The sequence below is a fragment of the Alosa sapidissima genome, chromosome 1 (genome assembly GCF_018492685.1).
Source record: "Alosa sapidissima isolate fAloSap1 chromosome 1, fAloSap1.pri, whole genome shotgun sequence".
Taxonomy (NCBI): Eukaryota; Metazoa; Chordata; class Actinopteri; order Clupeiformes; family Clupeidae; genus Alosa; species Alosa sapidissima.
The window spans coordinates 35,018,110-35,090,198 of NC_055957.1; the positions used below are offsets into that span (position 1 = coordinate 35,018,110).

The window sequence follows — 72,089 nt, forward strand, 5'->3', positions numbered from 1 at the left end:
CCATTCTGGCGAGAGCAGAAACCACCTAACTCTACAGCCCGTGAACGTCTACCTGGACCAACCAAGGTATTGTTCCGCCACTGGGATCGCATGGTGGAAACTGCTGGTCTGCTTTACCGCCGGATTCACCGGCCTGACGGGGGTGAGGAACTTTATCAACTGCTGCTGCCAGCATGCCTAAAGGGTGACGTGCTGAAGCAGCTGCACAATGATCACGGCCATCAGGGCATCGAACGCACTACCGAGTTAGTGCGGCAGAGGTGCTATTGGCCGGGAATGGGGGAAGACATCAGACAGTGGTGTCTAGACTGTGTGCGATGTACCCTCGCCAAATCCGCTCACCCCAAGCCCCATGCGCCCATGGGACACTTGCTAGCGTCCCGCCCAAACCAAATCCTAGCAGTGGACTTCACCTTTCTGGAGCCCTCCAGAGATGGTAAGGAACAGGTTTTAATTATAACTGATGTGTTTTCTAAGTTCACACAGGCGGTGCCCACCCGGGACCAGAAGGCGGCGACAGTGGCCAATGTGCTGGTCCGGGAGTGGTTTTTCCGATACGGGGTCCCCGCTCGGCTGCACTCTGACCAAGGCCGCTGTTTTGAGAGTGCTGTTATTTATCAGCTATGCAGCCTGTACGGGATCCAAAAGACTCGGACGACACCTTACCACCCGCAGGGCAACGGTCAGTGCGAGCGGTTTAACCGCACTATGCATGATCTGTTGCGCACGCTCTCGGCTGAGCAGAAGAGCCATTGGCCTGAGTATCTCCCTCAGTTGGTGTTCAGCTACAACACCACAATCCATCAGTCAACGGGTGAGTCTCCGCATTTCATAATGTTTGGTCAGGAGCCTCAACTACCTATTGATTTCCTTTTGGGCAGGGTACCAGAACCAGAAGGTGGCAGAGTGAGTGAGTGGGTGCAGGAACACCAGAGACGTCTAACCGTGGTCTTCCATGGTGCTAAGGAAAGGTTGCAGGCGGCTGCCGCACGGAGGAAGGAACGGCATGACCAAGGAGCCAAGAATGTTCCATTGGAGGTAGGACAGTTCGTCTATCTTCGAGACCACGGAGTGAGAGGGCGCACCAAGATCCAGGACGCCTGGAGCCCAATCCTACATCAAGTGGTTCGAGCCCCACCCCCTGGTGGTGTGGTATACTCCGTAGCCCCCGTGCATGACCTCAATGGGAGTCGGCAAGTACACCGGGTGATGCTAAAGCTTGCCCGCCAAAACCACCGCCCAGAGCCTCCCGATGTACCCTTGGAGCCTATGATAGCAGCTGATCATGAGACTGAAGATCACACCGGTCAGTGGGTCGTGGTGAGGGCACCCGGAGTCCAGACACAGCCTGCCCATCTTGACCCAGTGGCCCCTCCCCCTGAACTGTCGGATCCATCTAGCCCCCTGGTGCAAGTCGACCCGTCTGCTCCGGCTCCATTAACTCCTACAGCAGCTAGCCCTGATCACGGCGCCCTAGCTCCACGGCGGACCTCCCGGACCACTGCTGGAAGACATGGAAATCTCCATCGGCTCCCGGTATCAGTGGTGAGTAGGACAGACGGGGCTACGAACCCCCAGGTACCTGGCTCTAGCAGTAATATGACAGCAGTTTTCAGACCCTGGTGTTAATAGGACCCTGTTTTTATTTGTTGTCCTAGATCCAGTGCTTTATTTTATTTTTATTTATCTGCGGGACGCCGATAAAGAATGGGGGGGTAGAATGTAACCGGCAGACTAACTGCTGTACCAAGTTTGTCCTCCTGTTCTCACCGTAGCTCCTCTCCTATCGGTCACGCCCTCCAGTTAGCTTGCAGGTGGCTATGTACTCATTAGCGTCAATGGCACTTTCTATAAGACCGGCACCGGAGGTGGGCTAGTAAGTGATCCCTAGGCTCCGTACGTCCTCCCTACACTGTGTTCGCTGTGCTGTCACCTATGAAAGGTATGTGCCAATGCTCCTTTTTCACTGCAAACATGTTATTTTAGCCAGCTGTTTTTAAAGTGCAACTGTTTGACAACAGGTATTTGGCTGTGTACCAGACGCTTCCGGGTAGTGTTTTGTTGATCTACCGAAGGTATTTACAAGCACTACACCGTAGATGATTGAACTGTATGGTCCTTTTGTAAATGCCTTCACGCACATTCACAGCATTGTCTTTAACGTAGGTCTTGACTGAAAAGACGCCGTGTACGCGCAGGTTGCACTTTCTATTGGGAGATGCGTTAAGGTAACATTGGCTGTATATCTCAGTAAGGTTTGCCATGTAATATGTGTGTGTGCATGTGTACATATGTATGTTTATATGCATGTTTACAGTAACTGGATCTACTATAATGTGTCATGTTTCGCTGTAAGTCCTTGTGATTTAACTAGCCAATAACCTTTTATGTTGTATGTGAGCGATGCTTGTGTGTGATTTTATGTAGGTTTGCGTACTGGAGAGATACCAGGGAGTCCCATTTCCATTCATGTTGAGTGCTGTATTCCTAGAGGTAAAAGGAAACCGTGTTGTATTGTATCTGTATTGGTTTAGGCTGTATTTACCATAAACAATGGATTTTAACTGTGTTTGTTTACTCCTTTAGAAAGATTGCCACTGCTGCTTTGCCTCCTGTAGATTTAAGTAATTGTAGCTCTTGCCTCATTTTGTTTTCTTTATTTTGTTTTGTTTGTCCGATTGATTTGGCCTAAACATAGGCGTGGCTGGTTTCATTTATTTGCCCTCCGTCGTGGTGTGTCGGCAACAGGTGTGGTATTGGCTGCCCCAGTATTTTGCTGCGGTAATGTGTGATGGTAGTAATGCTAACATCTAGCTTTCTTGACCCAGCCAGTTATTGCCAATAGCAACCATATCTTCCCTTCTCCCCTCCAGAGAAACAGAGTGTTGCAGCTGTTCCGCGGGGCAGGTCGCCGGATCTGAGTCCTCCTCTTCGTGTACTTCACACAGTATTTGTAGTGGTAACGTGCACCTCACTATTTGCAGTGATCACTCTTTGTAGTACCTGTGCCTATGCGAGCGTGTGTGTGTGTGTCTGTGAATAGGCAACAGAATCCGCAGCACGGGTGGTGTGTCGGTCTCACTCCTCTTCCAGGACAGGTAACCGCTCCCGAACAGCTGATCAAATTAACCCTACTTGATTACATGTAATATTCCTGGTGGCAGCCACTACCTTCCTCTTGCTGGCCTATTGGGCCTAATATGTACTGCACTCCATCCTGAGAATCAAACCCAAGACTGACTTTTTAACTGAATTGCTTGTGAATAAATATTGTTTATTTTTTCATTGAAATACCACGTCTCTGTCATTACTGGCTTATCTGTGTGCGAGAGCCCTCTTGTCTAAATCAAGGTGTTGGAGGTCTAGCTAAAATACATCTTGGTGTGAAAGGCCCCAAGTGGCGTAGTCGAGCACTCTATAGTCAAGACTCTTGTCATCTGACTCCCGTGGTCACAATCGGACTAGGCTGGGTGAACCCAGCCTGATCTGCCCGCTATTTATTTTTTGATTTCTTAAAAGATTGAGCTTGGTCTGATGAAAGCCAGACTAGCCATGGACCTCAGTTAAACAATGCAAGGGAACATGAATCAGCCTATATTTGCACTAACAATAACGGACAAAAGCTCTTCAACTTTGGCCCGTTAAAATGTGTATGAACAGTCTAGCGACGCATTTCATCAAGGCCCATTTGGACATGTCAGTTATTTGCACCACTGGTTAGATGTAAAACAGCATTTCGTTTCAGACTAGGCTACTGTTACTTAATTTGTGCATTAACAATAACGTTTCAGACTACTGTTACTTAATTTGTGCATTGACCATAAAGTATTACATGAACTAAAGATGACTAAAACCTTATGTAGAAGAAGAAACATTCACAAAAAATCCATCCATCCAAAAATGACCTTTGTTTTTGATAGCTGTTGAAAACGGCATGGAACTGACAGAGAGGTTTTTGTTTAAAAATACATAAAAAATAAATAAATAAATAAATAAATAAATAACATTATGCTGATACCTTTTGCTTTTCCCAAATACAATGTAGCCTACTGTAAGTGACCTTTCATCAATCCAGTTGCAATGGATGAACTGTGATGAACTGCCCTACTTGTGATTGTTTAGAGATTTTAAAGGTTTTATAACAATGCTACATCTTCTTTGGCTATTCTACAATCTATTCACCTTTTCAGCACCAGTAGGCTACTTTCTATGCAGCCGCACACACACACTCAGGCATGCCAAACAAGCATACACAAAAGTTTCAAGAGTGGGGGATGGAGTAAAATATGGAGACAAATTGAAGTGTGATTTATTTTCGCGGAACGGATGTACAGGACTGAGCGGCGGTCATATTTTGTACCGCTATGCGGTACATCTAGTTTAGGTACTTAATGGTTGCTGCTCTGTGGTTTATTTTAGCAAATGAATCAAACTTTTATAATTTAATTTATTAACGTGGGAGAATGGCAGTGGTGCATTCATTGTTTTTCAAAAAGAAGCATGCAGGATGCTTTTCATTAATGCACACCTGCAGAGCTTCCTGCACACCCGCTAGTCTGTTCTATTGTGTTTTCTGAATGCTAAGAAGAAGCCTTTCATCGCCTTTGAAAGATTTGACTCGGCAGGGCTCAGTTCTACCAAGCAAGAATCCTCGAGGATCTTCGACTTTGAGAAACAGCCATAGTCAGTGCACCCTGTAGGCAGTGGTTAAAGTGGGATTTGGCAGGTGGGGGGACCCTGAAATCCAGTGTCCAGTGGAAAAATGACTCAACGTTGGACAACATATTGAGTATTGTGGTGTAGCAATACATTTTGGACAATAATTGCTAGCTTCTTGGTCACCTCTGTACACGCGAAACATTAACTCACCATTTATTTTAACAATATTCATTTCATTGGCATGACAGAATATATTATTCATTTATCTGAGGTGGTAGAACTGCGTTTCTCCCCGTTCCACCCCACTTTAACCCTGTAGTCTTCTTTTGGTTTACACAATGCCCGTCGCCTGAATAAGGTGAATTCCATCATTTGGGGCCAGTAACTGTGAAAACTTGATCAATATTTGATTTAAAAATGACATGGGTCCAGTGGATTGGAAATGTAAGCTAGGGCAAATATGGCCGCTTTGGGTCCTTTTTGTAGGCGATTTTAAAGAGGTTTAAAACTGTTGCAATCTCCGCCATACAGGTCATGGGATTGTGACGGTATATATAAACCACTGAAAATCACCCAATATGTTTGTGTGCCCATGTTTTGCTTCCAGAAACAGCAGCTAATGTGTTATATCAATCAAAACATCACAATCTTAGACATTCATGCTGTCCCCCTCACAGCTGTTGGCTCAGTGGAGCCATGTAAACCATCCTGCTGTTTATATGTAACGTTTGTTGCGCTACAGCACTCGTTATGAACACATTCATCACTTCATTTCACTTGATTAAAGCTTTCTTGTTCTGACTGTTTTTGAATATTTTAAATATTCCTTTCTTCTACGTTCTGTTTGAATATTACAACACTTAGCTATGTGAGGCACTGTCTTTGAAGCACAAAGTGGAGCTATCTGAATGTGGTGATGGCTGTTTAAAAATCAGCTGTCTCACACACACACACACACACACACACACATACACTCATGATAGACACACACAGACACGCACACGCACGATACACACACACACACACACACACACACACACAGACACACACACACAGAGCCCTGTTCCCCTCTAGCTCCCCAGGCCTGTGACGGATGCACACCATGAAATCTGGCACACCGTGCTCAGGAACGTCATAAAGAGAGTTGATTCAAAACAAGACCACCAGAGAGCTGGAGCCGAAGAACAGAACATACAAACAGTCAGGGAAAGCTAAACAAATCTGATTTTTTTTTTCTCTGTGTTATTATGACCGCCGCGCAGCGAAGCGGCGGTCATATAGGTTTAGTCAGATTTTATTTTTTTTTTTTTTTTTTTTTTTTTTTTTATTTTTTTATTTATTTTTTTTTTTTTCTTTTTCGCATGCCCAAATTTCCGTCAATGATTCCCGGGACACTGAAAGACCGGGGTACACGAAACTTGGTGGACATGTAACCCCACATGGATAGCATGGAACCATCGTTTTTCGTTTTGATCTGTAGCCCCCCCGCTGAATTGGACCCCCCGAAAGGAGGGTAGGGCAGACACAGTTTTCTGTGAATATCTCGAAAACCGTAGGGTTTAGGAGGACCATTTTTTTTTTGTTTGTTGATCTCAAGGGGCCATGTCAACCCATTCCATAACCACTCATTTCATGTATAGCGCCACCTAGTTAAACACAAAAAAGTAAAAATGAGGTGGTGTAATTGAAGGTATCTGTGACCTAACATAGTCAAAACTGCACGAAATTGGAAGTGTAGGATCATTATGACACCCTCTGTATGCACGCCAAGTTTTGTGGAATTCCGTTCATGGGGGGCCACACAATAAATTAATTTATGTTACTATACACCAACTGGCCTGTAGGTGGCCGGAGACAGTTTTCTGTGAATATCTCGAGAACCGTAGGGCCTAGGAGGTCCACCTTTTTTTTGTATGTTGGTCTTAAGGGGGCATGTCAACCCATCCCATTACCACTTATTTCATGTATAGCGCCACCTAGTTAAAAATTAAAAAGCAAAAAATTAGGTGTTTTCATCACAATATCTCTGGCTGACAAGGTCAAAACTGCACGAAATTAAAAGTGTAGGATCATTATGACACCCTCCAAATGCATGCCAAGTTTTGTGTACTTTCGGTCATGGGGGGCCTTACAATAAAATAATTTATGTGTACATTTAGTGACGTACACCAACAAGGATTCCCGGGACACTGAAAGACCGGGGTACACAAAACTTGGTGGGCATGTACCCCCACATGGATAGCATGGAACCGTCATTTTTCGTTTTGATCTGCAGCCCCCCCGCTGGACTGGACCCCCCGAAAGGAGGGTAGGGCAGACACAGTTCTCTGTGAATCTTTTATGGTATGTTGGTCTCAAGGGCCCACATCAACCTGGCTCATAATCACTCATTTGTGATTTGCACCCAACCCCCCCACCCCCCGGTAAAAAATGAAAATGCAATATTATTCTGCTTTAATCGCCCCTATCTTCAGTTAAGATGTTCAGAACTGCACCAAATGTTATGTGTATGATTGACCTGGCATTCTCTGGGGGTCTGGGGGTATGCCAAGTTTCGTAGAATTTCATCCATGGGGGGGTCTAAAAAAATTAGGTTATGTGTACATTTAGTGACTGTACACTCATTGGCCTGTAAATGGCGGTGCACACATATAAACATGCACACACACAGGCACCCACATACTATCGGTATTAGAACGGCCGATACATAATTACAAATTCAGTAGGATCAAAAGAAAGCCAAAATAAATATTCATCATCATCATCATGGCTGCATTTTCAGTATTGGTGATAAGTAGTCTTTTGTCCACTAGATGGCGCATCGTTGCAGTGAGACGTAATTTTGTTGGAAGTTAAAAGTCGGTTGGAAAAACAATGGACACTTCCTACAAGGACTGTAATTTACCGCAGCGAACATCTAATAAGGATAGGACGATGTTCACATGAAGTGTAATTCCCATTTCTTCTTGAAGCCGAAATAAATCTGAGGATGTTTATCGGACATGCTTGGTTTTTACTGCAGGTACGTTAATCTTGTAATATCAATAAGGACCTAGGTAATGTTACCGTTAGCGTTGGTTGAGTGATGGAGGCCCATTTGATTGATTGCATTTGTAGAAAAGTATAAATGCGGTTATACCAAGCAAATGTATAGCAGCACTGTTTGTATCTTTCGACTGTCATTTATTGCACGTGCTACAAAATCATTCTGTGCAATGGAAGATTTACCAACGTTACACCGGTCTGATACCGTTTTGCCTATACATGCGTGAGACTGAGACGCCTGTTTATTTTGTTTTAAGTGCGTGCAGGGTGTGAGAGGGGAATCGATGTGCTTTGATTCCAGCTTGGTAGTTGTAGTCTGTGAAATTAAAAAGCATGTGTGTGTGAAGTATCCAAACAATGACACCTTCATTTCATTATGGCTGCTTTAGCAAAACACCTTAAGCTACTGTGTAGTGGGTCCCATTTAGAAGTGGCTACTTCATTCGCGCTTTCCTTGACTCATGGAGCTGCGTGAATGTTATTACAACTTTTCGCCACGATATGACCGTTTAAGTCCGCTTGATACTGTAAGGCGTAAGCCATTGGTTTCCAAAGGAGATTTTATTTGTGTCGCCAGCATAGCCTATTGACAATTTATGTTGTAAATAGGCCTACCTTATAATCCTACCTGTAGCTTAGGGAAGCTAACAGCTTTCTATTAGGATCTAGTTTGTTAGTTACCGTTTTGTCATAACTCCCTGATGCATTTTTGCATTTAGAATAGCCAGAGCATGTATATCTCAATCGGAAAATTAAACAATATCGGGTGCCTATGGACTAGGCTGGGTGAACCCAGCCTGATCTGCCCGCTATTTATTTTTTGATTTCTTAAAAGATTGAGTTTGGTGTGATGAAAGCCAGACTAGCCATGGACCTCAGTTAAACAATGCAAGGGAACATGAATCAGCCTATATTTGCACGAACAATAACGGACAAAAGCTCTTCAACTTTGGCCCGTTAAAATGTGTATGAACAGTCTAGCGACGCATTTCATCAAGGCCCATTTGGACATGTCAGTGCACCACTGGTTAGATGTAAAACAGCATTTCGTTTCAGACTAGGCTACTGTTACTTAATTTGTGCATTAACAATAACGTTTCAGACTACTGTTACTTAGTTTGTGCATTGACAATAAAGTATTACATGAACTAAAGATGACACAAATCTTATGTAGAAGAAGAAACATTCACAAAAAATCCATCCATCCAAAAATGACCTTTGTTTTTGATAGCTGTTGAAAATGGCATGGAACTGACAGAGATGTTTTTGTTTATAAATACATAAAAAAAAAAAAAAAAAAAAAACATTATGCTGATACCTTTTGCTTTTCCCAAATACAATGTAGCCTACAGGTGTAAGTGACCTTTCATCAATCCAGTTGCAATGGATGAACTGTGATGAACTGCCCTACTTGTGATTGTTTAGAGATTTTAAAGGTTTTATAACAATGCTACATCTTCTTTGACTATTCTACAATCTATTCACCTTTTCAGCACCAGTAGGGTACTTTCTGTGCAGCCGCACACACACACTCAGGCATGCCAAACAAGCATACACAAAAGTTTCAAGAGTGGGGGATGGAGTAAAATATGGAGACAAATTGAAGTGTGATTTATTTTCGCGGAACGGATGTACAGGACTGAGCGGCGGTCATATTTTGTACCGCTATGCGGTACATCTAGTTAAGATAGCAATGAGCCAAATTCAGCGACAACAATTACATCACTCTGTGGGGCCAATTAAGACCAAAAAATAGACAAAAGCTTGGGGGAAAAGGAAAGGGTGTGATAGAGGAAAAGGAAGAGGAGGAAGACTGAGAATCGAGGAGAGATGAAAGAGACAGAGATGGAAGAGGCAGAAAAGAGGGAAATGACAAGAGAAGTCAGAGAAAGAAAAGGAGAGGAAGTCAAAGGTGGAGAGAACACGGAAGCCCAGGGACTGAATGATAATGATGTCACACCCAGAAAGCAGAGAATCACAAGTCATTGAGCTCAAACCGACCTGAGCAACCACCCCAACTAGCTCGTTTCATCACCCAAATAGCCAGTGGCAGTATCTCTGTCACACACACACACACACGCACACACACACATGCTCAGGAACACATACTGGTGTCCCCCAAGCACCATTGGCGTGACAGCTCTGGAGCAGATGGGGCAGTGTGCTCCTCTGAAGCCCAGCCATGGTGACAGATGCTGGGGGAGAGATAGTGGAGCACCAGGCCCCCATCAGCGGTGCTTACCAAGGAGGACTGACGGGGAATATGTCATTCTGAGGCAATGCGGCTCAGTCGGAGCAAGCCTGTCAGACCATCGTTAGCGAACCCTACCCCTATCCACACACACACTCACACACACACACACACACACACACACACACACACACACCGGCAGACCTCCCATTCAGAGGTCATGGAGAAGAGTGTGAGGCCTAGGGGAAACCTGCATGTTGGGGGTGGGGGCAGTCAGCGGGAAATTACACTGAGGGAAGGTGAGGTTTCAAACACACACACACAAACACACATGCGTGTGAGTGCCTGTGTGTGTGTGTGTGTGCATGTGTGTATGCCAGCGTGTATCTGTGTGTGCGTACGTGCTTGGATGTGTGTGTGAGTGTGGGTGTGAGTGTGTGTGTACCTGTGTGTGTGTGTGTGTTTATGTGCGTGCGTGTGTGTGTCTGTGCGTGTGTGTATGCGTACATGTGTGTGTGTTTATGTGTGTGTGTGTGAGACTGTCCTGCCTTGTAGCTCCTCTCTTCATCATCCTCTACCAGCAACCCTTTGCTCCACACCGCCATCTACAGGCCGATAGGTGTACAGTCACTAAATGTACACATAAATTGGCAACACTTTACTTGACGGGTGAGTCATAACACATTCATAGCAGCCAGGGGCGGAGTGGCAATCGGGACGATCGGGAGTTCTCCTGGTCGGCCGGCCGAGGAGTCTGCGCGATGCGGACCGGCCCATAAAGCTTTTATCGCGGCCGTGAGTCGTACGAGGCCATCGACATGGTAGATGCATTAACAATTTTCCGCGAAAATCTCCAAGATCTACACTTTACAGTTTTTGTAAGTCCAACCAATATTTATACCACTCGCTCACTGTCTATATATGTCATTCATGGTTACCCTGCACACTCATCTCTCCCATGCTGATTTTTGTGTAGGCTAGCCTTAATTTTTTTTATCTTAATTCATTTTTGTCTTATTCAGGCGTTACAGAACTTTCATGGTCACAAATAAAAAAATGACAATTTAATTTGTTTGTTTGTTCTTAAATTAACGTAGGCCTAGGCTAGAATGGAGCAAAGCCTCCTGGGAATAAGGAATGTGTTTCTGGTTTATCCAATGAACCGATTGCAGGTCAAGTCTATTTACAGAAATGTAGGGGGATATACAGTAAATGAGCGGCCCCTCGTCTAATGGCATGACCCTACAAGCGATCAAGTTCGAGGAAAACTAAAGGATTTTTGACAGTCGACGGATTTGCGTGGTTGCTTGCTGTTTTTACACATGGATGGAAGGCAGAGAGAAAGGTTAGCGGAGCTAAAGCATTGATGTTATTGCTAGGCAGAAACTAGCACAAGCTGGTCTTATGTTAATATGTAGCCGCCTAGGCCTAGCATAATGACTAATTAGTGGGCCACTCAGGCTGATAAATGGTTTGTGGAACTCGTTGAAACTGTCTATATGTAAGCCTACAGCATATAGGCCTACTTTAATCATTCTCTACAAACCTATTCAAAGTACCTGGTTTTTCGATTATTTAATTACCTGTGTTATTAAGTTGACATTATCTGTAGGCTAGGCCTTTTTTTTTTTATTTATACAGGCAACTATCGGAGTGCTATGATTTTACATTACATTACATTTGGCTGACGCTTTTTTAACCAAAGCGACTAACAACATGGTAAACAGTAAGTTTTAGAACAATTCTCACAATTTTAGGACAGTTTAAAAAAAACACATTAGAGTACAGTAAGAATAAGTGCGTCGGTGAGTGCTGTATTTTAACAGTTACTTGTCAGTTTAACGGCTGGTGAGTGCTAGGATCAGTGAGACTTGTTGTAAGTGTTGCTATGAGAGTAGATGTTCTCTAAAGAGCTGGGTCTTCAGGAGTTTTTTGAAAGTGGAAAAGGATGTCCCTGCCCTTGTAGGAACTGGCAGTGTGTTCCACCATGAGGAACAACAGATGAGAAAAGTTTGGATTGGCTTGAGCGTACCGGTGGTAGAGCTAGACGTCGTTCGTCAGAGGAGCGCAGCGGTCTGGAGGTAGTGTAAGTCTGTATGAGGGCATTCAAGTAGGTGGGAGCAGAACCGGAGACTACTTTGTAGGCAAGCGTTAGAGACTTGAATTTGATACGGGCCGCCATAGGTAGCCAGTGTAGCTGGATGAGCAGCGGGGTAACATGTGCCCTTTTGGGTTGGTTGTAGACCAGGCGTGCCGCCGCGTTCTGGATCATCTGAAGTGGTTTCACTGCGCAGGCTGGGAGACCTGTCAGGAGGGCATTGCAGTAGTCGAGTCGTGAGATGACTATTGCCTGAACCAGAAGTTGGGTAGCATCTTGAGTCAAGTAAGTCCTGATTTTCCGTATGTTGTAGAGTGCGAAACGGCATGACCGGGCGACTGAGGCAACATGATCTGAGAAGTTTAGTTGGTTGTCGAGAACAACTCCAAGATTTCTTGCAGTCCTGGTCGGTGAAACAGACAGGGAGTCAAATTTGATGTTGATGTCGTGGTGTATGGTAGGTTTAGCTGGGATGACCAGCAGTTCAGTCTTTGAGAGGTTCAGCTGGAGGTGGTGTGCCTTCATCCATGTAGCTATGTCTGAAAGGCAATCTGAGATCCGTGCTGAAACCAGGGGGTCGTCAGGTGGAAAGGACAGATAGAGCTGTGTGTCGTCTGCATAGCAGTGGTATGAGAAGCCGTGCGAACGGATAATCTGTCCCAAGGAGGTGGTGTAGATAGCAAAGAGGAGGGGGCCCAGCACTGAGCCCTGGGGGACCCCTGTGGTGAGATGGTGAGGTGCAGATAGCTGACCAAGCCATGATACGTTAAACGAGCGTCCTGTGAGGTAGGATTCAAACCAGGAGAGAGCAGCTCCGGAGATTCCCATGTCAGCGAGTATAGAGAGAAGGATACGGTGATTAACCGTGTCAAAGGCAGCCGATAAGTCAAGCAGAATGAGTACTGATGATCGAGCGGTCGCCCTGGCTTCTTTTAAGGCTTCTGTTACAGACAGCAGAGCCGTTTCGGTAGAGTGGCCGCTTTTGAACCCAGACTGATTTGGATCCAGAAGGTTGTTCTGTGAAAGGAAGTCAGAGACCTGTTTGGAGACTGCTCAATGCTGCTCAACGTTCAATGCCTTTGGATAGGAAAGGCAGTAGTGAGACAGGGCGGTAGTTCTCGACTTGAGCAGGGTTGAGAGAAGCTTTCTTAAGTAACGGTGTTACCCGGGCCATTTTGAACGCTGTTGGAAATGTGCCGGAGGTTAACGAGGCATTGATCACATGTGTGATAGCTGGAGCGATGGTCGGGCTGATGGACTGAAGTAGGCTCGTAGGTATAGGGTCCAGCGAGCATGTGGTAGGACGGCTGCATGTCAGGAGTCTGGACACTTCACTCTCGGAGAGAGGCGTGAATGCTGAAAAAGATGTTCCAGCAGTCCCTAGAGGTTGTAGGACTGCGGTATCTGAGTCAGATGCGTTGAGTGGGCATGTAGAGAATTGCCTGCTGATTGCCGCCACTTTGTTTGTAAAAAATGAGGCGAGGGTATCTGCAGTAAGGCTGGATGGAGGAGGAGGCAGCTGAGGGTTGAGTAGCGATTTGAAGGTTGAGAAAAGTTTTCGAGTGTCTGTAGCACTGTTGATTTTGTCATTGTAGAAAGCAGTCTTAGCAGCAGTGATGCTGGCTGAGAAGGAGGTCAGGAGTGTCTGGTAGTTTTTGAGGTCGTCAGCTAGTTTGGATTTGTGCCATTTCCTCTCCGCGGCTCTGAGTTTGGTGCGCTGCGATCGGAGGGTATCATTTAGCCATGGATGAGAATGTTTGGATCGAGCTGGCCTTGTGGTAAGAGGGCACAGCTCGTCTAGACACGAGGTCAGTGTGGAGCAGAGCGAGTCAGTGGCTTCATTAACCTCCAGAGAGGAGAAGGTGTTGAGTGGAGGTAGACCGGAGGCAACCACAGAGGAGAAGTGCGTTGGAGACAGGTTCCGGATGTTGCGGTGGAACGTGACCATCGGCTGAGGAGCTGGAGGCTCTTCTGTCAGGCTGACGTTGAACTGGATGAAGAAGTGGTCAGAAAGATGGAGAGGCGTCACCATGAGGGTGTCTGTGCTGCAGTTCCGAGTGAAAATCAAGTCAAGCTCTTTGCCAGCTTTGTGAGTCGGTGGGCTTTGAACCAGTTCGAGGTCAAAGGAGTGGACCAGGGCCAAAAAGTCCGCTGAGCCTGGGGCATCTAAGTGGATGTTCATATCACCGAGAACAAGAAGCGGACAGCCATGCTCAGGGATGGAGGATAGCAGAGTGTCAAGTTCGTCAATAAAGTCGCCTAGTTGGCCTGGAGGGCGGTAGATGACCAGCACGTAGAGTTTTGCTGGGGCGATCACTGTGATGGCATGGAATTCGAATGAGACATATTTGTTTGAAGGCAGTAGCGGGGTGAATTTCCATTTGTTGGAGATCAGCAGGCCCGTCCCGCCTCCTCGTCCAGATAGGCGAGGGGTGTGGGATAGTGTAAGGTTAGTGGAGAGTGCAGCCGGGGTGGCAGTGTTCTCTGGTTTGATCCAAGTCTCAGTGAGAGCAAGGAGTTCCAACGAAAGGTGGTTGGCATAGCCAGCTATGAAGTCCGTTTTGTTGACTGCGGATTGACAGTTCCACAAGCCCATGGAGAAGGAGGTTTCTGTCGGTGAGGACCGTTTAAGTTCCTGGAGGTTAAGGCGATTTCTGCCCCTTTTGGCATGATGCCGTTTTCTGCAATGGCCGGTGATAACAGATATGGTGGAACGGCACATTTTGCCTTTGTCGGTGCCTGTGCTCGGTGAACTTGCACAGGTAAACTTGCTTGTCTTGACCGCGTTCGTCTTAACCGAGGCTGGCTGAAACGAGGGCTGCCGCTTATGCTGACTCTTCAGCGGCCGCCACTAATTTTATGCTGCTACGAATTGCATGCAGCTGTCCTCCTATCTCACTAATGATGCATCAGCGTAGACCGCCCTCTGACGTTCGCACAGCTTAGATTGTTCAAAATCGAAACGATATGATACCCAGATATGTCCTTGCATGATGCTTGAAATTTCCATCCACCCACAAAATATCTAGTTCCTTTCTCCAAATGTAGTGTAGGGTACTATTAGTATTAAATTGACATACCCCAGTACCCCACTCCGCCCCTGATAGCAGCTGTCATAAACTGCACATAAAGCATTCATGACTGTTTCATGAGACATGACTCAACATTCATAACAAACCATTCATGAATGTGGAAGACAGAACGACGACAACTTGTCAAAATACAAGTCCAACAATCGCAAAGCAGCATTGCCGTTTTTGTTCCAAACCTCAAACCTCTTTCCTGATCACGTCACATCTGAGTCAATGGGCTAAATATTTCATGAATATCTTATGAAGTCTACATCAAATGTCACTTTGATCTTTGGACTTAGGAAAAGTGCCAGACAGCACATTTACAATGTGAAGCATTGTGAAGAAATGTGAAGCAATCTGCCGCTATAAGGTGATAAACAGTTTTGAAGAAATTGGCAGGCAGAATGTCTAATGTCTTAATTTTAGCTTTTAAAAATTTTGAAAAAAAATTGCATTTATTAGGCTACTTGAGAGAAGTTCAGGTGCTAATTGTGAGGGGGAACGGTTGAAAATAGTACACAAGTATTATTATGACCGCCGCGCAGCGAAGCGGCGGTCATATAGGTTTAGTCAGATTTTTTTTTTCTTTTTTTTTCTTTCTTTTTTTTCTTTTTCGCATGCCAAAATTTCCGTCAATGAGTCCCAGGACACTGAAAGACCGGGGTACACGAAACTTGGTGGGCATGTAACCCCACATGGATAGCATGGAACCATCGTTTTTCGTTTTAATCTGTAACCCCCCTGCTTGACTGGACCCCCCGAAAGGAGGGTAGGGCAGACACAGTTTTCTCTGAATATCTCGAAAACTGTGGGGTTTAGGAGGACCATTTTTTTTTGTATGTTGATCTCAAGCGGCCATGTCAACCCATTCCATAACCACTCATTTCATGTATAGCGCCACCTAGTTAAACACAAAAAAGTAAAAATGAGGTGTTGTAATTGAAGGTATCTGTGACCTAACATAGTCAAAATTGCACGAAATTGGAAGTGTATGATCATTATGACACCCTCTGTATGCACGCCAAGTTTTGTGGAATTCCGTTCATGGGGGGCCACACAATAAATTAATTTATGTTACTATACACCAACTGGCCTGTAGGTGGCCGGAGACAGTTTTCTGTGAATATCTCGAGAACCGTAGGGCCTAGGAGGTCCATCTTTTTTATGTATGTTGGTCTTAAGGGGGCATGTCAACCCATCCCATTACCACTTATTTCATGTATAGCGCCACCTAGTTAAAAATTAAAAAGCAAAAAATTTGGTGTTTTCATCACAATATCTCTGGCTGACAAGGTCAAAACTGCACGAAATTAAAAGTGTAGGATCATTATGACACCCTCCGAATGCATGCCAAGTTTTGTGTACTTTCGTTCATGGGGGGCCTTACAATAAAATAATTTATGTGTACATTTAGTGACGTACACCAACAAGGATTCCCGGGACACTGAAAGACCGGGGTACACGAAACTTGGTGGGCATGTACCCCCACATGGATAGCATGGAACCGTCATTTTTCGTTTTGATCTGTAGCCCCCCCGCTGGACTGGACCCCCCGAAAGGAGGGTAGGGCAGACACAGTTCTCTGTGAATATCTTGAGAACTGTAGGGCCTAGGATGACCATTTTTTTCCGTATGTTTGCCTCCAGGGGTCATGTTAACCCATTTCATGTGCACACATGTGCACAAACAGATACACACACACACACACATACATTCACAGTAATGTCACAGGCACAAACACAAGCACGCACGCACGCACACACACACACACGCACACACACACACACACACACACACACACACACACACACTCACACACACACACACACACACACACACACACACACACACATAACATAAACATAACACAAACAATCAAGAATTTCTCAGAATTATAAACAGGCAAGATGGAGGTGGGGTTGTATAAAATGAATTTTACATGTGAAATCTATGAACTAATCATGTTTTGGTACTTGTTGTCTAGCAGATACCAGTGAGAATTGAGTGTGGATAATGCAATTTAGTGAGACAGTTAGAATCATATAGGCCTTTCAGCGTGATTTCTTTTTGTGGAAAAAATGTGCTGGACTGGGCGGCGGTCATATTTTGTACCGCTCTGCGGTACATCTAGTTTGTACTTCTACTGATGATGTTAGAGAAGACAGACTGTCTTGCTTTGCGTATTTCAGAGTTATATGTGAGGAGCATGTGGATTTCATAGTAGATCTGAAGTTTGTATTTGCACCATTTTCTTCGGTCTTCCTGCACTCTCTTTTTAGAATGTTAACCTCTGGATTTTGCTTCCATGGTGCTTTCTGTTTGTCCTTAACTTTCTTGAATTTTAATAGAGCAATGTCATCCATAATTTTTTTTTTTTATTAAAATGACCCAATAAGTCTTCTAACGAATCTGACAGTTGACTTGACGTCTGTGAAAGTGCTTGCTCAAAGAGAGCACTTGTGTAATCATTTATTATTCTCCTTTTTACCACCATAGACCTATTCTGAGTGTGTGGGGACATAGACACATCAAAGAACACGCAGAAATGATTGGATAAAGCCAGGTCTTTAACAATTGTAGACACATTGAGACCCTTTGTGATAACAAGGTTGAGGGTATGACAAGAGTGTGTTGACCCCTGTACATGCTGTCTTAAGAAGACTTTGTGACATTGGGTACAGGCATGTGGTCGAAATGCCTGGCAATACATTCCAACATGAAAACTTTTACCTTGATAAAAGCATTAAATTGATAGTAAATTCGGTAACACTTTATTTGACGGGTGAGTTCATAACACATTCATAGCAGCTGTCATAAACTGCACATAAAGCATTCATGACTGTTTCATGAGAAAAGACTCCATTGTCCCAGAACAAATAGCTTGTCCTTAAAGCAGCACCAAAGCACTTTTCCTCTGTTGCACACATGCTATTTGTTTATCCAGCATCGGCTTTGCAAATAACAATGTCCACAGACAAGGTAGAGTATGTTGCATGATTTTATGAAAGTATGATGTATTGCGACATCAGATTTGATCAGATACGGACAAACTCAACATTCATACCAAACCTTGTCATGAATGTTTTTAAAAATCCGATACCGCATGGCGCAGTCCACCTTACCGTGATCACAGAATTCATAGTTTACCCACCTCTTATTTTACCACTACACCCCTGGTGATGAATGCATTCTAGTCACACTGAATTATCTAAATGGACAGACCAAGCACACAACAGGATTTTCCAGAGTTACATAGATGGAATGAATAACAGTTACCATAATCAAAATTGATATTTACATACTGTAGATTATTGGTCAAAAACTAAAGAAACCATTTCAGGTAATGACCACTTCAGGGAATAATGAAAAAAAAAAAAAACACTCACAGAGGCCACAGTCAGGAGACAATGACTGATAATGATGGGTGACTCAAAAAACATAATAAATTACATCATGCCCTGTTTAAAGTCGTGAAGCACATACATGTAATACACTTATGTCATTTGTGTAAATATGTTGTGAACTTGAGGACTGTACCCTGGTGTCTGCAATATGGATATCTATGTTTTAACCAAACTTGTGGGGCAACTTGAGGTGAAGAAGTTGCTTTTTTTATTCTGTCCTGATACATCTCTCTTCACCCTGGCAATACAGTACAGATGAGAAATACAGACAACTTCCTGTGGGGTGCACTACATTGCTTTGACAATTTGGCTCTGTAACACTGTATCAAATGTCAAATTTAGATTATCAAATATCAAATATGATTATCACATATCACATTTAGATTATCAAATATCAAATATGATTATCAAATATCAAATTTGGACCAGTTCTTCTACATTCCATTTTCTGAACTGGAACATCAACTACAGGCAAGCTTTTGCAATTTTATTGTATTCCTAGATTGAAGAAGGGTGTGTGTGTGTGTGTGTGTGTGTGTGTGTGTGTGTGTGTCTATGCTTGTGTGCACCAATGGCTTCGATTGGCTATGTGATTGACTATGCCATCAGTTAGTGAGACTGCTCAATCTATATATCAACCAAATATTGTCACAAATGAGTCCAAACATGTAGCAGCCCCATTGGGCATCCTTTGGGCAGTTAATCGGCATTGCAGACCCCTTCCCAGAGCTGATCAAACGGCAGCCAATAAGGCTGACACACAGCCTAGTTCTGAAATTTGATCAGATACGGACAAATTGGGTTAAAAAATTGACTCATGTTGAACAGTACATGGCTGGCCTTGTGAAACCCTACAAACAGCTACTAAAATATTAACATACTATGAAATACCTCAAAACGTACCTAATGCCTAATGCACACATTCCTATCATCCAACCTGATTCTAACCCTGACCCTCATACACAAACCTGACCAACACTAACACCTTACATTAAAGTCACTTGAATCTTTTGGATTGAGATCGGTGCACTTAAAGCAACACCAAAGAGATTTTTGTACCTTAAAAATAATGTTTCCAAAATAGTTTCAGTGGTTCATCAACTCGTAACAGGGTGAACGGCACTTCTGCATTCGCTTCGCAGCCCTCTATCGGCTATAACCGCACTATGTAAGTTTGCCAGATCGGGTAGCGGATCTGTAGTTCGATGGAATGAGACATAAGAAACCACAAATGTGACGTGCTTCTGATGTCGCAATACATCATACTTTCATAAAATCATGCAACATACTCTACCTTGTCTGTGGACATTGTTATTTGCAAAGCCGATGCTGGATAAACAAATAGCATGTGTGCAACAGAGGAAAAGTGCTTTGGTGCTGCTTTAAGGACAAGCTATTTGTTCTGGGACAATGGAGTCTTTTCATCTGATGAACATGTAAATGGTGAATTACAGAAGTCCACCATCTTACCTCCACACCCATTCTGTCCCTAGGACCTACTCCAATAAAGCTGAATGGTGATGCTGAATACAAATCGTTAGGGTGTTCCACACAAGCTATCTGTATTCATTAGGTTGAGTCTTTTCTGTACAGAGGGTACGATGTCTGACAATCTCCTGATCTGCCTCATTTGTAATTGCTTCAAAATGGTAAAATGATTGGTCTGCTATGGACAGTCTGCTGGCTAAATGGAACAGAATTGCATTAAGGGATTGTGGGAAAGATGCCTCAAGAACAACAAGCAATAGGCTGAGAGCCATCCGAGGCCATTTGGGAGGCAGGAAGGTGACCATTTAGTCTGCAGATGAGTCACCGAGTCTGTGCCTGTTTGAGAAGCGGAGAGAGCCGGGCGAGCTGTCTGGACAGAGACTGGCGCTGAACAGAGTGAGCAAACAGACCGATCCGTGGGGCCATAGAACGGCGCGCGAGAGAGCCCCCCTTTTAATGCCCAACCATCTGGACCGAAAACGGACACAGATCAACGCCTGAGTGGCTAATTCCATCTAATTCCCGTTTACACCCCACCATCAAAATGGCAGCTCTCAGGGGTAGTAGCTATCTGAACATGGATGACATGATTCGCACTGCTGGAATACACCTCGTGGAATCAGTCCACACCTGCTTGGGCAAGGTGGACGTAGCCAGTGTGCTTGATATACTGGACAAAAGGTTAGGTCGGCGGCGGTGAAGCCCAAAGGGTTGACTGCTCTGCTGACTGACGAATTGAGAGGGCATGCAGCTGAAACAGCCGTCTGCCGTGGGACCAGACCCAAAGTAGCCAGAGTCCTCTTGGCACAGGCAGCTAAGCAGACAGCCAAAGCAGTAAATGGCCGGTGTGTGTGTGTGTGTGTGTGTGTGTGTGAGAGAGAGAGAGAGAGAGAGTCACTATGACAGACAAAAGAGAGATAAAGTCAGAGAGAGAGTAAGTGGACTTCTACTGAGTTGTTGGAGCTGACATGATAACGCAATGTACTAAAGCAATGTACTAAAGCAATGTACTAAAGCAATTTTGTCTGTACAAAACACAGAAAAAAAGTACAGAGCGGAGAAAAAAAGAGATACAAACATGTGACCACAGGCTTCTGTTTTCCAGCTTCACCAATCTCGCAGTCTCACTCTCTCTACCTCCATCATCTCTCACACTCTCTCTTTCTCCTCTCTCCCGGCAAGTCACTAACTTTACCAATAATAGAAAAGAGAGGGAATGGGTATCAAGCTGTGAGGACTCCAGACCCCCTCTCTCTCCCCTTATCTTTTCCCCTACATCCTGTCTATCTGATAGTCCGCCACTCTGAATCACACACACAAATACAAACACACACACACATTCTCTCTCTCTCTTTCTCTCTCTCTCTCTCTCACACACACACATACTATTTCTCTCTTTCTCTCTCTCTCTCTCTCACACTCACACACACACACACACACACACACACACACACACACACACACATACAAATGCACCAACAACAGCGCAGTCAACACACCTGAGGAAAAAAAGAGATTAAAACGTAATCAGCCCTACCACCTGCAATGTCTCCATCAGTGACAGAAAACAAACACAAACACACACACACATACACACAGCTGTCCCAATGTACTTAGTCCTTATCGGTAGTTGTTTCACCACAACAGACACCTGTGTGTGAGTGTTTTTATGTGTGCACATGACAGCGGCATCACCCCTGCTGGCAAAATACATTGCAATTGCTGTGATAACACACCTCTTCTGCTCTAATTGCAACCATTTTGAACTTTTTTTCCCCTAATCAGCAATGGAAAGGAAAGGAAACAATGTCTTTACCTCCACTCACCTCTGACAAATACAAGCTAAACAGCACAATACTGGCACAAGGGCAGCCCCCACTGGTGGAAAGTGAAGGTGTTTATTCATAAGAGGTACTTCAATATTATTCAGCCTGGGTGAACCCAGACAAACCTGTTCAAATTTAACTCTGGTCTGCAGGTCCATCTGGAGACCTTCCTTTTGAAGCCAATTTCCCAGTCACCAAAAATCTATAGGAGCCAATCACAACCACGTATCCGCCATGGGGCGGGCTTTATACAGTATGATGACTACAGTGAGCAGCACTGTTCAACACAACCAACAGCTGCACTGATGGGCTCAGTGTTAAAACCTGCACAACTACATTGTTAGTGTTTGCCATACCTCTGAAAATACTAGGTAAGAGTTTATAATGTACCTGTTTAAGTTGTATTTCACTGCTGGTTGCATCTCTTGTAAATTAGAAGCAAGTGAAAGGTCCCCAGACCCATTCATCTCAGTTAAGATTTGAGACGCAGTCTGGTGTTAGCCAGGCTAAATATTTCTGTGAAAACACAACAAAGTTTAAAATGAGTCCACATATTGCATGCATCATTTTAATGCCACACTGACTCTGGGTACGCACAAATACTGTTACATAAACCAAATCAATCAATTACCATACAATCAATCTAATAAAATCATTTTTGCAAATCATTTTTACAATTGTAGTGGACTAAATTCATAGGAGTTGAAATCTGAGCTGAAATCTGGGGCAGTCGTGGCCTACTGGTTAGGGCTTAGGGCTTGGAACCGAAGGGTTGCCTGTTCGAACCCCGACCAGTGGGAACGGCAAAGCACCTAATCCCTCACTGCTCCCCGAGTGCCGCTGTAGCAAGGCAGCTCACTGCTCCGAGTTAGTGTGTGCTTTACTCCCTGTATGTTCACCATGCGCTCTGTGTGTTCACTAATTCACGGATGGGATAAATGCAGAGACCAAATTCCTTGTGTATGCAAGTATACTTGAAACCTGATTTACATTTACATGTGGTGGATAGTCTCTAAATCCAGCCCATCTTTCAGTGTCTCGTTCTTATCAATGCTTAATATCATGGCTTTGTTTGTTCTTTTCTGTTCAAACAGAGGTATTAGACAGCAGGCAGAAAAAAAAAAAACAAGAACATAAAAGCCTGTCGGTGGGGAGACTGACAGGAGGACAAGGCAGAGAGGAGTTCTAGAGAATGAGAGAATAAGATAGCAAAAGAAAGAGAGAGTGATCAGGGAGGAATCCACTTTGAAAGTTAGAGGCGGGATTGACACTGAGGTCAGGGAAGACACAGTAAAGTTTTAATGACAAAGCCTTGGATGACTTTGAGCAAGAGAGAGAGGATAAGAAAGAGAGAGAGAGAGAGAGAGAGAGAGAGAGAGAGAGAGAGATAGAGAGATGGTGAGTGACAGGGAAAGAAGCAGAATGCAGGTCTGGAGTGAGTGGAATGAGATGAATGAACCAGAACAAGAATGAGAACGAGAGAGAGGCCAATGCAAAAGAAGAGAAAAAGAAAGAAAGAATAAAGAAAGACAGAGAGAGAATGAGAGGGGCTGTGGAGGATGAAAGAGAATGGTGGACATGGTCTTGCTGCCATTAATGATGGAGAGAAGAAAGGAGGAGCGGAGTGATGGAGTGGGCTGTGGAGGGGGGCACCTGGCTGTGACAACAGGGACAAATCTTCTCTAAGTACAAGAAATACCGCGCATATATGCTCCTCTGCATCGCCAGCCAAATTAGACAGCCAATTTAAAACTGGGGCCAGAGGGTGGGGGGGGTTTATACAGTTAAGATGTGTGTGTGTGCGTGTGCGTGTGTGTGTGTGTGTGTGTGTGTGTGTGTGTGTGTGTGTGTGTGAGAGAGAGAGAGAGAGAGAGAGAGAGAGAGAGAGAGAGAGAGAGAGAGAGAGAGTTGTGATTGATACACTGTTTTTGTCTTTACTGAGTGAGTCGCTAAGCACACAATGAACACATCAGCTACTAATTTCCCCTTTCAGTCATACAGGTAAAAACAAGCAAGTCACCCGAGGCACACACACACACACACAAACACACACGTTATTTACCAGCAAAATATACACTGGCATCAGACATGGCACCTCATATCGATTCCATGGGAAGGCTGATGGGAGGTGTGTTTGGGAGAAACATGTCGGCTTTGACAAGACAAGAGAAGATGTGATGTGATGCTGGAGTAAGACACATAGAGATAAGAGAAGCCTGTGTTGGGACTGGAGGAAGACGTCAATGCGGGGTTAGACCCAACCAGAACAAACAAGCATCTCACAGGGAAAATAGGCCAAAGCCTGTCGAGCTAAGATTCCCTAGTCATTTCTGAACCTCAAGCACTTGTCACTCATTTAGTCAAACATTCTCTGGTCTGTCAGTCTGTCTGTGTGCGTGTGGGGGCTGGGGGGCTGTGTGTGTGTGTGTGTGTGTGTGTGTGTGTGTGTGTGTGTGTGTGTGTGTGTGTGTGTTTCTGTGTATGAGTGAGTGAGAGAGAGGGATGGATTGAGAGAGAGAGAGAGAGCGCGCATCCATGCTAAACAGAGAAAGGCACACATTTAAGAAACGCACTGCCATGCCAAGACCAGAATGATCCCCCTGTCTGCACGCTGTCACTCACAGATGACTGCAGCAGCCCTGGCACGGAGCAGCAGCCTAAAGCCCCACCTCAGGGAAGAGTCAGGGAGAGGGATTAGAGATAACACAGGAGGAGAAGCCAGGAGGAGAAGCATTAGGGGCCCACGCACATTAAAGAAGCCAGGTGCTGCCAAGACATCACGGGTGCCCGGGGCGGGCAGACGGAGAGACTTTAATTAGCGCCACGGACGCCAGGAGGAGGTGCCAGCGGCACATTATCAAGCACACCGCCTCAGGGGCACAGGAGAGACTGGGCAAAGGGTCAGAGCTAATCCACCTCTGGAATATGATTTGTTGGGGGGGGGGGGGGGGGGGGGTGTCGATACGGGCGCATTGAAGAATAGTGCAATGTCACGTGGCGAGCGATGGAGACAAGGCTAGTTTGCAGAAGGAATGACAAAAGATGGGGGAATGATGCTGGTGTTTTCATGACTGCTGCTTTCATGTGTGTTTACTTTTTAAGTAAACACACACAAACAGAAGAAATTGTTTTGGTCCCTGGAGGCCCGCTCCCAGAGGAGAACAAATGGTACCTGTGCGATTACAAAAAAGCGAGCAATGTAGTTTGCCATTATAGGGAAGGCTTAATGCCAGCAGGGCAGATTTGATGGGCACCAGTTGTCTGACTCAGACGTCCTCTGAAGCCAAAACTTGTACCCTCTCGGCTATACCCCATGCCATTCCAGAAATACAATCTGAGCAAGTCTTCTCACTCAAAAATTGTCAAACAGACAGAGATTTCAAGCTTTTTTGAAGGAAATTAGTATTCTCTAATGCAGCATTACAATGAGCAAAATAGTTGAATACTCTTATCTAATTACTTTAACTAATTGACTTAATGTCTATATTGGTTATATTAGACATCTTTTTAAAACAAAATAAATAAATTATTTGTTAAGCCATTACCGTTCAAGTAAATGTGTCAAACTGTTACATCATCGTGCAAAACATATTTTCAAATGACATGGAAATTATTCTACAGCCCAAACCCTTAAAATAAAATAAGTGTGATGACATGAATGGCTTAGTATGCTATGAGTAATACTTTATATGAAGCATAACCAACATGCTTATAAGAGTAAGCAACTAAGAGTCTTCTTTGCCAGATCAGAGGAAGGTGTTTTTTCTTGATGTTTGTTTGTTTCCAGTATTTTTTGGGGTTTCAGTCTTTCATGATGTGGTTATAGGTTATAGGTTATACAGATTCCATGACAATAAGACTGGTACTACTGCTATGGATCCACAACCACAACAGGAGAACAGGTGCAGAACAGGAGCACAGAGGATGCCATCTCTATGGCACTTCACTCTGCCCTGTCCCACCTTGAAAATAGCAACACCTATGTAAGAATGCTGTTCATTGACTTTAGTTCAGCATTCAACACCATCATCCCCTCCAAACTGATCACCAAACTCAGGGAACTGGGCATCATTACCTCCCTCTGTAACTTGATTCATCAACCTAAACACCGGCATACCACAGGGATATGTGCTGAGCCCTCTCCTCTACTCCCTCTTCACCTACGACTGTACACCTGTACATGGGTCTAACACCATTGTCAAGTTTGCAGACGACACTACGGTGATTGGTCTCATCAGCAAAAATTATGAGATGGCCTACAGGGAGGAGGTCCAGCACCTTACATCGTGGTGCACTGACAACAACCTGGCTCTCAACACCAAAAAGACCAGAGAGCTCATTGTGGACTTCAGGAAGTCTAAAGCTGGCACACACACCCCCATTCTCATCAACAGGACTGAGGTGGAGCGTGTCACCAGCTTCAAGTTCCTGGGTGTCCACATCTCTGAGGACCTCTCAACACCTCTACCCTGATCAAGAAGGCTCCCCAGCGTCTTTTCTTTCTGAGGAGACTAAAGAAGGTCCACCTGTTTCCCCAGATTCTACTGCTGCACCATTGAGAGCATCCTCACCAACTGTGTCACAGTTCGGTATGGCAACTGCTCTGGCCACGAGCGAAAAGCACTGCAGGGGGTGGTGAAACAACCAGTTCCTCACTCCCCTCCATCGAGGTCATCCAGGACAAGCGATGCTTACGTAAGGCATGCAGCATCATCAAAGACTGTTCTCACCCCAACCACAGACTGTTCCCACCACTACCCTCCAGGAAGCATTACAGGTCTCTCCACACCCGAACCAGCAGGTTCAGAGGAAGCTTCTTTCCTGCAGCTGTCACCTTACTGAACTCTAACTCTGGATCCCGGTGATAACCAATCAACTAAACCCCCAACCAACCCCCCCACCCCCCGCCCAGCCCAATGCCTCCTTGCCTATGCCTGTTGAGGTGTCCACGACTTGGCAACCTTGACAGGGACAACAAGGAGGCGGACATATATACACATATATTCTATTAATACACTGCATATATCTATATTATTCTTACTACTATTAGGCTAAATTGTTCCTGCTACATTCACCCTGCAGGAGACAGACAGGCAGCACATAGAACAAAGGGGCGGAGCACCAAAAACAGTCAACAGGGTCGTAACAATAAATTACCCCTGAATGTTTTCAGGGGTAATTTAAGGTAAATTTGAGAATATACCATTTCGTAGTGTATGGTACGGGTACCAGTGGTGGTACACAGACTCTCTCTAGTGATACTCCTGGAGTCTCTAAGATGTTTTTTTCATAAAGACTAAATAATCACTTATTATCAAAATATTTATAATAAAAAATCCTTAACCACGTGATCACTGAATTTAAATTTAAATTAAAAAAAAAAATGCATTATGTACAATGTAAAATATGTGGTTAAATTGGCCTACGCTACTGTATTTTAATGCCGGTCATATGGTGGTAGGCCTACTAGTTGCCTGAGATGCCTGTGGGAATGGTGATATAATATGGCAAACAGAACTAGGAGATGAAGTGAAAAGGAGGTAAAAGTGAGAACCTGAAGCACAAGATGAGGGAGCATAGGGCCTGCATTCCTTTACACACAGCCACAGATAAGATACTCTCCACAGAGGAAGGAAGAGGAGGAGGAGGAGGAGTGGGAAAAGGAGAGAGACAGTAATGTGAGAAACAGTGCCAGCAGGGCAGTGATGACAGGAGCGAGATGAAAGACCCTGTGGGCTGGCATTGGCACCTGGGAGAGATGGCAGCTACAGGGAATGAGAGAGAGAGAGAGAGAGAGAGAGAGAGAGAGAGAGAGAGAGAGAGAGAGAGAGAGAGAGAGAGAGAGACCCAGCTGGAGCTGAAGAGGGAAAAGATGGCCCAAGAGAAAAGAGAGATTGCACCACTCAGGAGCAAATTGGGCACATGGGAGTGAAGAGAAGAGGAGAAGAGTGGGGAGGGAAATTGAGATCGTCAGATAGTCAGGCGGAAGGAGAGAGGCGACTCACACCAACTGATGTGGCTAAGCAGGGGAGAAATGGAGACAATGGAAGGACCCAGTGGCCAGCACATTTGTACAGATGAAGAAGAAAGAACACAGCCTGGGAGAGGAAAGCAGAGAGAGAGAGAGAGAGAGAGAGAGAGAGAGAGAGAGAGAGAACATGCATGACAGAAAAGAGAGTGGGGCTGACTCCTCTCAGGACTCTGGAGGTCCACTATCTGAGGACATTATAGGCCATACTTTGAATGATTTGAATAATAAATAGGCAAAACCAATTCACCAACCTAACACCATGGACAAGACCTGAACCTCAAACATTAATGAGTCAGCACAATGCTCCCACATGCCACAGTATAGCATATAGGAGCAGGAGGACTTTGCTTGATGATAGACTTGGCACTTTGTCTGCCATTTAACCCTGTTTCCAAAAAGTTGGGATGCCGTATTTAATGTAAATTAATAAATCTGCAAATCTCGCAAACCCATATTTACTTGCAAAAAGGACATAGACAACATGTCAAATGTTGAAACTGACAAAGTTTGGTTACACTTTACTTGAAGGTATCTACATAAGAGTGACATGACATGGTCATGAATGTCATAAACATTATAAACAAGTCATAAACGCTTATGACATAACGCTTCTGTCATTCGCTTCTGTCAAGTGTCATTCGGTTTTTGCCATGACAAGTTAGGATTAGGGTTAGGGTTAGTTAGTGTTAGTACATAAGATGGACTGAGGCAAAGTAGAAAGCTCTCCTGTGGTTACACTTTTTTAAAATTATAGATTCTGCATCCTCCTGGTTGAAGAGAACCAACCAACTTGTTTTAGCCCACAGTTCAAAAGATAGCATTTTTAATGGTGCTGGGGTGCATTAGTATTAATGCTGAATTATATTAATGTTTTGAGCAACCATTATGCCATCCAGATAATGTCAACGGCCAAAATGCAAAATTGCATCCTGCACATACAACTGTATGGCTTCATAGTAGAAGAGCCCAGGTAGGCCTACTAAAATGGCCTGTCTGCAGTCCAGACTAATCACATTAGGTGTATCATGAATGTAGTTTCAAAGCTGAACTGCTTTTATTTAACCACTAGATGGTAGTAGTTGCCCACTAAAATATATTTTGGGACATTTCCATTTATGAAAAATCATATCAACCACTATTCACAAATCTACGGCAAGGGCTCATTTTTGGCCAATTCGTAAACGTAGGCCTCAGTCATTTATCGTAAGGCACTTCACCACCATGTGCTTATATCTTTCTTCGCTGTTGCATACACACACAGCACGCTACAATGTGTCACAAGCTCTTGCATGTTAGCCTATTTCCTTGTTTTTGCAGTTAAGCATGGCGTGTGCAGAGTAATCTGCTGACAAGGTCATTACAGGCCTATTTCGTAAAAACACATTTTCCTTAGCAGTTAGGTTAGGCTACCCTTGCATAACTAGTCTCCCATGTTATACAATAGGCTGAGTAACAAGAGGATGCTGCATTTTCATTTCATGTTCATCATAGTGACTGATATGATGTAAGTAAGTACTTTTCGTGATTATTCTTTGTTATTTTATATCGCAGTTGCAAAAAATACCTAACAAAGCAACTGCACAGCATTGGTATCCCCGTAGCACAAGAGCTGTTATATGGGGTCGGTAGACCGACCGACCGAGTGCATCTGCAACAGTAACAATTGGAACACCTAAAGAACTGGGTGGGAACACGCACACTGTCCCCCCTTGGTAGAGTAGAATCCCAGTGTCTCGAATGATGTGCAGGGTTTCCGTGGGGTGTTTAAAATTAGTTTTAAATGTCATTATATGAGTTACAGGGCTTAAAATACCGGTAATGCACTAGGTCTAGTTCTTACGTACATTTGGGTAGCCTATGGTCTTAATTTTGTTAATAGCCTAGCCCAGTGGTTTTCAAAGTGGGGGCCGGGGCCCCCTGGAGGGTCGCGAGGGGGTGCCAAGGGGGCCTCAGCTTGTTGGAAGGAAAAATAAAAGCAACAAATAAATACATTTGAAAAATGTAAAATATACTATGAGGGTTGTTATACAATGCCATTATAATAATGTGTCGCATATCTGAACATTATATTTTCCATGATAATGACTGGGAATAATAGTAGAGTGATAGCTCTCATATAGCAGAAAGTCCCAAATGCAATTTTTACACACTGTATGCTCCATCGCAAAGTGCTTGTGGCTAAAATAATTATTAGGTTTAGCTTAATGTATTTTTACATTTGCCGTAGTATTGTCGATGTGTTTAATAACACATCAAGGAGGTCCTTGGCCAGAACCTAGTAGTATTTAATAATAATAATAATAATACATTGATTCATGAATGCATAAATGCACAAATAGGCTGACACCAAACATAATTTCACTGCATTTCTTACATCCAGTAACTATATGCATGTGACAATAAACTTCCTTGTATCCTTGTAAATTACTGACATAAATCAACTTTTTGATGATATTCTAATTATATGACCAGCACCTGTATATAGCACAAGAATGTATATAAGCAAGTATATGTGGAACCCAACATATATTTGGATATCTTGCATGAAAGTCTATGCTGAAATTATTAGAAAGTGGCCAGTATTGAATATATTGATATGAAAATATATTTTATTTAACATAGATGGAAATATATTTCTTCAATGCCATCACCCAGATGTAGCATAACCTCAATCAAAACAAACTGGCATAACCTCTGGCATAACCTCAATCAAAGAGAAGCGAAGTTAAGAGTCAGGTTTACAAGGCTACAAGCGTAGCCAAATAGGCTACTATGTCCTTCCATATGCCCTTCGGAATGCGGCTAACTTTCTTATCGCGTCAAGTGTTGCTATAGCAACTGATGGAACACTAACCTGTCACCTGACCCAAAGACGACAGCATTTGACACAGGCTGGTTGAGGTAGGCTAGGTAGGTAGACTAATATCAGCAATTTAAAGTAGGCTAACCATTTCTGTCCTACAGACAATGGTGTGGGATAGCCTTTTACTGTCTTTGGGGATAGCAGAGATGGTAGTGGTTGGAATGATACATAACTTACGAATATGATCTTCTGCATTAGGCTACTACTGTAGGTGTAACCAATAGGCTAGGCTATGCTATTGCGAGAGAGAAAAGGATAACTTGTCATACCATTTTACAAGAGTGCTAGCTTAAATTGTCCTAGGCTACACTACATCTTAAAGTTAGGCCTACAATTATACCCTGCTAGTTCTTTGAGTTCCGAGTCGAGGACAATGCATTGCTTGTATAGGAGGTACCCAGATAGCAAGCTGGCGGACCACTGTCGGTCCATTGCCGGTGTTATACGGTAACTGGCTTTCATGTTAACTGGCTGGACTGTTTACTTGGCCTCTGGAGTTAACGTAACCGCCCTTCTCTTGCAGGTGTGTTCAGCTGATGATTTAGCCTCCGATACCTGGCCGCAGATTCGTCTGTTTAACTGAAGTTCAAATAGACATGTTTGTGATACTCCAGAGGCAAAGTAAACAGTCCAGCCAGTTAACATGAAAGCCAGTTAAAGTATAACACCGGCATAGCTGGCCGTCTGCTGGCATTTTGCTCATCGGTTCTCTGGCGGTTTGCAGACAAATTGCCCAATATTTTGCACCTTTTTCATTTCTTCTGTTATACTATTTTACATATATCATTTTATTAACTTTTCTTAAATTATACATATAGGCCTATATATATATATTTCACACACACACACATATATATATTGCCTGCTGAACTGTTTGCTGAAGATGGTTATTTTTATTGAGTGAGTCAATTGGAATGTTTATTTTGGAGCTGTGAGCAAATCTGCCAAGCATACCACATCAAAGAACACTAACTTCAATAATTACAAACAGCACTAAAGAAGATTTGCTCTAGGGGCTCCTCTACAGTTGAGAAGCGCAATAATAAATTAACTATTTGTCTTGCCACAAAGTATAAACACAACTCCGATACAATATAGCATCGACAGCAGTCAGTAGAAAGAGAGCTCGGAATTCCAGTCGCATAGCAGCTCTTTGATTTTTTTTTTTGTGGGTGGGGGGGGTGGATTCCTGTAGCTGTTTTACAAGCGATAAGAGCTGCTCAGAGTGCGGCAGAAGTGCTGTGCTGTTAATCCTATTAAGAGTTTATGTGCCATCAAAATGGTTTTGGAAACATTATTTTAAGGTAAAAAACTCTTTAGGGGGCATTTGATTACACAACATATTGCTTAGTTAAGTGACACATTTTTGCCCACTTTTTTAATTCACTAGATGGCACCACAAATATCAAATTGGAGTATGCACACCACTGTGTGTGGATCGATGTAGAGGGTACACAAAAACGACATCACAGGTTTTTTAGGCTAAAACATTTTTTGTCACGGCAAACAGTCCAGGCTCCACAAACGGCAACAAAAACAAACTCGTGCAACCTGCACCACAAAACATAAGTGTTACAGCCAATAACCGATGAGATGTGCGTTTAGGAGGGTTTTACTGTAATTGCACGGAGGGAGGGGGAGGGAGTAGCGAGCTAGCTCTGTTTTGTTTGAACGTCATCAGGGGGGTATTCCAAGTATGTGGTTTAGTGACAAACCTGGCAAAGTTAACTCAGAGTGGTAAACCCCCTACAACAAGAGCCCTATGCTATTGTTTTGTTAGGAGAATGAAGCGATACAGCTCTTCTATTAGGAGGTTTACCACTTACTCTGAGTTAACTTACTCAGGTTTGACACTAAACCACGTACTTGGAATACCCCCCAGAAGTGATGTTGCCCAACATCGCTTATAGCACCTTTAAATTAATGTTCTTGTGTAGCCTTGCTCCACCCGCCTGTATCTCAGCTCATTTTCTCCTCTCAATGCACTTACGTTTTCCTCAGCCATCCGGACGGTGGTCCCGTCAGAGTTGAGAGGGTGTTACGTTGGTTTCAAAAACAAAATTGGCAAACGATAGTAGCAATGCTTGCAGTGCAAACATAAACAAATTGCAGTTGGAAGAATGTGTGAATTTACACAGCAAAAGTCAATATGTTGTTTCCTGACTGCTGATACGGTTTATTATCAGTTTACAAGTTAGGATTGATGTGATTGCATTAACGCTGGACCAGTTATTTCAAAGACTACGCCAGTTATGATGCTAGGGTAGGAGACATTTCCCAATGGAAAGTACCCAGACTCTCTTTCACAAAGTGAAACAAAGTGAGCGAGTGTGGCAATACCAGGCTAGTACTTATAATGTTGGCTAAAAATACCCTCTGGTGTTTGTATAAACATAAACAAGTCCTGGCTCTGGAAATGGGAAACAAACATTCAAATAGATTGCGTGCTTCAGGAGCATGGAAGGGAAGGATGTCATAAGCTGAAAGCTCTAATTTTAACAACCTAAACCGCATCTGCACTTTAGTGCCGTACAGCTACTAGTACCCCACAGCTACTAGCGCTCCTGCTAATTGACCCCCCCCCCCCAAAAAAATAAATAAAAATAAATAAATAAATAAATAAAATAATAATAAATAAATAAATAAAATAAAATAAAAACTCTGGGTTAGTTACCTCACTGGTGCAGGCTTAGGGGCTTAGGGGCAAGGCCACTTGGCAATTTTAGGGGCAAGGCCACTTGGCCTTCAGTTGGGCATATTTGGTGGGGGGCACAAAGGCCATATGTCAGGGCACCTAGGCCAAAGATAGATAGATAGATAGATAGATAGATACTTTATTGATCCCCAGGGGAAATTCAAGGTCTCAGTAGCATACAGACATCACACACACATTCACTAACAGCAGAAAAAAGTAATTAAAAGTATATAATAATAAAATAAACACTGCTAAGCAATAAGGACAGTAGAAGATAAAGAATATACTAAAATACAAATTATACTAAATAACACAAAATCTAAATTAAGTCTTAAAACAGTATCCACATAGTGGGTGATTAATCATGAGGCGCTTGCAATGACTGAGGCAGGTACTGAGCCTGTGATTATCTGTGCATAGTAAGGTAAGGTGCTCTGTGTGAGTGAGTGTCATGGTGATGGTGCAAATTACATTACATTACATTACATTTTAGCCAAAGCGACTAACAACATGGTTAACAGTTTAAGTTTTAAAGCAATTCTCAACAATTTTAGGACAATTTAAAAAACGGTAGAGTACAGTAAGAATAAGTGCATCAGTGAGTGCTGTTTTTAACAGTTTCGTGTCAGTTCAAGAAGGCTGGTAAGTGCTAGGATCGGCAATACTTGTTGTAAGTGGTGGTATGAGAGGAGATGTTCTCTAAAGAGCTGGGTCTTCAGGAGTTTTTTTGAAAATGGAGAGGGATGTCCCTGCCCTTGTAGGAACTGGCATTGTGTTCCACCAACGAGGGACAACAGATGAGAAAAGTTTGGATTGGCCTGAGCGTACCGTTGGTAGAGCTAGACGAGTAAGTAAGCAAATGAGTAAGTCCAACAGTGCAACAGTGCAAGAATAAAGTCTAGAGACCAGCATAAAATAAATATGGACATATAAGAAAGTAGTTAACTATACAGTAGTAGGCTATAAAAATGATCAAAGTTCTATTTAGTCTATTCACAGCAGTAGACCTGTATCACTGTATGAAACATTACAAAAACATGAAACATGACGTATAGAACTGTAAATCATCTGATCATCTAATATTTACAGACATCTAGGCTACATTTAACATTTATTTTATATTTGGCCTATGAAATCATGTGCCTTGACCAACCAAAAGAAACAATGATCAAAATTTATGATCAAAATTTTTCCTTACTAAGAGTAGGTCTGAAATAACCTGACCCTAACCAGATGAATTTCGCTCCGCCTAGCTTCACTCGTCTCCATCTGGAACCGATCCATTGAAGTGTTGCTTCAGAAGGCTGGGCCTAATCAAAAAATGCTTGCATATGATTGAATAAGCCACTTGTCCGTCATCTATTGACGTGCTACTTCAACCACTCACATCGAAGCCAACCCGTGACGCTAATAACAGTCTCACAGTCGCTTCTACGCTATGTCACATCTATGAAACTCCCGCCCTGTGTCCTGATTGGCTGAACCATAAAATCGGTTGCAGAAATCACTCTCAATTGAAGAGGTCCCAGATGGATGTGAGTGAAGCTAGGCGGAGCTAAGCGGAACAAAATTCATCTGGCTAGGGTCAGGTTAGGTCTGAAAGGCTTTGTGAATAACTTTTAAGAGAAAACTCCTAGCTAAAATCTTTTAGTGAGATTTAGGAGTACTAGTGGTACTCCTAAATCTCACTAAATGGCCCCTTGCCATTAAATAGCCTTACAGTAGTTGCTGAAAGGGCCTTAAATGAAACAAACAAACAAACAAACAATTATGAAATCATGTAGGCTATTGAACAATTTAGGCAGAGCTCAGCTTTAATAAACTCAAATACCCTAGATGCATGCTTAGCATTTTGTGATCATTAAGGCTCCTTTCACAAACTCTTAGTCAGCTGTATATCCTCTGATTTTATTTTTACTGATATATGGCAATATTTGTAACATTTATTTTGTATTTGGCCTGTTATGAAATCATGTAGAACAATTTAAACACATTTTGAAACCTAAAGACCAAAGTTGGAGACATGAATGTAGACCTTGCTGCAAATTTAAAACCGGAATATTCTGGAACAGCTAACTGTACAGGAGACCTTAATGTTCGGTAAGGTCTGCTGTTTATTCTGATATACAGTATGGTTTGTCATGTGTTGAACAAAAGGTTTGTGAAGTATTCCACCGAGATTAATGGGTAGGCAGAATCTTGTAGAAGTTATGAATTGAATCATATTATTTACTTTTCTCGCAAACCGTTCACCACAGCAATTAGCGGCTAACATCGTTTAAAAGCTGAGAAAAAGCTCTTTCATGTTATGTGATACATGTGTCTGTGTGTGATGAGTAGGCTACTTTGCGAGTATTTCAACTGAGAAGAATGGGTGAATTTGGACGCACTTTCTTTCTTGCCATGCACTGTCATTTTGTCCACTGCGTAAAACTGAATTAATTTGCGCCGTGAGTGCTAAAATTATTTTGACATACAATTTGACGCTATTAGACGGACGCAAAGCAGAATATTGAAAGAAGGGGACTCCAAGGCCACAAGTGTTTGGAGACCCCTGATCTACTACTCTGAAAATCCAGAGTTCTCGCGAGAGCACAATTTGAATTGTCTCTGCAAGAGACTCTGGCAATGAGTAATGATGCATGTTACTTTTGCCCCTTGCATCGCAGGGAACCAATCACATCGGTGTATCTGATATAGGCAAGATTAACAGATGACGACAGTGCTGCAGTTGGAAGTCCGGAATTAGTCAGTAAACATTGGTCGTATTGTTATCCAATTGCATCGAAGTCCGGAATCAGTCAGAGTAAACATTGGTCGTAGTGTTATCCAATTGCGTGCAGTGAGATTTTCAAATGCATGCTCAAATGCATGCTCAAATGCAATCTTTCTAGATTGCAGGGACTGGATTTTCCAGGCTACTGATCTACATGATCTTTATCATGTTTTAGCACACTCAGCGGGGTGACATCGTCCATGGCGACCCGGATAGATCGACTTGCTGAACCAAAACCCAACCTTCTCAGATTCCCTGACAGGTAGGTGCATGGAGAACACACAAACATCTTTACGGATTAAATTCTGCTGTGTTGTAAATCATGCACACTCAGGCAGACTCGTTTATTTATACTGTCCTCCAGACGTTCTGTATACTGGTTAGATAAACTGCCACCACAACGAAGTGGCCCGACCAACTTCGGTGAGAAACCAGGCTTGACTATCTTTGTGTTATATTCTTTTCTATTCCCTTGCTGTGTCAAGTTATAATGTAACCTTGCAACGAGATGGACTTGCACCACTGATGTCTAAGGAAGTTATTGTACTGTTAAGAGTGGCAGGTACTATTTTTGAAAAGCATGTAGTAAGTTTATGATGACTTTTAAAATGTTGATTGTTTTTTAATTGTGATATACAGAGCTGTCCAAACGATGGTCAAAGTTAACAGAAGGCAAGCAAATCCACTCTAAGTTTGAGCAAAGCAGGTATTTTCACACCATAGACAGAAAAATAGTAGACGGGTCATTCTATGAAACGGGCGCCTTTTCAGATACACAGATGTGATTGGTTCACCATGATGCAAGGGGCAAAAGTAACAAGATCATTACTCATTGCCAGAGTCTCTCGCTGAGCAAATTGATATTGTGCTCCAGCGAGAACTCTGGATTCCCAGGGTAGTGTTTTCAAGTAACAGTATGCTATTTACAGACAAAACAAGTTAATGTGACGGATGGTAATAAGTCAAACCAGGGGACGCAGGAAGCTAATTTTTTCACATATTTACCAAAAAAACATGATTTTATTCTGAATACATATGTCTAATGCCATCAGAACAGTATATTTAATTCTGAAAATTACAAACGTTTATTAAGAACATAACATTTACGTGGTGATATTTTAGATGTAAATGTCAGGTCAATACGGACATATGGTAATGGCCACGCCCTTGTGAAAAATGGTTAAAAATAGTATGATACTCTTCGAGAATAGTATTTTCTTGTTCATCATGTTAACATGAACCCTTGAATTATTCATGGTAGGCTCTAGTATGTGCCTCATGAAATATTCTGGAGGCAAATGGCACCCGTTTCATAGAATGACCCAGACGGCAGACGCATAGTAACACTTTTACTGATAGCAATAGTAGTCCTTGAATAACTGAAGGAAAATGTGTCTATGTCTGTGTCTGTGTGTCTGTCTGTGAGAGAAAAAGTATGAGAGACACACTCACACAACTTTAGTTATCCAAGGACTATTCATTGTTTCCACCTACAGTGCAAGACTGCCAAACTTGTATACCCATAAATACCAATGTTGGGCATTTCTCTGATGTGGATCATCCATCAGACCTCCTATCTCCCTCCATTTCTCTCTCTCCCTCACTCTCTCTGTGCAGACGTTCAGCGGAGTGGTGTGTGAGTGCAGCTGCACTGAAAGCTCTCCCATCAGACAGGGTCTGCTCCTTGGCTCTGCCACGCCTCCCTGCAGTTGGCTGGCAACCAGACCGCCCTCTGCTGGCCAAAGTGAGAACTGCTGCATTCTCTCTCATTTTTCCCATATTGTAGATAGATAGTTAAAGTGCGTATGTCAGGTTAAAAAACATTTTTGACAAATGAAGGGACATGAGGCAAGATAGTAGTGAGTAGTGGTTTTTCTTGAAAAATCAACTTTAAATACAATAGAACAATATTTACAGTTATTTTTATAACTGAATTTATGAACATTCCAGGAAACATTCCAGACACAATGATGACCTCATAAGAGGGAATCCAGCAAAGTTGGTCAATTAAAACACATGGGATAAGGGAGTCTACTACCTGCCTTACATAAAAATATCCTGATACCTTTTTTTCTTTACTGGCAACCATTATTGATCTTAAAATGTGATGAAGAGGATATGGGCAAGTAGCAATGCTTGAAAATGCCAGTTGTGTCACTTGCCATCACATAGGCCATTATATAGCCTAAACTAAGTAGAATCAGTAAGCAACTCATTAGTCTGTGTTCAGCCAACCATGGGCATATATGCTTTCCTTTAGAGACCTGACTATAAAACCATCAGTGTATATGTGCTACCACACATTTGCTCTTAGTGATCCGATCCTACTCACACCCCTAATCAATTTCTCACTGATGATTTGATGGCCATGATTTACCTCAATTTTGTAGCCTATTCGTCTTTACTTTGTCCCTGCCAGTCAGGCTCATGCTTATAAACCACTGGTATGTCATAGAGAACATTTTTGGCCTTATCAGTGTAAAAGAAAATGCAGTTAAAACCCATTCTCCCCTATGCTCAACTTTGCTGGACTCCCTCTTATGAGGTCATCACTGTGTCTGGAATGTTCATAAATTCAGTTATAAAAATAACTGTAAATATTGTTCTATTGTATTTAAAGGTGCGATTTGTAGGATTGTTACCGAACGTTCTGTAGGCCAAAATCAAAACACTGGTGAACGTTCTCAAGACTACCAGACGCGAACCTCTTCTGGGTTGCCAGATGTAATGAAGACTTAGCTAACGTTCGTTGACCTGCAGCTGCTTTAACGTTTCTTCAACCATGACCTAGCTACACATTACGGAAACAGTGAAAACAAAACATACCTCTCTAACCAACGTAACATATTTAGCTGAAGTTAGCGATGCAGATGAAGTTTAGCCTAGGCTACCTGTTGTGGAGAAATATGGCCAGCTCTGCGTCAGACTTGATATTCTTCGTTTGACTAAGACGTCACCATCTCAGGAAGCTCCTCCGATGTCCACTTAATTTGTTTCTTGTTTTAATTTTGGAAATTTGCCTGCCTCTCGTAGGCGTTCATGACTACAACTGACAGCTGTTGACAGTTGGCCTTTGCTAATTTGGCAACCCAAATAGGAGGACGCGCTAGCCCATTATTAATACGCTATTCTAGAATTAATCGTTCAAAACATAAACGAAAATTCCAAGAGCTTCCGCCCCGTAACTCTTTTTTTTCCATGGGTTTATGGGGTTTTACGGGTTAGAGTAATGTTGTCAAATAAGCCATTACTTCAATTCATCTTGTTTCCTTACTCTCTGACAACATATGGTGATCATTTTTGGAATGGTTACAGTTTATTTTCCATTATTTCCTACATACTGGACCTTTAAAGTTGATTTTTCAAGAAAAATCCCTACTCACTACTATCTTGCTTCATGTCCCTTCATTTGTCAAAAACATTTTTTAACCTGACATATGCACTTTAAGTATATACACTGCTCATAAAAATTAAAGGAACACTTTGAAAACACATCAGATCTCAATGGGGAAAAAACTCATGCTGGATATCTATACTGATATGTACTCGGTAATAGGGCTGCAGCTATCGATTCTTTTTGTAATCGATTAATCTAGCACTTTATCGATCGATTAATCGATTAATATTTTTTTTTTTTTTTTTTTTGCATTTTTAAACAACCAAAACAAATAATGCATAACGAAAATGACGTGGCTGTAAAATATCAAGCAATTGGCACAGAGGTATTTATTCTAACTCCAACATCAGGCTACAAAACTAAGCCCATTTATTGCAATTTACCCATTTAGTGTTTATAAGTCCCAGTGCCAACAATTAAATAATGTTCAAAATGCTCTCTGTAAAATTGCAGCCTCTTGTGCATGACTTAGCTGGGCGAACAAAGCTGTCCATACTATGCTGTGAAGTGCTCGGAGGGAGAAGAGGGAAAGCAATTTAATGTATTAATATGCACAACAAGTTTCATGCTGTAATCTAGACCTGACATCAAAGTAAATATCTGTTTTATGTAGATTTCTACACCTGCAGCATTTACCATTAGGCTACTAACAAATAATTTTACAATTAGGCTACTAAAAAATAGCCTACCATTAGGCTACTAACAAATAATTTTAATATTAGGCTACTAAAAAATCATTTCTGGGGTGAGCCTATTTGCTATGGTAACCTAGCAACCTGTGTGTGTGTATGTGTGCACGCGTGCGGTGCGTGAGGGAAGATGAGGGTGCATGCATGTGTGTATAAGGGGTTCTTTTTTAGGCATACTGTCTTGCAATTGAACGTGAATAAGTTTACTACTTAAAAACATCAAAGCTAAACATTATATCACGACATTGCTACAAATACAGTATGTGATTAAAATCAGCCAACATCAATGTAGGCTATAGGCTACGTAGATGATAGATAGGCTAGATGGATTGATAGATGGCCTACTTTATTGACGCTTGGTGAAACAGCATGGAGTGGATGTTTTCGGTTCAGATGCTTGTTCTTTTCCTTTTTGAGTATGTAATGATCCCAAAACTTTACTTGAAAACTCACGCGCTAGTGGTGTGCTTCCTGAACAACGATCCGTATGGAACAATCAGATCCCTGCGCGAATAGTGCGCGTCATAGGAATTTAACGAGGCTTCAAGGCAGGGTTTTTGCCTCGAGTAATTTTTGTAATCGAGTTATTCGAGTAACTCGTGAATGGTATCAATTCCTTCATCCTCCAGGAACTGCCTGCACACTCTCGCCACATGTGGCCGGCCATTGTTGTGCACCAGGGGGAACCCAGGGGCCTCTGCACCAGTACAGGGTCAGACAATGTGTCTGAAGATTTATCCCGATACCTAAGAGCAGTAAGGGTGCCGTTGTTTTGCCCATAGAGGTCTGTGCGTCCCTCCAAGGGTATGCCTCCCCAGACTATCACTGACACCACCAGAATGATGTTGCAGGCAGCATAACATTCTCCACAACATGTCCAGACCCTTTCACGTCTGTCATATGTGCTCAGGGTGAACCTGCTCTCATCTGTGAAAAGCACAGGGCGCCAATGGCAGACCTTTTCATTTTGTATTCTATGGCAAATGGCAATTGAGGTCCATAGTGCTGGGCAGTGAGCACAGGTCCTTCTAGAGGCCATCGGGCCCTCAGGCCACCCTCATGAAGTCTGTTTCTGACAGTGTGGTCAGAGATATTCACACCAGCGGCCTGCTGGAGGTCATTTTGTAGGGCTTTGGCAGGGCTCCTACTGTTCCTCCTTGCACAAAGGAGCAGATACTGGTCCTGCTGCTGGGTACAGGATCTTCTACCACACTGCCCAGCTCTCTTAGAGCAACTGCCTGTCTCAAGGAATCTCCTTTTGAGACTACGCTGGGAGACACAGAAGTCCTGGCAATGGAACGTATTGGTGTGCCATTCTGGAGGAGTTGGACTACCTGTGCAACCTTTGTAGGCTCCAGGTACTGGCTTATGCTACAAGTAGTGACACTGACCCTACCCAAATGCGAAACTTGTGAAAAATCACTCAAGAAGGATAAAGATGGAAAAATGATCAGTTGCCACCACCTGTAAAACCATTCCTGTTTTGGGGGTCGTCTCATCGTTGCCCCTCACCTGTTGTTAACTTTGATGACACCAAAGCAGGTGAAACTGATTCACAACCACCTCTGGCCAGACCAATAGCTTACAAGTTTGATAGACTTGATGCTATACTCCTATAAAAAAGTGTTCCCTTATTTATTTTGAGCAGTGTACATACTTATATACTTGGCTGACGTGTTTATCCAAAGCACAACTTGGTTGGTACTTTATTAATCCTGAAAGAAACTCTACCTATGACCCTATTGTGGAGGGTATCTGTCCTATCCCTTGGGAAACATCAGAAGGCATCAGCTTAATAGCAATTTTCTGCTGTTAAAAACTCTGTGTAGGAGCCAATACATTCAGGTTTATTTCCTGAGAGGCTACTGTGTAACTCAGCAACATACAGTATGTCCTCCCTTCAGGACTATGCAGCATTATTGTTCAGTTATGCAAAAGTTTGACAGATAAAAGATAGATATAGTATACTTTATTAATTTTCAAAAGGAAATTACAGTGTTCCAGCAGCCATACAAACACAGCGCTCACATACATTCTAAGAATATTATTCCTTTTATCTGCTCAGGGGGGAGTCATTATAAAGTGCTATTGCAGTGGTATTTCTGTATCTTGCCTTTCTTATAGCTTAGTTGGCGTACCCTCCATCTGAAAACACTTTTTATTTGGCTCAAATTAATCTAATTTAAAATGTTGAAATGGGCATTCAAACAGGCAATGGCCTTTCCAGCATACAGGTGACATAATAATAATAATAGTAATAATAATAAGCTTTATTTGAATAGCACCTTTCATACACAGAATGCAGCTCAAAGTGCTTTACATTTGAAGCATGTAACACAATAATAGTCATTCAGTCATTATCAATCACTTTTACTTTTCTTCATTGCTGTGGCCGTTTATGATCCAATCAGCAACATATCAGAAATATAGAAAATAACATGTTATAAGACTGGCAGCCTTAACCCTTTACCCCCCACAAGCACACCATATGGCAACTGTGGCAAAGAAAAACTCCCATATTCCAGGAAGAAACCTTGAGCAGAACCTGACTTAATAGGGGGAGCCCATCTGCTTCTGGCTGGCTGCGCCCTCCAATGGCAGCAGATGTAGAATAATCTGAAAAAGTAGTCTACACGATAAGATGAGTTAACTAAAAGCTTTCCTATACAGGTATGTTTTCAGATCTTTTTTAAAAATATTTACTGAACTCGCCTGCTTGATGTACAGAGGCAGGGTGTTCCATGTTCCATTGGGGGCATAATGGATAAACGCAGCTTCTCCACTTTGTTTGGGGAGCACTTTGGGTACAATTAAAAGATTAGAATTGGATGATCTAAGTTTCCTTTGTGGTTGATAAGATATTAAAAGCTCAGAGATATATGAAGGTGCTATGCCATTCAGAGCTTTGTAAGTAATTAACATAACCTTAAAATCAATTCTATAGGAAATAGGGAGCCAGTGCAGTTCAGCCAACACAGGGGTGATGTGTTCTCTCTTCTTAGTCTTAGTTAAAAGTCTAGCCGCAGAGTTCTGTAGGAGTGCCAATTTCTTTAGATGTTTTTTGGGAAGACCAGTGAAAAGTGCATTGCAGTAGTCTAACCTGCTAGTGATAAAGGCATGAATTAGTTTTTCTGCATCTTGTTGAGTTAAAAAGGGCCGCACTTTGGCAATGTTTCTCAGGTGGAAATAGGCTGTCTGAGTAACTTTACTGATATGGGGCTTAAAACTTAACTCTGCATCTAAGATGACACCGAGGCTTGTTACTTTTGGTTTGACCTGGTGCGCCAAGTTCCCCAGATTACTAAGAACAATGTCTTGCTTTGGTTTTGGTCCAACCAAAAGTACCTCTGTTTTGTCATCATTTAGTTTCAAAAAATGTTTGCTCATCCACTGATTAATGGAGATTAGGCATGCAGTGAGGGAGCAAAGGCCATCTGGGTTAGTTGGCTCCACAGAAATATACAATTGGGTATCATCTGCATAGCTGTGGAAGTTTACATTATGCTGACTTATGATGTTTCCCAACGGAAGCATATATAGGGAAAACAGCAGGGGACCAAGGCAGCTCCCCTGGGCCATACCAAAAGGCAAGTCATGTTTTTCAGACACATGATCTCCTAGACTGATATAAAAATCTCTGCCAGTAATGTAGGTTTGAAACCAGTTGAAACCAGCATTATCAGAGAGACCCACCCACTTCGCAAGGCGGTGAATTAGGATGCTATGATCAATGGTGTCAAATGCCGCACTCAAATCCAGAAGAATAAGGATTGAGACTTTGTTTGAGTCAGTAGCCAGTCTAAGATCATTGACTATTTTTACTAGAGACGTTTCTGTGCTGTGATTTGATCTAAAACCTCAAGGATACTGTTTTCGTTGAGGAAGGTATTTAATTGATTACAAACGACTTTTTCAAGTACTTTGCTCAGGAACGGTAGGTTTGATATAGGCATGTAGTTGCTCAGATTAGTATGGTCAAGATTCGACTTTTTAAGTAAAGGTTTCACAACAGCGGTTTTAAAAGCAGTTGGAAATATACCTGTTTCTAATTAGGTATTTATTACCTTGAGAATAAAGGGAGCTAAGCTATCATATACATTTTTTAGGAATCTAGTAGGGATTGAATCCAAAACACATGTTGAGGAGCCGGTTTGAGTTATAATTTTACTAAGCTCAGATTGAGTAATAGTGCTAAAGAACCTTAATTTTGGGGGGCTGTTTTTGGGTGTACTATCAAACATATTACTTGTGTTACCAATAGCCACTGTTTCCACACTGTTTTCAGCAATTACCTTAGAGAAGTGGTTCCTTCTCTCATTCGAATAGCTCTATTATAATTTGCTATTTTTTCTTTTAGAATGGCACGGTGAACCTGTAACTTAGTTTTTCTCCATGTTCTCTCAGCTTTTCTACATGATCTTTTTAGATCATGGATATTTTCGTTCATCCAAGGTGTCAGTTTGCTACAGGGGCTTTTTTTAGTCTTTAAGGGTTGCCACTCTGTCAAGCAAAGCGCCTAGTTCACGATTGAGAGCCTCTACCATTTGATCAATGGGATGATGTAAAATATCTAAATTTATGGAGTCTATAAGAGCTATGAACTGCTGTTCTGCTTTAATGTCCAAGAGTCACGATTTGATTGCAATTTCGGGATGAATTTTTGAAGTATGTAGTACTATATTAAAAGATACACAATAATGATCAGACATATTTATATCATTTACTGATAAGTCCGTGACTTCTATCCCTCTAGAAATGACTAGATCGAGGGTGTTGCCAAGGTTGTGGATGGACCCTGTAACATGCTGCTTTAGCTCTAAACTGTCCAAAACATTAAGGAACTTACTGGCTTTAGCATCAGTTGTCTTATTGACATGAATATTAAAGTCGCCATTTAGAATTATCCGATCATAGCTAGTGATGATGAGCGACATAAGTTCAGAAAACTGGTCGAGAAAGCCAGTCCATAGTTTAGGAGGGCGGTAAGGTTAATAGAAGTACAGCTGGGTCAGCCTTCAGAGTGAGGGCAATATACTCAAAGGAAGCGAATTCGCCAAAGTTGACTGTAGTGCAGCTATATTTGTTTGAGAGAATGGAGGCAATTCCACCACCTTGTTTGCCCTGTCTAATTGAGTGGAAGAAATTATAATTTGGGGGACAGGTTTCAACAAGAACAGCTTCACTGTTTGAAGTCAGCCAGGTTTCAACAAGAAACAGAAAATCAGATAGAAACAGAATTTTTCACTGATAAAATCATTGATTGCAAAGGTTTTGGTAGTAAGTGCACCTATATTTAGTAAGCCAATGTTAGCTGAAAATGCCTCTGGCTTTTGAGGAATATGCTGAGGTATGGAAAGAATATTTGTTAGGTTTCTAGTTTTAAATTTGTCTTTTCTTTTTACTATACATTGGGTAGAAATCATCGTTGGAATAGAACTATAAGCATAAGTCATGCTATTGCATGAAGCAGCTTGATCTATGGTAGTAGTATTGCATGTTACCTCGCAGAAAACATTTTCAGACCCATCCACATGTATAATGCCATTCGAATCAATACCTGGGGGGCGTGAATCTGTAATATTTTCTACAGAATGTCAATGCCTCAGTGACATGACACAATACAGTTGGTACACACCCACGCCTTCCGGTGATCATCCTTGGGGTGGTGATTGGCTACAAATCACCTACTAGACCATCTTCTGGTCAGCTAGTGTGTGCAGGCTCTCTGTCTGATTCTTCCCCAAATGCTGAGGCACACCTCAAGTTTTTCAAAAGCTGTGAAAGGCACAGTATGTATGTGGTGTACCAGCGCAGAATGATGGCCATACATTTTCACAGCTCTTTTGGCTCCCATGTTCATAACGGGTAGCAAGTCGGGACATGATATGGGATCTCAAGTCTAACTGAAGCTGATTTAATATCTAGACAAATATGAGTTTGTTAATTTAACACCATGTGCAAGACCCTATCCACAAACATTGGTGAGTGAGCTCAGTGTTTTCACATGCCATGCAGTCGCTGTAGTTCATGGACGACAACTTTGCTTGTTGATAGACTTTGCCCATCATTTAGATTTGTGCCTATTAGGTCCTTGCCTGTTTTTTGACATTCAGATCATATTGATCTAATAATAATAATAATAAAAAAAAAATGATTGCTTGCTGTTCCAGTTGAGTGTGGCAAAGATGGCAGTTGCCAGCCCCAGGATCTGTGAGTTGGCACAGCCGAAACTGGGCTCTCTACCGCCCCCATTAGACCACCCTGGAAATGGTACTCCGCTTACCTCTGCCTCCTCACGAATCCACCTTCTTGCTGGTAAGACAGCCATACACACACACACACACAAACGTGTACACAGGCACAGACATACACACAGCCAACACACAATGCCTTTCACAAACACCATGCCTTTCTTGGCCAGGGCTCACTTGGAAAAGAGACTTCTGTCTCAATGTTTCAACCCTGGTTAAACAAATGATAAATAAATACACCTTCACTTTCATAGAGTCACTGACAAAAAAACACAAACACACATATATTGATATTCTATCATTCTGTGGGATCATCCAGATTCCTCTCGAACAGAGGAGACCAAACAAAGAAGTTTTATTCAAAAAAGACATTCAAATGACCATTCAAATGGCAAATAAGGTATTGTGGAAGATTCAGGACACGCTTGCCTCCCCCCCCCCCAATGCTTTTCATTTAGCCAGATAATCCATAATAATCATGAGAGGACCCCTCGTAATGCTGCACTCTCCTGTTTAAATGGTCTCTGTTTCCCTCTCTCTCTCTGACCCCCCCCCCCCCCCCAGCCCCAAAGAATGACCACCCGCAGTACCTGCCGGATCGCCCGGTCAGCTGGCCTCCGTCAGCAACTGCATGTGAGGCTGTGGCTTCAGAGCGTCTGCAGGTACACACTCACAATCACACACTTAATAACACACACAAACATACACATTCAATCACAAACACACTCAAGCACACGCACACACACAGGCACACACACACTGATCAACTGCAGGTACATATGAGCTAATCTAAAGTGCAAATAATGGGTAAATTGCTGTTAATGCAGGTTTTACATATTATATACTGGAAATACCTTTGATAAATAATTTAGACTTGTTCAGAGATGAGTTTATTAACTGCAGTGATTAAGTTCTGTAGCATCTGAAACACCCCTGTTGCTACCGTGTGCTACTGGTGAACATTGGGAAGATTTGACCTTGAGTAAACATTGGGAAGATTTGACCTTGAGTAAACATTGGATATTTGCCATCCAATCACGAGATGACACCTCTAAGAACATGAATTTACACTTGGCATTATAAGGGGATCATTGATTTGTCACACATCAAATCTTACTTCCCCAATCTATAGACAAAGAAACATGCACATTATATCTGATTGCAACAAGCAAATGTGTTGTTATTTCTAACCAGCATGGCATTAGTTTTAGACATATCCAGGGTACTTGAGCATTCTGTTTCGTAGAATGCAGCTTATTTTATTAATATATTATTAATTCAGATTATTTTGCATGGCAGTGCCACAAATAGAACAAAAATGACAAACGAACAATCTTTTCTGAAGCGCTTGGCATGGAAATGAGTACCGGTACATAATTACGCAGAGGATGTTTATGTTTATGGTTATTAGCAGACACTTTTGTCCAAAGCAGCATACAATGACATTACAATGATTACATTAATATAGGCAGTCCTTTAATGTGACCCAGAACACATTCACATTCACACTGTTACAGTTTTTCACAATTGCTAAAATATTAAACCAAGTCCTTTTAGGCAAATCCCTCCACTCTGTGGCAATATTGCAACACACTTTGGACACTTATTGGGCATCTATTTCGGGCAGACATCACGACACCAACCTTGCTTCAGCGGCGAAATCACAACACATGACTGGCACAGTGTATTCACAACACACCACATGATTTGCACGATTTCTTCACATCTGGTCAACTTTTGCCGCAGAACTGTTACAAACTAACCGCATGCTGCATTTCTATGGAGGGTTTTTTGAGTGCTGTGTCTCCTCATTAGAAAGTCTCTGACTAAACTCCATTCTATGAACCAAATGATCAGTTTCCTGAACACATTTCTTGAATGCGATCCCCCTTTTGGCAAAACCTTTAACAGTTTTCACATATGAAACAAATTTGCAGATCTCGTAGACTCTTTTTTTTGCAAAACTCTAAACATTCTCATGCAATAAGACACATTTTGCATTATGATGCACTTGTGATGCATAATGGTAAATGGACTTGCTGAGAGTAATCCCAGCCTACGAATTCAATAACAAAATAAATCATGCATAATTAAACATTACCTCGATTTAGGCTACTTGGGTATGGCTTAAGGCTTGACTACACGGTGGTAACGAAAATCGAAATCGAAATTTGCTGTCTACATTATTGTCAGTGTTGGGGGTAACGCAACTAAGCAAATCAAAACAGTGGTGTGATAATTGAGCCAGTAGAGAAATAACTGTTCAGAATTAATCTTTAGCCTTGGGTAGGCTTCTGCAGAAAACAATGTTGTTGCCGATTTAATACTATCTGGCGACGTTTTTAACAGGCTACGCAATAGAGGCTTAGACAGCCCACGTTTTGGTTTCGTAAATTAATTTGCCCTACTTCTTGACTGTAATGTAGTCAATTGACTGCTTGACATGTCATTTTTATTTTTCTGTACAATAAACAAATACATCTGCTTTATGCCGCAGAATTAAATATTAAAAATATTTTCGTTTGCCGTAACCCGACCGACCCTGTCAATTTAGAACCGACCCAAATATTTTTTTTTTTCCCCTTTTAGTCCGACCGACTTGCTTTAGTCCGAACGACTTGCGTTAAGACCGACCGATTTTTTTTTACTCTAAACAACCAAAACAAATAAAATATTATTTATTTTAGTAGGCCTAAGTATTGTGAATATAAATTGCCTACATACAAACGTAGGCTCTCTTAAATAAAACCCTGTGGCGTCATCTCTACACCATTGGTTTACGCATGTCACAAAACCACTGGCTCGTATGTGGCAAAACCACTGGCTCGTAATCACAATAATTTAACACACGACAGTTGGATACTTCATCATGTTCCCATGCCTACATTTTGGTGAGTAGCATAGAGATCGTTTAAACAATAAAGTATGGCTCTCCGTTTGGGACATAGAAAACTTTATATTTTTAATAGACTACCGTCGGAGATGCTGACTTGCAAAGGCCTCGGGATAACACGTTATCTCCACTATCATCAGTCAATGCCTCCTTGATCAAAGTGGGGAATGAAAGAAAAAGTTTGAGAACCACTGGCTTAACAAGTTACCACACAGAATATTGCAACAGAAAGTTGCCTTTATAATCAACTACTATTTGTTCCAACAGCATTCAAACAAAGCCTTTATGAAAGTGAAAAGTAAAAAATATTCCATAAGAAGTAAAATAAAATACTGTTACTGTAGTAACTGTATCCCAAGCTTCAGCTCCCCACGTCTGTGACAGGCAAACGTGACACCGCTAAATTCTCAGCTTGTTTATACCCCACACTGAACGCGTAAGACCGCTAGGCCCATCACTGTGGGGTGCGGTAGCCTACTCTCTGGGATTTAAGTCAAGCAATATAACCATAGGCTACATATGTTTCAAAATGAGTAATTTCGGCTTTGTCTGAACTGGCCATTGTAGGCTATATGTAAAAAAATAAACAAGTAGCCTAGGCCTATCCCCTATCAAATGTTTGTCTTCCAAAGTAAGAATTTCACTTCACAATGCACCTTCGACAATGAATAGCTCATTACACTTATGTTACTGTTGAACGTAGGCCTAACTGGTATCATTACAAACATTATTCTGTGTCCTAAAAACTGGCATTTTATGGCATTGTGTCATGTAAGGTTGCAAAATCTAGAGAAATGTGTGAGGTGGTCAGCGGGGGACAATTGAGACTAGGGTTGGGTATCGTTTGGGTTTTATCCGATACCGGTGCTAAATCGATACTTTTAAAACGGTGCCGGTGCCAAAACGGTGCCTGAACCGGTACTTTTTAAAATGTTTTAAATTAAAATGGCATGAATTGCTTTTTTTTATTGATAAGACAAATTTGAACATGAAATTGAACTGTTAAATTCAATTTACTATCAATATCACATTGCTCCTACGAATAATACATTTAAATGTTAAAACAGCTTGCCATGCATGCACACACAATGGTAAGCTCTGCTTTCAAGTTTACCCAGTGTAGGCGGTTTGCCATAAGGTATGTTAAAACCGCTTGCCATAGAACTGCCAGATCATGGACAACTGCATTTGCAAGCAAGCTAATCTAACAGGGACTCTACTTTCCAGTTAATTCAGTGTGTTCCCAAATGCTTCAAGAAATGTCATGTCTTAATCCATAACACGTAATAGTTTTGAACATGTTAGGCTACATGTCGGTGTTGAAGTGTTTAGATTCCCAGCGCTAGCCTAGTAGGCATTTTAACAGCAACTATGGCTATGCGCTAACACCAGTCAGCTGAGTTTAATTAGCGATAACGTATGGAGATGTTTTCGTAGCCTCTGACAGCTCAGTGACATCAGGTATGTAACCTACATATTTATGTTTTTGCCAGCTAACTTTTAACATGATCTTCATATTCATTGTGATGCTATATGGGCCTCATGCACATGAAATATTAATATCATGCCATTATGTTGTTTAGAACACACCGTGAAATAAAGTTTTCACCTTACAACTTTGCTGATAACATTTCAAATAAATGCCAGTTAGCGCATTAGCAAGGATATTGTGTAACGTATAGGATGTTGTTTCATAGCCTTTTGCTTGTGTGTAGTTAGGCCCACTGCTAGATTTTGACAGGAGCTCGCGATATCGCTTTAAAGTAAGGTACTTGGGCTCACGCAAGCTGTCAAACACTGTCCACTCGCCTATGTGGTGCACCCCTCTGGTTTATACATCCAGTGTTTGTGTTAGCTAACTGTATCTGAATGTGTTGCTATCAGAGCAAGACAGAGATGGCGCATGACATGCAGTGATGCCTCGTATAAAAAATAAATTAAAAAACGCTATTTAAGCACCGAAATGAGGCACCGAAATCCACGTTGTTATTCGATGCAGTTACTACCGTTTGCGTCGGCACCGGTGCCATATTAGAACCGTGTTTCGGTGCCCAACCCTAATTGAGACACACATTGGATTGTGTTATTACTTGAACATTCCACACTATCCACAGCTGTGGTATCGGGGGCAGGAGGATTACTGTTAGCTCAGGCTTTATATAAAATTCTTCAACAGAAGGCCTGCCTCGAATGCAGGCTTGCCCAAAATAAAGGCCTGTGGTTTGCGCAGCCTACAGTAAAGGCTTCTACATACCTGACGCACCCGACCGGTAGCGCGACAATGTGACGTCAAAATGACGTAGATCTCTCTGGCGCGCCAGGGTTTTGGCCGTGTAGCGCGAGGTAGCGCACCACTCATTTTTTTTCAGACAAGCGCGACAAGGCGGAAACAGGAACAGGCTCCTATACTCCTCCTCCTGCCCGTTCCTGATACACCTTACAATTGCAGTATCGTCAGAAAACTTCTGCATGTGGCATGACTCAGTGTTGTAGCAGAAGTCAGATGTGTACAAGGTGAACAGGACTGGAGAGAACACAGTTCCCTGTGACGCTCCGGTGCTGCTGATCACAGTGTCAGAGAGACAGTTCTTCAGTCTGACGAACTGTGGTCGCTCCGTCAGGTAATCTGTGATCCAGGTTACCAGGTGAGCATCCACACCCATCTTGTCTCCCAGTCTGAGGGGTTGGATGGTGTTAAAAGCACTTGAGAAATCAAAGAACATGATTCTCACAGCACTTTTCCCCTTGTCCAGGTGAGAATGTGTCCTCTGTAGAAGATAAGTGATGGCATCGTCCACGCCCACTTTCTCCTGGTATGCAAACTGTAACGGGTCTAGTGCATGGCATACCTGGGGTCTGAGCATACCTAGGACGAGTCACTCCATTGTCTTCATCACATGTGATGTTAGAGCGACAGGTCTGTAGTCATTAAGCTCACTAGGATGTGGCTTTTAGGGACAGGGGTGAGACATGATGTCTTCCACAGTGTTGGAACTTGTTCAAGGCATAGACTTAGATTGAACATGTGCTTCAGTGGCTCCCCCAGCTCAGCAGCACAGGCCTTGAGTAGCCTTGGACACAGTCTGTTAGGCCCCGCTGCCTTACTCGTGTTCAGTTTCTTTAGTTTAGCGCTCACTTGTTTTCCTCTGATGATGGGGGGTGTAAGGGGAGGGGAGGGGGAGGGGTGCATCTGGGATCTGTGTGTCTGATGGCTGTTGACTGAGGTCGTTGTCGCCTCATTGTTCAGTGCATGCTTTACAGCAGTATGTCTCCGTGACTGCCCAGTGGCGTGCAACAGACCAACTGTTCGTCCGTTTTGGGGCCTGCCAGATAGGAACTGCCCTGTCAAAACAGAGACTGGCACATTGGGTTTCAGAGGCCATCAGCAGTGCTTACCGTTCTGCCGACCAGCGACCAGCGCCTGCTTCTGTGAGGTGTCACTCAACGCGTGCTATTGCAACCTCTTGGGCTGCATTGGGGGGATAACTCTTGCCAATGTATGTTTTGCGGCTACTTGGTCATCGCCATGTACGTTTTCAGGACTGAGGTGTTTTATTCCTCGTGACTTGGTGGTATAAGTCTTCCACTCTGTCTGTCTGGAAGTATGAAATAGAACGCTGGTTACAAATGTAACCGTGGTTCTATGAATAGTGGAAGACCGCCAGAGTTCTTGGTCACTCGGAATTGAGAGAATGACCATTGAGAAAGATCATGACGTATCAATATATATATATATATATATATATATATATTAGGGCGTCATGAGGTCACAAGATGACAACCAATCAATAAGTTCTCGTAGCCAATGCACAAGTGATATGATATTGATGCATTGGCTACGAGAATATTTCATGATATTTCCACTCTGTTTCCGCCTCTGACGGTCTTCCACTATTCATAGAACCACGGTTACATTCGTAACCAGTGTTTGTCTTTGTGGGAAAAAACATGGATGCCACCAGGGCAGCAGCTGTCTCGGTAGTACTGGGCGCTTGCCTAGAACACGAGAGCAAGCTTGGGGATGATTTACACTTGCATTCATATTCCAGCTTCATCACACTTACAATTTTAATTTCAACAAATGCTGTGCATTTTTCTAGAGCCACGAGGGGGGAGTAGCTATTGTTATTGTTAGCTACATTAGCCTCTTTAGTAAACCAGCTCGTAAACAAAACTTTACATTGTATTACAAGCACAGCGATGCATAAATTGGGGCCCGGATTTAAGCAGCAATGTAATCAAGTGTCTAAGAGCATTTAAAATCGACATTAAATCGACCATGTCATGCATGCATGTCTCTCCCTCTCTCTTTTTCTGTGTGTGTGTGCAGGAGCTGTCCCAGCCTAAGCCCCGGCGTGGTCTGTTCGAAGGCTACAACCCCTACACCGTGAGCCCAGCCGCCAGAGCCGCTTCCGCCTCCCCTCGCACCCAGGAACTCAGCCTCCCACTGGCCCGCAAATGCAGGAAAACATAGAGAGAGAGAGAGAGAGAGAGAGAGAGCTCTTGTTACTTACTGCACAATTCCCTTACTGCACGATTTCAGCTGTTAATATGCAGTAATTATGTTGCAATAAAAGAAGAACATTTAGGTGTTGCTCAGTCTGTCATCCTTTACAGATTTAACCATCCTTGGAATAGAGGGCTGTCATTTTTAAGAAAAAGGGCAAGTTAGAGGAATGCATAGGAAGGACTTTTGTCCAACACCTTTGAAGACTTTCAAAGGAACTTTGTGAGTAGGATTGTAGATTATCTTTACTTCCTCTACCTTGGACAACATAGTGACTCAGATATCATACACAAACACAAATGCTGTGGAAATACAGAGACAGTAGAAACATATAAATAACCAGACCTTTATGCTAAGATAGTTAGAAATATATAAATAACCAGACCTTTATGCTAAGATAGTTAGAAATAAACAGACACACAGATAACCAGACCTTTATGATAAGATAGTTAGAAATACATAGATAACCAGACCTTTATGATAAGATAGTTGGCCATATCTTGTTCATTTGCCCTAAATTATAAGATGCTGAAATCACATTTCATAAAAATTGCTTTAAAAGCGAAATGTATTTAATCTGCATAACCTTTTGCACATTTATCTTTCTTGATACCATGCCACGAGAGAAAAAAGATTGTATTAGACTATATGATCCGGCTGTGTGCAGGGCCGAGCCGTGCAATTCAACCCAATGCACGAAGACCAGACTCAGCACACAGGCGGATTCGAACCTGCGAACAGCTGCACCTCGGAGCGGAAGTTGAGCGTGTTGACAATTGAGCTAAAATCCCCTGGGTTGCTCGCGGAAAAAAAAAAAAACAAGATGTGGCAGCTAACTCATAGACGGCAGTTCAGAGTTTGTGCCCTTATATTTTGTGAAATGTAGCGAGATATAGGCACTATTAATCCAAAACTTTGGTTTGCTGAGCTTGTGTAAGCTACAATTTAGTTTGACCAGACCTAACTGTAGTAAACAACGTCTAAACGTCTCTCTTTAGCACCCCCGCAGGGTTGCTGGCTAGTTTGCACCTCAGAAACGTGTCTGGTGGAACGTTTGGCTGGGTTTGCCCAAACGGTCCCAGGGGAACGTTTCCCTAATGAGACCAGGTTGATGATAGGCTATATGATCAAGCCATGCAACAATAGACCTCTGAAGTTCGCCTACAAAAAAGAACCAAAACGGCCATCTTTGCCCAAATAAGGAGTTCCGGTTGTTAAAGGGACACCAGGCAAGCCTGATGCTTTTTCTCTACGAAACTCCCCCTAGCGTCTGTACATGTCGATACGTGTACGAGCCCTCGCTTGGTCTGAAGTTCTTTTGCTTTTCTTTGCATCTTCCGTCAAGGGTTTTCACTGCTTCTTCGCCAGCTTTGCCATTATGCACACGTTTGCAACAATCGCTAGCGTTTCGTTAGCCTGCCTCTGTGCTGTGGATGCAGGATGTAAACTGATCCTGCTTCTCGCGATGTCTAAGACTTTGTGAGACAGGTCGGCGGCTGCGATACACTGAACTTGCAAGCGGGATATTCTTCCTACAGGCAGTAGGAGCGGGCGAGAGAGTCTTCATTCACCCTGTAATGAGTCATTTAACCATATACCGACTTACGAAGATGATTTAATTAACACAAGAACGTTGCCTGGTGTCCCTTTAATTGAAGCTAACTCCCTATGGCAAGTTGCATTGCAAGTTAGCTCTGGGGTAGCAAAAGTCTAAGTGTGCCGTCTTCACATACCGGAGATCACAGTATTCACTGGAAGGCAGAGGACAAAAGTGTGTTGAGGAAAACGTCTGCATTTCAGACTTTTTCATCCCCGGGAGTTTAATAGGGGCGATAATTCAAAATCCCCATGTTATTTTCCCATAGGAAAAATCGCCAGATACCGGATGTCAAAGATGGCAGCTTTTTTGTAGGCGAACTTCAGTGGTCTATACAAAGCACGTGCATGCAACTAGGGGCAGAACGAGTTATGTTGTTAAACAAGGAATTGATATGTTGCACAACCAGAACCAGCAATAGATAGAAAATGCTCAATGATCCTAAAGGAATGTGAATGTTCTGCTTTTGTGTTTCAACAAACAGGATATTCGTATTCCTTTAGGAATATTGCCACTACTCCCATGAGTAGCCTAATATGCTCATATGCGCACAAGTTTGGGACTGATTTACTTAGAACCGAACTGAATGATGAGTAATAGTGCTTTTGGGTGCTTTTACCAAATATAGGCCTACTGAACAAATATACAACCACAGGGTATAAGTATATATCCAAGATCCAAGATCCAAGATGGCGGCGCGTACACACGCAGCGACCTCTCTCTGTCCCAACCGTACGGTGTTTTGTTCGTTTAAAAAGTGTTTGTCCGAAAGTTCTACGTGTTCGTCTCGTCTTACTACGTCGTACTACAAGTACAGCAGGCAGTTTTTAATTGACATCTGCAAAAGCAAGTTTTGCAGCGTTCTGGACTTTGCAACAGAGACGCTAAAGGAACTCGGACTACTCCGGCCTGCAACAACACCGGACTCGCCTGCTACTCCTCCCCCGGAAAGAAAGCGTCGGAAGCGGTGTGCGAGGAAGCAGAAGAGGGGCAAGCGCGGAGGCGTCCGGGCCAGGCTAGCGGCCAGCCCAACTCGCCCAGCCATACCATCCATTCTCCTGGCAAATGTACGATCACTGGACAACAAAATGGATCACATACGACTGCTGAGATCAACGAACTGGACAGTAAGTAACTGCTGTGTGCTCGTCTTCACTGAGACTTGGTTAAATGACAACATTCCGGACTCTGCCGTACAACTGGAGCAGCTAGCATGCTATCGAGCAGACAGGGCCATTGTAAAGGGAGGTAAATCACGAGGAGGAGGAATCTGTGTTTACATCCGTGACGAATGGTGCCGGGACACTGTAGTAGTATGCAAACACTGCTCACCACTGGCAGAGTTTATGATCATAAAGTGCCGTCCTTTTTACCTGCCAAGGGAAATTACTGCGATTCTGCTAGTCGCAGTATACATCCCGCCTACCAACAACAACAGCGATAAGAACGCGGCTCTTAGTGAACTGTACCAGGCTGTCAGTGAACAACAGACGGCACACCCAGACGGTTTCACCATCTTCACTGGAGATTTTAACCATGCTGATCTCAAAACTGTACTTCCAAAGCTACACCAGCATGTTGATTTTCCAACAAGAGGAGATAACATCCTGGACCTGGTCTACACTACACACAAAGGAGCATACAAAGCCACCCCCCTCCCCCACATTGGACTTTCAGACCATATCACTGTTATGCTAATGCCCGCATACAGACAAAGGGTAAAAGCGAACAAACCGGTTCGTAAGCAGGTAAAAGTGTGGCCTGAGGGAGCCTCCGATGCTCTTCAAGACTGCTTTGACACAACAGACTGGGAAATGTTTAAGCAGGCAGCCACTTACAACAACCGGACAGACATAGAGGAGTATACAGACACTGTAACCTCTTACATCACCAAGTGCATCGATGATGTGACCCACACAAAAGACATCATCACTCGGGCTAACTGGAAGCCATGGCTGACAGGGGATGTCCTCAGGCTACTGAGGGCCAGAGACAAAGCCTACAGAGCTGGGGATGAAGCTGGCATGAAAACAGCGAGAGCCAACCTGTCCCGTGGCATCAAGGAAGCAAAAAAGGAATACACTCACAAGATAACCACCCACTTCAAAGACAGCAGGAACGCACAAAGCCTATGGCAGGGCATTCAGGCCCTCACGGACTACAAGCCCGCGCCACAGAGCTGTGAGCGCAACATCCCTCTGCTCAACAACCTGAACCGCTTCTTTGCTCGCTTTGAAGCACAAAACAGCACCTGCCCACAGAAGACACATCCCCCTCTACATGAGCAGCCCCTGTGCCTCTCTGCCGACAGCGTGAAGAGGACACTTGCTGCTATCAACACCCGTAAGGCAACAGGTCCAGACAACATCCCAGGTCGTGCGCTGAAGGACTGCGCAGGGGAGCTTAAGGATGTCTTCACAGACATCTTTAACACTTCCCTGAAGCAAGCCATCGTCCCATCATGTTTCAAAGCTGCCACCATCATACCTGTGCCGAAGAAAACTGCTCCATCCTGCTTCAATGTGCCCTGTGGCACTGACACCCATCATCATGAAGTGCTTTGAGCGGCTTGTCATGTCACACATCAAATCCATTCTCCCTCCCACCCTGGACCCCTTCCAGTTTGCATACCGAGCCAAACGGTCCACAGAGGATGCAACCTGCTCTGCCCTCCACCCAGCCCTCATCCACATGGAAAAAAGAGACTCATATGTGAGATTGCTGTTTATAGACTTCAGTTCTGCATTCAACACCATAATACCACAACAACTCATCTGCAAACTTGACAAACTGGGACTCAGTACCTACCTCTGCAACTGGCTACTGGACTTCCTCTGTCAGAGGCCTCAAGTAGTATGTGTTGGCAACAATATCTCAAGCAGCATCACACTGAGCACGGGGGCCCCCCAAGGCTGCGTGCTCAGTCCGCTGCTCTTCACCCTGCTGACGCATGACTGCACTGCAACCTACAGCAACAATCACATAGTGAAATTTCCTGACGACACAACTCTGGTGGGTCTCATCACCAAGGGCGACGAGACTCAATACAGGTTGGAGGTTGACCTTCTGACCACGTGGTGCAGGGACAACAACTTCCTGCTGAACGTCAGCAAGACCAAGGAAATTGTTGTTGACTTCCGGAGAGGTCACACCCAACACCTGCCACTGACCATCGACGGTGCTGTGGTGGAGAGAGTGAGCAGCACCAAATTCCTGGGGGTGCAGTGAAGACCTCTCCTGGACCACCAACACTGCATCACTGGCGAAGAAAGCTCAGCGCCGCCTCTACTTCCTGCTGAAACTCAGGCGAGCAAGTGCTCCACCAGCCATCATGACCACATTCTACCGAAGCACCACTGAGAGCATCCTCTCCAGCTGTATCGCTGTGTGGGGCGGAAGCTGCACTGAATACAACAGGAAAGCCCTGCAGCGCATAGTGAACACAGCTGGAAGGATTATTGGTGCTTCACTCCCCTCCCTGAAGGACATTTACACCACCCACCTCACCCGCAAGGCGACCACAATTGTGAGTGATGCAAGTTGTTTGATCTACTGCCCTCTGGGAAGAGGTACAGAAGCCTGCGCTCCCGCACCACCAGACTCACCAACAGCTTCATACACCAGGCTGTTAGGATGCTGAACTCTCTCCCCCCTCCACCCTCAGCTACATAACATCCTGGACTTTGGACCCACAATGGCTGCCTTGCACAACTCCACTTGCACTACTCCACTTGTACACTTGCACACTTTGCAACTTGTTGTTGTTGTCCTGTTGTCCTGAAAACACAACACTTCTGCTGCTCTTACATAACTTGCACCTCAATGCCACTTGCTTACTTAGGTCAAACAGAACTACCTCAGCCATTTATTGGCCTGACTTTGCACTATTATATTGACTGTCTATGCACAATTGCACAATTTCAACCCAATTTTGCTGTTCTTATTTCTTCATTGTATGTGCCTTCTTATTTACTTTTTATTGTTTACTTGAATGTTATGTTTGTCTGTGGACTCAATTGGTAAAATATGTCTTGTCTTCACCGTGGGATAGTGAGAAACGTAATTTCGATCTCTTTGTATGTCTGGGCATGTGAAGAAATTGACAATAAAGCAGACTTAGTAGCCTACAGGCCAATGTAGGCTATTTGCTGTTGAAATTAATTAATTAATACATTTGCTGTTGAAATTAATGCCAGTGCCACTCCACGTTGTGGTGTATCAGCTGTCTCAGGGGGCCAGTCATGTCACTGTACTGGGGAATGAATTTGGATAGATAGTTTGCCATGCCCAGAAACTGCTGTAGGACCTGTTTGTCCTGTGGCTTCTCCATCTCGCAGACGGCTTTGATCTTTTCAGGATCTGGCTTAACACCATCAGCGGTTAACAGGTGGCCTACATGGTGTACACAGTTGACTCTGAATTTGCACTTGTCAGGATTGAGCTTTAGGTTCCACGGATCCTGTTCAAAACCTGTGTTAGGCATTCATCATGTTCTTGTAATGTCGCCCGGTCATGCCGTTTCGCACTCTACAACATACGGAAAATCAGGACTTACTTGACTCAAGATGCTACCCAACTTCTGGTTCAGGCAATAGTCATCTCACGACTCGACTACTGCAATGCCCTCCTGACAGGTCTCCCAGCCTGCGCAGTGAAACCACTTCAGATGATCCAGAACGCGGCGGCGCGCCTGGTCTACAACCAACCCAAAAGGGCACATGTTACCCCGCTGCTCATCCAGCTACACTGGCTACCTATGGCGGCCCGCATCAAATTCAAGTCTCTAACGCTTGCCTACAAAGTAGTCTCCGGTTCTGCTCCCACCTACTTGAATGCCCTCTTACAGACTTACACTACCTCCAGACCGCTGCGCTCCTCTGACGAACGACGTCTAGCTCTACCACCGGTACGCTCAAGCCAATCCAAACTTTTCTCATCTGTTGTTCCTCGTTGGTGGAACACACTGCCAGTTCCTACAAGGGCAGGGACATCCTTTTCCACTTTCAAAAAACTCCTGAAGACCCAGCTCTTTAGAGAACATCTACTCTCATAGCAACACTTACAACAAGTCTTACTGATCCTAGCACTCACCAGCCGTTTTAACTGACAAGTAACTGTTAAAAACAGCACTCACCGACGCACTTATTCTTACTGTACTCTAATGTTTTTTTTAAACTGTCCTAAAATTGTGAGAATTGTTCTAAAACTTACTGTTTACCATGTTGTTAGTCGCTTTGGTTAAAAAGCGTCAGCCAAATGTAATGTAATGTAATGTAATGTAATGTCCCCAGATGAAGATGTCATCAACCACGATCTCGCAAGGTTGTCCAGCAAATAGCTGTTCCATCACGTTCTGGAAGACCTTGCTGCCTGTGCATATGCCGTATGGCATTCTCAGGAACCTTTATCGGCCATGAGGTGACATGAATGTTGTGAGCTTGGAGGAGGCGTGGTCAAGGGGTATTTGCCAAAACCCACATTTGGCATCTAAGATGCTAAATATTTTTGCAATGATTTGGTCAATTGATTTGAGCGGATGACGGGGTCTGAGGAGGGCCCAGTTTAGATGCACTGGGTCGATGCAAAGTCGCACCGTTCCATCATTTTTCTTCGCTGCAACCATGGCAGACACCCATTCTGTTGCGTTGTTTTCTGGTGTAATGACACCAAGGGCAGTCATTCGGTCCAGCTCCGCCTTAACCTTATCTTTCATGGCAATGGGGATCCTGCGGGGAGCACATGTTGTGGGGGCAACGGTGTCATCTAGTCTCATATGATATATCACAGCCAATCTACCTATGACATTGGTGTCAAAAAGGTGAGCTTCTTGTTGCAGCATGCCAGGTCCGAGATGTTTAAGACCAATAGCAATACTGTCTTGTAGTCCCAGTATGGGTTTTACATCCCTATTGACCACATGAAACTTGAACTGTCCCTGTGTACAATGCAGTGTTACAGTGCCATCAGTTTTATTTGACTCGCGTTACAATGCATTTTAACCAAAAATTAAGAAGTGTTTTGTTTTGATACATATTCGCAAAAACACCACCGCGAGAATAACAGAGGAGAAAAAATCTGCGCAAAATAGTAGAACGTTATCTCCTGATACTGGTTGAAGATGACTGTGGCTGCAGCGGACTCTATTTGCGGGATGGACATAAGCCTACGCTCAGAGACAAGGATATGAAGAACATAATAGTTAGTGCACTTTGTGCGAAACCGAAAGATCTCACTATGCTTCGCGAAATAGCACAAGTCATTTAATGAAACATCTAAAGTGGTGCCACGCTAATATTTTTGATTCTTGATTAAACACAAACTTCTAGTGCATGTCAGCTTTGAGCTGTGAACTTGAATTCACAATTGAATTTAAAGAGAATAAAGGGATAGAAATGCAGAAAAAAGATTGTGTAGCCTGGCAGTGCCACCGCTCCCACATGTTATTGCATACTTTCCAAAGCAATGAAGGCTGCTACAGGTAGGATTATAAGGTAGGCCTATTTACAACATAAATTGTCAATAGGCTATGCTGGCGACACAAATAAAATGTCCTTTGGAAACCAATGGCTTACGCCTTACAGTATCAAGCGGACTTAAACTGCCATATCGTGGCGAAAAGTTGTAATAACATTCACGCAGCTCCATGAGTCAAGGAAAGCGCGAATGAAGTAGCCACTTCTAAATGGGACCCACTACACAGTAGCTTAAGGTGTGTTGCTAAAGCAGCCATAATGAAATGAAGGTGTCATTGTTTGGATACTTCACACACACGTGCTTTTTAATTTCACAGACTACAACTACCAAACTGGAATCAAAGCACATCGATTCCCCTCTCACACCCTGCACGCACTTAAAACAAAATAAACAGGCGTCTCAGTCTCACGCATGTATAGGCAAAACTGTATCAGACCGGTGTAACGTTGGTAAATCTTCCATTGCACAGAATGATTTTGTAGCACGTGCAATAAATGACAGTCGAAAGATACAAACAGTGCTGCTATCAATTTGCTTGGTATAACCGCATTTATAGTTTTCTACAAATGCAATCAATCAAATTGGCCTCAAGAAGAAATGGGAATTACACTTCATGTGAACATTGTCCTATGCTTATTAGATGTTCGCTGTGGTAAATTACAGTCCTTGTAGGAAGCGGCCATTGTTTTTCCAACCCACTTTTAACTTCCAACAAAATTACGTCTCACTGCTATCTCACTGCAACGATGCGCCATCTAGTGGACAAACGACTACTTATCGCCAATACTGAAAATGCAGCCATGATGATGATGATGAATATTTATTTTGGCTTTCTTTTAATCCTACTGAATTTGTAATTATGTATCGGCCGTTCTAATACCGATAGTATGTGGGTGCCTGTGTGTGTGTGCATGTGTATATGTGTGCACCGCCATCTACAGGCCAATGAGTGTACAGTCACTAAATGTACACATAACCTAATTTTTTTAGACCCCCCATGGATGAAATTCTACGAAACTTGGCATACACCCAGAGAATGCCAGGTCATAAAATTTGGTGCAGTTCTGAACATCTTAACTGAAGATAGGGGCGATTAAAGCAGAATAATATTGCATTTTCATTTTTTACCGGGCGGGTGGGGGTGGGCAAATCACAAATGAGTGATTGTGGGCCAGGATGATGTGGGCCCTTGAGACCAACATACCATAAAAGATTCTTCATCCTCAGTGCCACGGTTCAGGTAGTTATTTATGAAAAACTGTTTTTTTTTGCGGTTCGGGGGTCCCAGCACGGGGGGGTGGTTGCCCCCGGGGACGAAACAAAATTTTTCCGTAAAAGTCTAGTGGGGCTACATACCCACAAAAACAATTTCATGTACCCCGGTGGTTCTGTTTCCCGGGTATCGTTGACCAAAAATTCAGGAAGTAGATGACGGGAAAAATTCTTGAATTGTGTGCATGTGTGCGTGTACAAGTTGCCCGATGGAGACAGTAGATATGTTTATGTGTGTGGGTGTGTGTGTGTGTGTGTATGTGCGTGCTTGTGTGTTTGCCTGCGTATGTGTGTTTGTGCATGTGCATGCATGCGTACATATGTCTACTGTGTGAGTATGTGTCATACGTATGATTACTGTAAATGTATGTGTGTGCGTGTGTATCTGTTTATGCACATGTGTGCACATGGAATGGGTTAACATGACCCCTGGAGGCAAACATACGGAAAAAATTGGTCATCCTAGGCCCTACGGTTCTCAAGATATTCACAGAAAACTGTGTCTGCCCTACCCTCCTTTCGGGGGGTCCAGTACAGCGGGGGGGGGCTACAGATCAAAACGAAAACCGATGGTTCCATGCTATCCATGTGGGGTTACATGCCCACCAAGTTTCGTGTACCCCGGTCTTTCAGTGTCCCGGGAATCCTTGTTGGTGTACGGTCACTAAATGTACACATAAATTATTTTATTGTAAGGCCCCCCATGAACGAAAGTTCACAAAACGTGGCATGCATTCGGAGGGTGTCATAATGATCCTACACTTTCAATTTCGTGCAGTTTTGACCATGTCAGCCAGAGATATTGTGGTGAAAACACCTAATTTTTTGCTTTTTAATTTTTAACTAGGTGGCGCTATACATGAAATAAGTGGTAATGGGATGGGTTGACATGCCCCCTTAAGACCAACATACAAAAAAAAGGTGGACCTCCTAGGCCCTACGGTTCTCGAGATATTCACAGAAAACTGTCTCCGGCCACCTACAGGCCAGTTGGTGTATAGATAGATAGATAGATAGATACTTTATTGATCCCCAGGGGAAATTCAAGAACATAAACATATAGTAACATATAGTAACATAAATTAATTTATTGTGTGGCCCCCCATGAACGGAATTCGACGAAACTTGGTGTGCATTCAGAGGGTGTCATATCGATCCTACACTTCCAATTTCGTGCAGTTTTGACTATGTTAGGTCACAGATACCTGCGATTACAACACCTCATTTTTACTTTTTTGTGTTTAACTAGGTGGCGCTATACATGAAATGAGTGGTTATGGAATGGGTTGACATGGCCCCTTGAGATCAACAAACAAAAAAAATGGTCCTCCTAAACCTTACGGTTCTCAAGATATTCACAGAAAACTGTGTCTACCCTACCCTCCTTTCGGGGGGTGCAATCCAGCGGGGGGGCTACAGATCAAAACGAAAAACGATGGTTCCATGCTATCCATATGGGGTTACATGCCCACCAAGTTTCGTCTACCCCGGTCTTTCAGTGTCCCGGGAATCCTTGACGGAAATTTGGACATGCGAAAAAGAAAAAAAAAAAAGAAATCTGACTAAACCTATATGTTTAGTCAGACCTAAACCTGTGACTAACCTATAAGCTTCGCTGCGCGGCGGTCATAATAATAGGCCTTTTATTTTACTTTTGCTGTTTGAGTTATCATTTAAATGTCACTCAAAACCACTCACTTAGGGCACCAAAATGGTCAGTAGGCCACCATCTTGACATGTCTTTATTAAAGGAACCGTATGTAAGAAATGTATTTTAATTAATCATAAATGGCCCTGATATGTCACTAGACATTAAGAAATCATGTTATTTCAAATACGTATATCACTGACAACAGTTGTCTGGCCAAGATATTGTCATTTAAAAAGTGGAGTTGCAGCCCTCAACTGATGTTGATGTTGTCATGTTGTGTTTTGGCCTGATGCGCCACCCTCCACCTATCTACTAATCACAAAGTCAGTAGTGTTTCGGCATCCGTGTTGCCAGCTCTGCCAGTCAGAGGGGAGGGGAAGGGGATACATCACTCTACAGTAGTTTGGGGTGTTATTTTGTGTCTCTGGTGCTTCCCCACGCATACAAAAAAAACTCCATACTGTTTTAAGTGAGATGCGGGTTTCTGAATGTATCCTGCCTTCAGTCTCCAGGTGAGCTGGTCAAAATCGGCCAAAACATTTGAATATTCCCACCCACCACCCCCTCCCATCAGAGTTGCAATTGGGCCTGGGCAGTTTTAAGTTTGGGAACCTCTGGCCTAGCCTATGCTGGAAGTGACCCTGGCCATCCGGTAATAGGCAGCCAATTTCACAAATGCTTTTAAACTTTTGAATAGGCTACATCTATGGAAGCATATGAGTAGCTTTATTCAAATGAGAATGCAATCTGCAATATGCAATTCAAAAAGACATTACATTAAGCAATTGACAATCTGAACTGTTTGAACTGTTGTTGGCCATGCCCCACCAACTCCTCCATTGCAAGCGCTAACTGGGTAAGACGTAAACACGGAAGTGACGTAGCCTAGTTCCCGCCTTGACGAGTGACTTGACAGATTGCAATGCGTTTGGCAGATTGAATGGCCATTTGAATTTTGCAACACAAAGAGTGTGACTAAAGTGCAATGCAATCACGGGGGGGGGGGGGGGGGGGGCATTGACAGTTTTGCCAAATATGTTTTTAAAATGCAATCCTACATTGCACTTTAAATATTAAATTGCAAAACGAATTGACAGTTAAATGATGAAACTGAATATTGAAAATTAAAATGCAAAATGAATTGCCATTTGAATTTTGAGACTGAAGTACCATGGCAAAATGGAATGCAATTCAATCCATGTTTATTCTATTTTTTAACCAAAATTATTGGAATTGATTTTAGGATTTCATTGTCACTTTGCAGATTAAAATACAATTTGTTGGATATTATTGCAAATTGCAATATTAAATTGCATAATGAATTGTCAATTGCATAATGTAATGTCTTTTTGAATTGCATATTGCAGATTGTATTCCCATTTGAATAAAGCTACCCATATGCTTCCATATACATCAACTCTAGTGGGCTTATATACCGACCCAAATAAAGTTTTACCCATTATCATTTAACATTGTTAGGCCATGTTACTTCATACATGCAGGTGTCTGAATTGATTCTGCTATGGTAATTGTATTTAGCAGACGTTTCGGCTAAACTCCAATAACTTGACTATTAGGCTACTTTACTACGAAAATTCAAACAGAACCATCAATGATGTTTGTCACACATTCTTTATTATTCCTGCATAACAAATTGCATTTTATCACTGGCGGTTGGAGGCTTTCTGGTGGAGAATCCTCCAACACCATGTCATCGACACAACTCGTATTCCCTAGCTTCTTTAGGAGCATGCTACCCGTTGACGTAAACATGGAATCAGTTCCGGAGTGGGGCATGGCCAACAACAGTTCATTTGCATTTAAGGCAACAAGCCCCAGAAACAGCCTATGAAAGGGACTGAAACTGGCAATAATGGAGCTGCTGATAATGTTTAATCTGAGGGGATTTTCTTGCAAACAGTTTTAGGGACATGTTTTGTGCAACCCATAGGCCTGTTTTGACTTGTTGAAAATGAAGTATAATATGGGCACTTTAAAGAGCCCTCACCAACCAGAACTGGTGAGGCAGTGGGAACTTGATAACTCTGCCACCTCTGATAGCCTCCCAGTCTTTGTTGAATTCATAATTTCCTTTCAAAAGTTTCTTATTAAATAGGCAGGGGTGGACAGTAGCTTGTACATTTAGTACAAGTGCAAGAACATTTACTTGATTACTGTACTTAAGTATGATTTTTGAGTATCTGTACTTTACTTGATTTTTGGAAACCCAGACAAATCTATTTAATTGAGATTTGAGAAGTGGTCTGGTGTTAACCAGGCTATCCTCCATTATCATACTGAAATTGGAATAAACAATCACCTGACATTCACCACATAGCTAGATTTTTTAATAATGTTAATTGAGCATGTTTTAACCACACAAGAACAGCTAATGACAGCAAATGTGCACTCATATATCTATTCCCCCCATTACTTTCTACTCAAAACCCCAAGATAGAGGAGACATCAACCGATAGACCCGTTCCAGTCGGGATAGATGCATTCAGTAATTATATCGCCACAACTTTGAATTTAAGACAGTGGAAAATAAGAATGTGTATGTTGTGTGCAAGTTGTATAAAAATAATCCTAAAGAAATCAGATTATGTTACATGTTTTGGGTAATCCTATTGATTATGTTACTGATTACAAAAATTGCCATGTAATCTGTAGTAAGTAATGGATTACAAGTAATCTGACCCAACCCTGCACCGCATATGTTGCATACCCCCTTTTTGCCACTGGTTAGAATGTAGCCGCACATTGTTCTGCTAAGTGCATGAGACCTCTGTGACCCCAACTCGTATCGTGTGACCTGGTTTTCATGTCACACCATGTGATTTAGTCCTATACAAGCATTCTGTTTTACACGGTTGTGATTTTTAACAGTGAACCTTTACGTAATATACCTGTCTTAAACGGTCTTTTGTTGAAACACATATAATACATATTTTGCATTAGCAGATTGTTATGGGGTGTGATTTATCATATGCGTGACACCATCATTTTGTGTGACATAAAGAAATTAGAAAGAAAGTCAATTAGACAAGAAAGTCTAAATCATACAAATCTCAATGGAACAGATGGGAAATAGGGTCAGCAAAAGTCACAAGCATTTTCTTTCTTTTATATCAAGGTATATCAAAATGAATATGATGTTTATTGAAAGATTGAGGACAATTGCCTTACTTTGTGTATTAATACTGTAAAAATAAGGAATAAGGAAAATACTGTAAAATGTAACTTCACGTTACATGATCATTGAAAACTAAACTATTGAATATTACATAACGTCGTATGGTCAGAGAGTGGTCTAGCATGGAGCGAACTTTCGCCACGTATTCTAGTCCATCCCTGTGGAGAGAACGAGGCGAGGATGCGGAGAGAGGGCTCGTGACTGTCCCTGCACACACACTGTACAGATTCCACGGCTTTGGCAGAGATGAGCGACGTGCCAACACTGGTCTTGGAGTTACTGCTGCGGCCAGAGATAGGCCTACTGGCTGTAACAGATGTCGGACTCCTTGTCAGAGACAGAAGGGCTGGATCGGAAAGGGTTTGTGGTCTCTCGTGGTGGGTTGGAAATTCCCCTCATTCCCTTTTCTACTTATTTAAAAAAAAAATAGATTGGCGAAATCTAATAACCTACATCCAACTCGCATATCTCTGTGTCGCAGGTCTTAGTAGCCTATTTCATCTGTCAAAAAAAGTTTTAAACTAATAATAATTTGAGTAAATAAGTAGCCCATCAGCTCCAATGAATGATTAGTCTTCAGGTAGCAAAATCGTCCCATTGTTAAAATCGCTGAGTTAAAATGTTCAGGTTTTTTTTTTATTAAGATTGTGCCAAATTAATACTGTTGAATCAACATATCTAGCATACTCTTTCTAGGATCTAGAATTTCTAGGATTTTTTGCCTACATTAGCCTCTGGACTGTAGGTCTAAGATAACGGATTATATGATTAACCAAAATAATGAATATTATGTGGGTTTACTGTATATACCGTAAACTCAAAGTTAATTCATTAAGTAGACCTAAGATTATCGGCCCAAACCTGCTTATTTATGTAAGATTTATATCATGAGTAAATTTATCAGTGAGTATGATGTGTTCACTTAGGCCTATATACTGGCACTCCAAGATAGCTCCTGTTTATAATTTAATGCGTTTCGAGCGAAAAGCTCTTCTTACGTTACTTGGGAGCTGTCTTGGTGTGCGATTTAATTATTTTGATTTCTAGAATCCGCACCCAGCTTAAAGCGTTGGAGATGTGGGTGCCCGACTTCAGTTTTTACTTCTACAGAAGGCCATAGCTTGGTAGGCTAAAGCCCAGTGACTTCGGAAGATCACAGCACAAGATACAGGACGAGTCCGTGCTTCCAGGTTGTGCGCGTTTCGTTGGCCACCACTTTTGTCTTTAAATGTTTTTAGCAACTGTGCGCTGGGCTTCAGCAACTGTAAAGCAACCGCTGGCCGGAGAAGGAAGACGGCAATCTGATGTGACGTCAGTGTGAGGGAGTGGACGCGCTGAGGGTAGAAGAAGCGCAGTGAACACGCCCGCTCTCATGGACTGAAATCTGCTGTAGTCACTTCACGCCAAAAGGGCCTGACCTACAGTCTTTTTGATCAGCGACTCAGAATGTCCGAAGCGCACGACTTTAGCGCCTCCGGCCATTGACTTCCATTCAAGTCTCGTTCACGATTTCCGAAGGGAACGCACAGGCTTTCCCCTACACACCTTTACCTACGCGCCGCACAGGTAGGGACGTCGAGCCGGAAGAACTCGCATATCGGGTTACCGTCAACAATTACCATAGGAGTAAAGATACAAGACTGCATTGCGTTGTTTGTATTTACTCAAGTTTTTTTTTTAATCACACGAGGGTCCCATAAGGGAAACAATTGAGAAGACATATTGATGAGGAAAGATCTCGCCATGACGGAACAGAAGAGGAACATTTACATTTTGGTGGACGTCCTTTGTGTGGTTGTGGGTGAGTTTGTCAATATCTTTCTTTCTCATCATGCTTGAAAAGTACCTAAGTTACGCTCCAAAAGGCTTGTTTAGTGAACAACACTCACTCATACGGCGCATTAACAGCGCGCAGCCTACAAGAAAACTTTTCAAAGAAGGTGCCGATAACCGATTTAATGCAATGATTATATTGTTGGGTTGGAGTAGTCGAACTTTTGTTGAATTTTCACTTCTTACCAGAGCCACTGTGCGCGTTATTCAACGCGTGCTTTGCACTCTTTACCTGTAGATACCTGCCCACTCACACACACATCATGGTTACCTAATAAATTCTCGGCAGGTTGCTCCTTGCGAAACGATTGATTCCCTTTCCGCGTGCAGATGAGCGTTTTATCACGAAGGCAACTATATCTTTACACATCCGGTATAGTCAGACGCAGAGTGTCCTTTATAGCCTTCATTCCACTGTAATATGTAATTGAAGTGATAGAGCCTATATAGGCTACCACTGGAAGAATAAGAACTGGCGTACATGGGATCATTTAATTTAACATTTGGCTTGAAATGGCATGAGAAAGATGTAGGATGAACCATATTCACCTCCCCAGTAGTTTCATGTTAATGGAGAGGCACAGACACACACATGCTGGCACACACAAACACACACACACACACACACACACACTCCGGTGAATTCTTTTGAAAAATAGATGTAAAACAGTGTTGTCATGTATGAGTGTGAGTGTGTGCATTCTCTGTATATGTACATCTACAGATATGTACATCTACTTCTCTTGATCCTCAGAGTGCACCGGCACATGGTGTGTGTGTGTGTGTGTGTGTGTGTGTGTGTGTGTGTGTTACGGATGATTGGCACATGAATCACCATGGGCACAGGGTTTCCCTCAAGCAGAGAGTGGCGTTGCCACGGCATCCCAGGGGTGTGCTTGCTCAGAGGGAGGTGTGAATCTGTGTGTGTGGAGAAGAGGCCTATTTTCTCTCTGCCATGCGGCTTCACATTCCTCACTCTCTGCCTGAGAGAGAGAGAGAGAGAGAGAGATGGAGATGAGGGCAGTGTGGGGGTATTAGAGTGGGATAAGGGAAGCGGTGTGTATGTTTAAGTGGTGACAGAAGTGCGTAGGTAAGATTGGGAAGTGAGAAAGTGTGTGTGTGAGAGTGATGGAGTCCTTATGGCTGCAGTGGCGTGAGTGTTCTAACTTGTTGGAACTTGCCAGGGACTACCCGGACAGAAGCAGTCAGGGACAAAAGACTACTACCTCTCTCTCTCTCTCTCTCTCTCTCTCTCTCTCTCTCTCTCTCTCTCTCTCTCTCTCTCTCTCTCTCTCTCTCTTGAGTCCCTGTCTTTGCGGTGGCCACTGTCTGACGAAGACAAATATTTACTGTTGTGCCTCTTTAGAACCATCTTGCAGGAAGAAAAGACTACACACACACACTACGGCTACAGGCTTCCTGTCTCTTCCAGTCCTGATGAGACTTGTTGTGGAGCAAAACTTCAGTGTCAAGTTCCAATTACATCCATAGGCGACACAGGATATGATGATTTCAAATAAACAATATGTAAAAAGTGTGTAAAAAACTTCAACAAGCGGTAAATATTCCAAAATGACACTACTTTAGCTGGCTTGTTACACTACTTTTGCTAGCCTGCTTTGAGAATAACCTGGCCAATGAGTGCAGATTAGAGGCTCACAGATCCAGACACCAACTTGAGTAGAACTGAGTCTAGACTGCTGGTTCACTATGGATGGATGGACCTGTGCTAGATCAGGCCTAGAAATCCACCAGATGAGGGCCATATCCACTGAAGGGTAAGTAGCTGTTTTGGCCAAGGCTGTCCTGTGTAAATGTGGCCGCCTTGCCCAGAGTCTTTATTAGTCCTGAAATGTCAGCCTCCAACAGATGTGTGTGGGCCCCTTTTGGTCGTCATGGTGATATCCCCAGGTGATTGCAGGTTGCCGTGGCGCTTTTGTCTTGGGTCCCTTCAGTAACATTTCAGGCCATTTCCTGGGAACACAGACACATACACATACACACACACACACACACACACACACACAGTACTTTTAAAGACGAACATAATTAGTTATGGTGTTTTGCCTGTACTAGCTGGTAAGTGTTTAAAAGGAGGAGAAAGGAGAGAGTCTGTCTCTTGTCCCATGTACAGATGGCAGGTGTGTCCCAGGCCTGGTAGATCTTTGCCAGAGCAGGG

The 72,089-nt window shown here is 43.0% G+C and overlaps 2 protein-coding genes across 5 annotated transcripts in view; both read left to right on the forward strand.

The window, feature by feature from the left end:
* Positions 1-30,634: 30,634 nt before the first annotated feature.
* theg (theg spermatid protein) lies at positions 30,635-53,968 on the forward strand. Of its 3 annotated transcripts, none has more exons than XM_042056392.1 (8): positions 30,635-30,726; positions 36,326-36,412; positions 36,515-36,573; positions 36,790-36,856; positions 37,768-37,894; positions 46,407-46,551; positions 47,052-47,149; positions 53,711-53,968. In XM_042056392.1, the coding sequence occupies exons 2-8, from the start codon at positions 36,351-36,353 to the stop codon at positions 53,852-53,854; spliced, it is 702 nt and encodes a 233-aa protein (XP_041912326.1). In that variant the 5' UTR covers positions 30,635-30,726; positions 36,326-36,350; the 3' UTR covers positions 53,855-53,968. The 3 variants fall into 3 exon arrangements, with proteins under 3 accessions (XP_041912326.1, XP_041912336.1, XP_041912319.1); XM_042056402.1 differs by having other exon boundaries at positions 30,676-30,717; XM_042056385.1 differs by lacking the exon at positions 30,635-30,726 and adding an exon at positions 34,136-34,221.
* A 15,419-nt stretch (positions 53,969-69,387) lies between these two features.
* Positions 69,388-72,089, forward strand: part of LOC121681058 (phospholipid phosphatase 2-like) — a 39,038-nt gene continuing 36,336 nt past the window's right edge. The window contains exons 1-2 of one of the 2 annotated variants that reach the window (XM_042060694.1): positions 69,388-69,643; positions 69,768-69,878. In XM_042060694.1, coding sequence (XP_041916628.1) covers positions 69,803-69,878 — 76 coding nt within the window. In that variant the 5' untranslated portion in view covers positions 69,388-69,643; positions 69,768-69,802. The remainder of the gene's footprint in view (positions 69,644-69,767; positions 69,879-72,089) is intronic. The other variant, XM_042060756.1, reaches the window with a different exon arrangement.

Excerpts from the sequence above, each read along its gene's own strand:
- theg (XM_042056385.1), top strand. The coding sequence starts at position 34,172 with ATGAGAAAAGTTTGGATTGGCCTGAGCGTACCGTTGGTAGAGCTAGAC. Across the intron at positions 36,413-36,514 it reads CTTCTCAGATTCCCTGACAG|ACGTTCTGTATACTGGTTAG; the intron begins GTAGGTGCATGG and ends ACTGTCCTCCAG. Across the intron at positions 36,857-37,767 it reads TCTAAGTTTGAGCAAAGCAG|ACGTTCAGCGGAGTGGTGTG; the intron begins GTATTTTCACAC and ends CTCTCTGTGCAG.